At 35.1% G+C, this 72,089-nt stretch overlaps 5 protein-coding genes and 1 pseudogene across 5 annotated transcripts; all 6 read left to right on the top strand.

Annotated features, from left to right (window-relative positions):
• The first annotated feature begins 448 nt into the window (after positions 1–448).
• On the top strand, positions 449–1,393 carry LOC106836011 (olfactory receptor 8G1-like). Its single transcript, XM_014848621.3, has one exon. The coding sequence runs from the start codon at positions 458–460 to the stop codon at positions 1,391–1,393; it is 936 nt and encodes a 311-aa protein (XP_014704107.3). The 5' UTR covers positions 449–457.
• Positions 1,394–8,728: 7,335 nt separating this feature from the next.
• Positions 8,729–9,679, top strand: LOC106835970 (putative olfactory receptor 8G3). Its single transcript, XM_014848599.2, has one exon. The coding sequence runs from the start codon at positions 8,741–8,743 to the stop codon at positions 9,677–9,679; it is 939 nt and encodes a 312-aa protein (XP_014704085.2). The 5' UTR covers positions 8,729–8,740.
• Positions 9,680–22,860: 13,181 nt separating this feature from the next.
• On the top strand, positions 22,861–23,814 carry LOC139041210 (olfactory receptor 8G1-like). Its single transcript, XM_070491494.1, has one exon. It carries the CDS (start codon positions 22,882–22,884, stop codon positions 23,812–23,814), a length of 933 nt encoding a protein of 310 aa, XP_070347595.1. The 5' UTR covers positions 22,861–22,881.
• An 11,219-nt stretch (positions 23,815–35,033) lies between these two features.
• LOC106836013 (olfactory receptor 8G1-like) lies at positions 35,034–35,987 on the top strand. The gene has a single exon (XM_014848622.2). The coding sequence runs from the start codon at positions 35,055–35,057 to the stop codon at positions 35,985–35,987; it is 933 nt and encodes a 310-aa protein (XP_014704108.1). The 5' UTR covers positions 35,034–35,054.
• Positions 35,988–57,331: 21,344 nt separating this feature from the next.
• On the top strand, positions 57,332–58,244 carry LOC106835971 (putative olfactory receptor 8G3; annotated as a pseudogene).
• A 12,081-nt stretch (positions 58,245–70,325) lies between these two features.
• Positions 70,326–71,258, top strand: LOC106835972 (olfactory receptor 8G1-like). The gene has a single exon (XM_014848600.2). It carries the CDS (start codon positions 70,326–70,328, stop codon positions 71,256–71,258), a length of 933 nt encoding a protein of 310 aa, XP_014704086.2.
• The last annotated feature ends 831 nt before the right edge of the window (positions 71,259–72,089 follow it).

Here is a 72,089-nt window from a genome sequence, read left to right as displayed (position 1 = left end):
TATTATCTTATATCCTTGATCATTCAGTTATTACATGCTTAACTGTGGGCAAATATCCACCTGCTATAAGCCTCAGCTACATAATATGTAAAATAAGCATGGTAGTATTTGCTCTGAAGAAGGGATGAGAAGAATACAAACAAGTGAAAGTTCTTATAACACTCAATGAAAGTTAACAGAAAAGTTATTTGGACGTTCAGGGACTGAGCAGTACCAAGATCCACTCTTATAGCATAGAATGAAAAAGGAATAGTTCTATCTGATATTTACTTACACGTCTCATATTATTGAGATCTCAGGGTCTTTGACTGCTAACATAGATCAGGGACAAACAGAAAACTGGAATCACCTGGTTGAAAAGACTTGAATTCTGCTTCACACTTCATTGTGTGGTGAGACAATAAATACCTACCATAATTTTTCTTCTTCTCTTCCTGCATAAAATTCCCAAAGGAAAATGACAGAGGGAAATCATTCCACAGTGACTGAGTTCATCCTTGCTGGGTTAACAGAACAGCCAGAACTCCAGCTGCCCCTTCTGCTCCTCTTCCTAGGAATCTATGTGGTCACAGTGGTGGGGAACCTGGGCATGATCACACTGATAGGGCTCACTTCTCACCTGCACACCCCCATGTACTATTTCCTCAGCAGCTTGTCCTTCATTGATCTCTGCCATTCCACTGTCATTACCCCTAAAATGCTGATGAACTTTGTAACAGAGAGGAATATTATCTCTTATCCTGCATGCATGACTCAACTCTATTTCTTTCTTGTTTTTGTTATATCAGAATGTCATATGTTGGCTGTAATGGCATATGATCGCTATGTAGCCATCTGTAACCCATTGCTTTACAATGTCACCATGTCTAATCAGGTCTGTTCCTGGATGGTAGTTGGGGTGTATATCATGGGCTTGTCAGGTGCCACAGCTCACACAGGCTGCATGCTAAGAGTGCTTTTCTGCAAGGCTGATGTAATCAACCATTACTTCTGTGATATTTTTCCACTACTGGAGCTCTCCTGCTCCAGTACTTATATCAATGAAGTGGTAGTTTTGTGTTTCAGTGCATTTAATATCCTTACCCCAACCCTCATTATCTTTGGCTCATATGTCTTCCTCATTGCCGGCATCCTCCACATCCACACAACTGAGGGAAGATCTAAAGCCTTTAGCACATGCAGCTCCCATATCTCAGCTGTTGCTGTTTTCTTTGGCTCTGTAGCATTCATGTACTTAAAACCATCATCAGTCAATTCTATGGACCAAGCGAAAGTGTCTTCAGTGTTTTACACCATAATTATTCCCATGCTGAACCCTTTGATCTACAGCCTGAGGAATAAAGATGTCAAAGTCGCCCTAAATAAAATCCTTGAGAAAAGAACTTACCTATGAAAAAGGATATTTTGCCTTAGCAAAAATTTATAATTCCTCAAGAAGTTTTGGTAAGGAACAGACCAGAGACAGCAGTGTATGTCCACAAGTAATGAAATTATTGAGACTACGTGATTATTTGGAATAAAAGTGCCAGGGGATTCATAGTATCAGTCACATGGAGAGCAGCACCATTTCTCGAATGCCCCAGAGTCCATCTACCCATAATAATCTATACTACATCTAGTGTTGGTGCTATAGTAGTGTGCATAGCTGCCTTCCATATTACCTCTAAACATTTTTTAAAAGTCTTCAAAGGCTTCCATGTAAGTGATTATACTTTATATGCACGAAATATGGTACTTTTTAAGGCAATACTTATTTATATTAATTCAGGAAATAAATCCATCTGGTCAGTATCCTTTGATAGTCTCAATACTTGTGTCCCTGCCCAATAAGAGTATTGACGAATGTTTCTAAAAGTGTGTTCTCTAAAATAGATAATTTTTAACCATTTGGAACCTACAAAATTTAATCTTTAATTCTTCTCAAGTGCACAGAATTGTATTAGGGAATATGGGGCATATGACGTTGATAAGATATAATTCCTATATCATAGCAGGTCACACTATAGTGGAAGGGATTGACAGTAATAAACATCATTGAATATATTATGTGTAATTTGGCTTATATCTTTATGAAACACTCCTGGCTCCACAGTTGTGTGATAATGCTACCGCCTTCACTTTCCAGACAATCCTATATTCATTTTATCTTATCTCTAAAAGATATCTCTTTTTTGCCACTTGCGTCATATAATCTCAGATTTAGAAGCGACATTCTTTTACTATTACAACCATATACATAGCAAGCTAAAACTGAAAAATTGTTTTCTGACTAATGATAAGTATCCTCCTTACCTCAAAATTCTATCCATTCTGGAAAAAGAAATTAAATTTTTTGAGAGGAGGAAGGGGATGTCTAAGCAATAGATTCCCACGTTCACCCCTCTCCCAATAGGTTTCCATTGGTGCTCTTGAAAACAGCAAACAGAAAACTCTTGAAATTTCTCTTGGCAAATAATTGTTTCCATTAATAAGTCTCAGTAGCTCTTGGTGGCATTCTGCCAGTTTCTCAGTTCCTACGTCTTCTCTTGCCAATGGTAGCAGCCTCTGGATGTGTTTTCTCTCTCTCCTTAGAATAACTCCTCAGATTCTTGGATATTTCTGTTTTGTTTTAGAGCTATTTCTAGATGACAAGTCATGTTGTGTTTTTTCTGGATGGCTCAGAGTTTCAAATCCTCCCCAAAAATTTGCATCAAAGAGACAAGCATAGACATCTCCAAAGAACATCATGCTCTTGACTGCTCATTTCTGTTATGCTGAGCCCAGAGATAGTGCACAGGGCTAATGATTCTTTAACTCAGCATGGACATTTACACCTGGTTTAAGTGCATTTTAAAAACAATCTGTCTCATCGCTCAGACCAAAACAGTGCTTGCTTTATCATCAGCTTGCCTTCAAATACATGCCATTAACACCTCAGTGAGATGTCACCTTTTATCTTACTTCATAAAATCAAAACTTGTAATGAGTAAGAGAAGCTTATTTCTTTTTTAAAATTAGAAGAAACTTCTCTCTTGGCTTTCTATGTACTAATCGTCCTTATCTTCATATCCCATTTTTTACTCCTATAAAAAATATCTATATGTGTGTGTGTATCTATACATATGTATATGTATATATCTATATGTTTATGAGTGACTTTATGTATTTGCATGTATTGTATACCAATATGCATTTTATTGTTAGGATATGTTTTACAAAGCATATGTGTTTGTAATTTTTATTTTATTACTATAAACATTAAACAACCAACATCTAGCAAATTTTTTCACATTGATGACTGATTGATAAAAATGACTTTATATGAGAATTTTTTGTGTTTCCAAGCATTCATTTTTGTATTAAAAGTATTAAGAAGGAAAAAGAAATATGTCTGTACTGTTTGGTGGTCTTAAAACAGGTGGAAGACATGCTGTTAAAATAGTAGAATAGATATCAGATAGATTCCAAAGTGGAGATGGAGCTCGACAACAACACAGAGAGATATAGGACCATGGAGAAGGAGACGTACTAGAAATAAGAAAAAACAATAACAAATATATATGATTTATTAGGTACAATTACAGAAGGATATATATTATCAAATATTTTAATAATTGAAAGCAGTATGATAGAGTAAATACGTTCTAACATTAGGCACTATGATAAACTTTCATAATGGTCTCATACATAGTTTGTTTTTAAATCTGATACAAGCATGCATTAATTTATAAAAGAAAACAATTCCTCATGTACAATTAATGTTTTCAGGGATCATCAGTATGTCACAGGACTGAACTTTAGACAGATAACTTTTTATCTTTTGCATTAGTTAAAATTAGGTTTGATTGCATATCACACACACAAACATGCACACACACACACACACTCACACATACACACACACAGATATACAGCTCACCATGGTGCCTTAAATCAGAAGATGATTCAGGGCTGGTACAGTGCCTCATCAGGAACATAAACATCTTTTAAATTGTAGCTCTGCAGGCTACAACATGTAGCTTCTATCTGTTGGTCTCAGTAATGAACCCAGACCCATCCTTCACCTCCAGCACCCCGTCATCAGAAAGAAAGATATGAAAGTGGAAGGGAATGTCCCTTAACTTGAGAAACACTACCTGGAAGTGACAGATCTCACCTCCACCTATTTCTCTTTGGTGAGGACTTAGCCATATGGCCAAACCTAGCTGCAATAGGGACTAATAAATACTATGATTATCCATATAGCCATGTGCTGAACTAAGATTCAAGGCATTTATTATTGAAGAAGAAAAGGAGAGTTAAAATTAGGAATAATAGCAGTTCTCCTACTCTTTCAAGTATTTATATTTAGTTATAGATAACTCCATGCTGTTTTCTCTAGAGTTTAACATTTGAATTTAACATTGTATCTGAATAGAATAATAGGTTAAATGTGATTAAAATAAAAGCAATTCATAAATAAAATATACCAATATTTTGATAACTATTAGGATTGTCTAGAAAGCTGTATGTCATGCTGGGTGAGGTAGTTCCAATAGTATCTCAACAGTGCTGGGTTCATTCCCATGGCCTTGTCTTCATTCATGCTGCTTTCCACCTTGATGCGGCTTCCTGATTACATTCTCCTTTTCCAAATTTTACACACTTTTCAATGACAAACACAAATTTTAATTCTCCATGCATTTTTTACTACACCAGGCTATTATCAGGCACATTTCTGGTTCATCATGCATACTAAAATAATGATGTTTTTTGTCATATTGTTTACTATTAATGCATGCTTGTGGATATTATCTCCATCAAAATTGTCAAAAATACTTAAGAATAAAAATTGTGTCTTCCTTTGTACCGTATTTCTTGTTGTAAGGTTTGATAAGTACTGATGAGCAACATTTTCCTTAGGACATATGAATTATTCTCTTTAGTTTTTACCCCTTTCACAGCAATTTGAAAAAATTCCTTTACAAAAATGATTAAAGCCCCATATAAAACAATAATTTAAAGCATTTCAAAATAAATTTGACTAAGAAAATTTAATGTAACTATTGCCAAAAATTATATAACATTTACTGAATATTTTGGATAAAGACGTGAAATACAATTTTAACTTCCAAAAAATAATTTAGGATTTATATGGAACTAAAATAATCTCTATAACACATATATTCGCTTGTTGCTCATCGTTACTCTTTTAATTTTAGAGGAAAATAAAATCATCGTTTCTCCTTGTTAGGCTTTTTAGGAATGCCTTATGGGTTTATGGTAATATCTAGCAGATTCCTTCATTCAAGTCACAAGTTAAAATATTCCAAGCATCACTGTAATATGAGTACATCATGATTCCTAAATACAGTCAGTACAAATCAATAAAAACGAATAGTTTTGAATCTTACACACGATGTTTACTTTCCCTGATTTTCTACTTTCTCCTGTAAGAAACAACTTTAGAAAATCTTCTTAGTGTAGGTCTTAAAAATTTCCTAAAATTTTGCATTTTTCAATGGCTTGGCATCAAATTCATTGGAGCTCTAACACTCTCTCACACATCCTCGTTTTCAATCCATAGTCTAACAAGAACAATAAATCACACCCATGTGACACTGTTAAACACTTGAGAACCAATGGGGATAAAGGGAAATTCTAATCGTTTCTTTTCCCAAGAGTTGATTCTTGTGGGAAGTCATTATCACTGTTTGTTCCTAGTCAGATTTGTAGTATCTATACCTAGAGGATAAAATCATCATATCATATCAACAAACCTTTGCAGAGGACCAGATGGCTTTGGGCACTGGCTTCATCAGAGATCAAGACCAGTGACTCAAAATAATTGCCAAAGGAGACTTTTAGTCCATGACCTCCTTAGTGTGAAGGAGTACTGGAAAGTTAGTACTCAGAACTATCCACCAGCATCATCAGGTCATTCTTCCCTCCACAGCAATGGACAAGAAAGAACACAGTGTTGAGCTCTCTGGGAAGAAGGAGGGGTATGTTTGAATCTCAGTCCCTGACTACCAAAATCTTTGTCTTCTGTTCTAGCTACTTCCCAGTGCACATAGAGATGCACATAGCTATTTAACAATATTCACCTGTCCTCATTCTAAGTTCACATTCTTTGATGAAAACAGGTTCCTTTATTATCTCCCTGTCCCTTTCAGTATAAAAATATAGCAAACATTTTTTGTTCACTCATTTCAACTCAGGCAGACTGAGGGCTTTGTTCACTTATACGAATCCATGTTAACTTATCTCTAACTCTCCTTCAATGATTTTATTAAACACATATTTATTGAGGCTCACTATATGCAAGGCTCACTATCGAGGCTCACTGTGACAAAGACTGTATTGAGTTTACAGTCTATTAGAGAAGGAAAAACAGTAAATAATTCATAATCATTAATACAGAATTAAGTGCTCAGTGTAAATATAAGGAAAGTTTTCATGGACATATAAAAAATGATCTTGTTAACTGGGGCTTTTGCTATTAAAGTCTTTAACTAGGGGCCGGCCTGGTGGTGTGGCAGTTAAGTTCACATGTTCTGCTTCGACGGCCCGGAGTTCCCCAGGTTGGGATCCCGGGTGTGGACATGGCACTGCTTGGCAAGCCATGCTGTGGCAAGTATCCTACATATAAACTAGAGGAAGCTGGGCACGGATGTTAGCTCAGGGCCAGTCTTCCTCAGCAAAAAGAGGAGGATTGGCAGCAGATGTTAGAACTAAAGGATCTCAACTATCAAATAGACTTCATAATACAGAGGGAATAGAAGAAGAGAAAAACCAAGAGAACACAATGAGGCAAAACTGAGTCTACCAAATACTCTTTTGTGGAACAGCTAAATCATTCGATACTTGTTGGGACATAAAAAAGAAAACTTTTTCTTGATAGCATAAAGATTTGAAAGTCCAAGAAATTGGTTTGTACTTTATTTGGATACCATGGAAGATATTGACAGTTTTAAGAGGTTAACATTTTAGTAAAAAATTCTAAATGTCTGTATTATTGTGTGTATTAATGGAAAGGAAAAACAAAAAGATATACTGAAGAAACAAATTTAAAACTCTGCTTGCCATTATGAGAATGAAAATGTTGGGTATGTGAAAGATATAACAGAGAGAAACTGAACAGATTACAATTAAAACAACATTGGAATTTATTAAGTTCTTACCAAGAGTCAGGAACTGGTCAGCACCTTTCGGGCATCATTTAATTTAATTTTATGTGAGACAGAAATAGTAATGTTTGACATTTGGTAATAACTATCATGCCCCACATACATTTTTGCTTTGCTAGCTAAATATCCTCAGTTATTTCAGCGTTTCTTCAAAAGATAATACTTTTAGATAATTTTTATGAATTTTCTAGGTTTTCTACATCACATAATGTATTGTAACCCAAGTTTTTTTTTTTCTGAGGAAGATTAGCCCTGGGCTAACTGCTGCCAGTCCTCCTCCTTTTGCTGAAGAAAACTGGCCCTGAGCTAACATCAGTGCCCATCTTCCTTTACTTTATATGTGGGACGCCTACCACAGCATGGTGTGCCAAGCAGTGCCATGTCAGCACCCAGGATCCAAACCTTTGAACCCCTGGCCACCAAGAAGCAGAATGTGCGCACTTAACTGCTGCGCCACCGCACTGGCCTCCCCCACCAAGATAAAAAGACTAAGCCAACTATTGCTTGAGTTTTAAGGAAGAATATGAATTTCCATTTTCTAGAATTCACTCATTTTCTTTGCAGTTCTAAGCAAAATATATATATATGTCTTTTTTAAAAATAGATAACTGTTGACTAATACTGAATTTAAATGAAAATTTCTAATTGTATTTTGCATGTGCTGTGCTAATCCATATCTCTATCATCTTTAAATGCTATAGAAAGTGCATGCAAATACATGATAAGAAGACACCTAGCGTTTTTATTCCAAAGCTTTTCTCATATTTTGGGAATAAAAGTAGTTTTCTGACCTCCACCAGTATAACCATGAAGTCCAGTTAACATAAACCATTCATAGTCTACTGCTTGTCTGGGCATGGTGGTGGAATACACAATTTACAAAGCCATTGTATTACTTCCCTGGGATGATTCAAATTAGAAACAAAGGAAGACGATACTTTACTCTTGAAGAAATTGCTGAAATATAAGTATGTTCCATTCTCGTCTTGTGAAGTAGTAGGGGGATGGTGGAAGCCAGGACATACGAAGAGCAGAATTTCAGGTGAAATCATGCTGATAGTTACCCTAGTCATTCAGGAATTTTAAGCTGGAATTCTAGTAAGTAAAATAATTCAGACCACAATAATTTTTTCACAGACTTTTGAATCCTCTGTTTACTAACGGTAGAAAGCATTTGCTATTCCTTTCTTCTGAGACAAATGAAAATTTAATCATTGTCTCATTTGACATGCAGGTTATGAACATATACATATAGAATATAAGAAGAGAAAAAGAGTCTTTAAAAATAACAGTAGTAAGCTTCCTACTAACTGACTCAAAAATCCAAAAACTTGTGTTTTCTCTTAAAAATTAGAAATATCTTAATTAAAAGTTTCTTGAATTTGTGATTCTTTCCCTGGTTAATTGGGATGATAGACCTAGAGAAGTGGAAGAGACTCCAGAGATACCTGCATTATGAGTCTCCTCTGATGAGGTATAAAATAATGATCTCTACAGAGTTACTCTCCCTTTTACACACACATACACACACACACACACACTCAAATACACTCATTTTCTCTTTTTTATACTTAGAATCCTATGAGAGGATAATGGACACTGGAAATCATTCCATAGTAACTGAGTTCATCCTCGCTGGGCTAACAGATCATGCTGAACTCCAACTACCACTCTTCTTCCTCTTCCTAGGAATCTATGTGGTCACAGTGGTGGGGAACCTGGGCATGATCACATTGATAGGACTCAGTTCTCACCTGCACACCCCCATGTACTATTTCCTCAGCAGCTTGTCCTTCATTGATCTCTGCCATTCCACTGTCATTACTCCCAAAATGCTGGTGAACTTTGTGACAGAGAAGAACATCATTTCCTACCCTGAATGCATGACTCAGCTTTATTTCTTCATCATTTTTGCTATTGCAGAGTGTCACATGTTGGCTGCAATGGCATATGACCGCTATGTTGCCATCTGTAACCCCTTGCTTTACAACGTCATCATGTCTTATCACATCTGCTTCTGGCTCACAGTGGGAGTTTATATTTTGGGCATCCTTGGATCCACAGTCCATACAGGCTTTATGTTGAGACTCTTTTTCTGCAAGACCAATGTAATTAACCATTATTTCTGTGATCTCTTTCCACTCTTGGAACTTTCCTGTTCCAGCATCTATATCAATGAATTATTGGTTCTAGTCTTGAGTGCATTTAACATTCTGACTCCTGCCTTAACTATCCTTGCCTCATACATTTTCATCCTCTCCAGCATCCTCCAAATCCACTCTACTGGGGGCAGGTCCAAAGCTTTCAGCACATGCAGTTCCCACATCTCAGCTGTTGCTGTTTTCTTTGGATCTGCAGCATTCATGTACCTGCAGCCACCATCTGTGAGTTCTATGGACCAAGGGAAAGTGTCCTCTGTGTTTTATTCTATCATTGTGCCCATGCTGAATCCCCTGATCTACAGTCTGCGGAATAAAGATGTCAAATTTGCCCTGAAAAAAATTCTGGACAGTAAAAATTTTCATGAATAGAATCATGATGTCATACGAGAAACAGGCTTTTGGTTTGCTGACATATGTAATGGGTTGGGTTTATTATTCAAATTTTTGGAAATTAAGTGACACTTCCTCATATAACATATCTCCAAAATTCACCTCCAGGCCATCTTGCTCTGTCCCACCAGGACATGAATCAACCCTTTGTCCAGTGTATCCATGCTATATTGTACAGAAAAAAACATAGTGTATGTAGGGTTTAGTACTATCTGCAGTTTCAGGCATCCGCTGGGGGTCTTAGAACATATCCCCCATGAATAAGGGGGGACAACACTACATCATTATAAAATAGGATTTATACTAGAAATGAAAGATTGGTTTAACATTCAAAAAATCAGTCATGGGGCTGGCATGGTGGCATAGTGGTTCAGTTGACAGACTCCGCATTGGTAGACCACAATTCATGGTTTCAGATCCCAATCACGGACCTACACACCACTTATCAAGCCATGCTGTGGCAATGTCCTACATACAAAATAGAGGAAGATTGGCACTGATGATAGCTTAGGGACAATCTTCCTCAAGCAAAAGAAAAAATCAGTAAAGGTAATTCACTATACATACAGGCTAAAAAATAAATATCCTTATGATCATTCAAATAGACACAGAGAAAGAATATTACAAAACCCAATAAATATTTCTAATAAAAACTCATAAAATCAGGAATAGATGAATGTTTCTTAACCTGTAAAAGGGCATCAACTAAGATCTGTGACATACTTAATGGTGAAACACTGAATATTTCATCGCTCAGTTTTGCATTTATGATCTCGGTTCTAACTTCACCTTTTTGCTGCCTCTGTGATAATGAAGCTGAACATTGTGAACTATTTCTTCTTTGTCCTCTGGTAAGGTGTTAAGTCCTGTCAATAGTGGGCATTTGGGGAGGAAGAGGACTTCTCTTCCTGGTTTTTGGTTTGGCTCTCTTAACAAAAATGTACAGAGCACATTTTTTTTCCATTGTTTGCTCTCTCATGTTTTATCTAGTACAAGCAGTGTGGAACTTCCCTCCAGCATTTGGACACCATACACTTTCTCCAGCACTTAACTGAGGCAGTGTGGCATTGCCAGGAGTCTCAGAAAAAACCTGAAATCTAACCCAGATCACTGATTTCCACACCTTCTCCTCAGCTTGGGGCACATGCATGTACCCTGGGGGTCCCACATGGCTGACAATCTAGCAAGCCAGATTTTCAGTCTTTATCTCATGCAGCCAGCCCGGAGCCACCCCAGCCCAAGAAGGACATGAGTTTGCGCTAGATTCAGCCCCGGCAGAGGAAGGACTCTTCCTGGAGTGTTCTATAGCACCCTAAATAGAGTACTGCTCCTTAAGTCTACTATTCCTATATTCTTTAGAATTCTCCTATGCTCTCAAGATCTAAATTCCTGTTAGTCTAATCCCCATTAAAATATTTTTATTATTACTCTCAATGTTCAAATCATTGTGTGATTCCTATCTCTTGATTAACATATTTTCCATCCAATATCAAAAACAAAGCAAAGATGTTTGCTTTCATCATTTCTCTTCAATATTGTGCTGGAGATTTGGCCAGAGCAAAAGGTCAAAAAAAGAAATAAAAGACACCCATTTTGAAAATAAAGAAATAAGTCTTTATTTGCAGATGATATAATCATTTATGTGGAAAATCCTATGGAATCTACCAAGAAGTTACTAAAAATAAACATCAAATTTAACAAAGTTTCAGTTATTCTATGTATGTAACAACTATACCATAAAGTGCAGGTGTGTGTGTGGGGGGGCGCAATGACCTATAATGTTTCATATTTCTATATTTTATGTGAAGTGGTATATTACTAACTGTAAGAGAACTGTATTTAAGGATATATATTGTCCTGCCAATATTAAGGGCAAAAATTTGCTCTTGCCTCTTTGCAGTCAATCCCCAGCACCTCATCCCCTGTAACAATGAATCTGTTTTCTGTCACTACCTGTTTGTTTTACTTTTTCTAGAATTTTATACAAATGAGATTTATAATGTAAACTATTTTGTGTCTGGATTCGTTCATTTAACATAATTCTTTTGACATTTATCCATGTTTTGGTGTGTATCTGAAGTTACTTTCTTTTTATTGTTAAGAAATATACCATCTCATGGATATAATACAATTTGTTTATCTATTCAACTGTTGATGAATATTTCAGCTGTTTCCAGTTTTCTTCTTTTTACTATTCTTAATAAAACTACCATACACATTCATGTATAAGATCTTGTGTAGAGACATGTTTTCATTTTGGGGGGATAAATGATACAGGAGTGACATTGTATCTTATGTAAATATATATTTAACTTTGTAAGAAACGTTCTGTTTTCCAAAGTGGTCATGCCATTTTACATTCCCACTAACAATGTATGAGATTTCCATTTGCATGCTAACAGGTGGAATTATTTATCTAAATTCCTTAATATAATGCTTTGCATAATATAGTGCTCACAAATGTAAGTATGGTTTACCATAATAGCATATTTTAACGTATATGTATAATATTATTTGATACCTCTTATATATAAGGGTACAAAAATGTTTCTTTCTCTCAGTCTCTTTCTCTCTCTTTATATATATATTTTTTCTCCTGAATTTCTACATATACACTGAAAAATTGAAACAATGACTTCTACGAACCTTAATAATTTTCATTATTGTATAATCATTTATAGGAAATTCTGTTTATATCCCCCTCATCTGTGTCCTTAACCAAGCTCCAACCCTCTTTCTCAGTTCTTTTATTCAGCACACTGAAGTAGCAGTCAATCAAAGTCTGCTCACCTGTAAGGAAGTGTTCCAGACACACAATATTCTCCTCTAGTCATCTTAGGTTCCTGCAGCCACTGCAATTCCAAAGCAAAGAAGCTTTCTGATGTGTGCACATGGGGCATCCTGCTCGACTCTGAGTTCTAGTGGAAAGGATTCCAAACAAGAGATCATTTACATCTTGTTTCTCAGAGTGGTCCATATACTAGTAACTTGGGTAAAATCTGAGAGTTTGTTAAAAATGCATAATCTCAAGCCATATACCGGATTTACTGAATGAGAATCTGCATTTGAACAAGATCCCCAGTTCATTCTTGTAAAAGCTAAAGTTTGAGAAGCCTTTTAAAAATATTGAAATCAGATCTCACATCTTAAGATTTTGACTTAATTGATGTAGGGTATAACCTTGATTTTGATATGTAAAGAAACTCCCTTGGTGATATTAAATATCCAGGCATAATTTAGAAATGCTAATGTAATCCAACTGTAAACTCCTTTAAAAAGAATTGAACCTAATACACTTAATGATGTTTTATAAGAGCTTGCCTGATGTGACTGTCCAATTTACGTTGAATCATGCTGCAATCTAAGACTACTTATCAATATTCCAGCTTTGGAAAAAAAGTGAAAAATTATAAGAAAGGAGGAATAGGGGACACAGGTGCCAAATAATAAAATATTTTCTTTAAATATACAATTTAGCAAGTAGAATTATTATTAGTGAGGTCCTCAAGAAAGAAAATATTACAAAAATACTCTGAGTTATATATAGATTGACTTTTGAATCAAGTAAGTGTGTTGGCTACTTATACATAATAAAAACATATTATTTAAAAGGAAAACTTTGTTTAGTTCATTATTCTAAAATTTTTATTAACATTAAAAATAAAACTTGCCAGGATGTCCACTGGTCCTCTAAAATTTTCTATTCGCAGTGTGAACTGTAATCCAATAGCTCTGCCCAGGAGCTTGTAAGAAATGCAGAATCTCAAATCTCACTTAGAACTGCTGGACTAGCATCTGTATTAAAAAATCCTGAGCTGGCCCAGTGGCATAGTGGTTGAGTTCACATGCTGCCTTCGGTGGCCTGGGGTTCACAGGTTCAGATCCTGGGTGTGGACCTACACACTGCTTATCAAGTCATGCTGTGGCAGCATCCCACATACAAAGTGGAGGAGAATTGGTACAGATGTTTGCTCAGTGACAATTTTCCCCAAGCAAAAAGAGGAGGATTGGCAACAGAGTTTAGCTCAGGGCCGATCTTCCTCACACACACATACACACAAATCCTCAAGTGGTCCTGTGAACAAATCTTTATCACTAATTGATAGGTTTAGGATTGAGAAAGAATCTCTGTTGAAGGAATAAGTTAAACAACTGGGAAATAAAAAATAGCAATTGCTTCTTTTCTCATGAGCTTGTTCCCCGAGAAACGGAAATCCTTGGAGAGTATTGTCTCCCTGTTTTTTGTATCTGGAATATCTAAATGAAGGACAAACATTCAGCACAGCAATCAGAACTCCTCAGAGGACTGTCAAAGGTGAGGATGTTTGCTACCTTGAAGCTGGAAAACACAAACTGGAGACTTACAATTGGAGATGCTGACCTGTGATGCAGACCAGCTTCAAAAGTGGCTCTGAGACCCAAAGCTGTGCCTGCCCTTTCAGCACCAAGGATAGCAAAATGTTGGGTACCTATGACTCTCAACACTAACATTAGCACTATTCTGAGTCAAAGAGAACAAGTTGCAAACAAAATTTGACACTGAGGTTTCCAGGAAGAAGAAATGTGAGCGTGCTTATTTCACACTTGTGATTTGAGGATATTAAGTCTGGAATTAATTACCTTGGGAATTCAGGCAAGTATTCCTCAACATATTCATTAATCCATTTAAATATTCATTTATTCATAAAATAAGTTTTTTAGCTTCCTGTGATGCGGCAGATGTGTGTTACTTACTTGGGGTACAGAGGAGATTAAATCTGATATGATCCATCCTCTTGCTTATACTGTAGCTTTAGTCTGAAAATGTGCTGTTTAGAAATGGTAGTTTTCCGAGCATGTAGTAAGATGGTCCAATCAATGACAATGAATTGGAGGCTTCCATGATGGCATCAGTTTTAAATGATATTTGAAAAGAGAAAATATTTACCAGATAACAGAGATAAACGGAGTTGGTAAAACTATTATTTCATGTGAAAAGATGAGCAAATAAAACTACAGGTAGCTGAGAAAATGTGATGTATTCCACAAACTGAAAAGTTTCTGGACTTGAAACAAAAGTTTATGAAACAGAAAGGAACAAAATGTGAATTAACTCTGGAGAGTGACAAGAGATAGTGTGGATATTCATACTTTATCTTAAAAGCAATGAAAAAATCCTTTCTCGGTGTCCCTGAAAGTGGGTCATCATCTGATTTATGGTTGTGTGCATTCATTGATTAGAAATAAGTATCTCTGTCCATTTCTAAGTGCTCAAATCTTTAGAATATTTGTCCTCACTCCTAGTAAAGGGTGTATTCTAAGATCTTTCAAATACCATGCATAAAATGTCTTCCTCCCTTTAGATTCCCTTCAGATATATGATGATATCTGATAATTATCCCATTACCTTGAAATATTTTCCAAGTTCTTCACTGTTTTTATTTGCCTTGTAACTTATCAATGTCTCTCCTTTAAAATAATATCTATAACTAAACACAAAGCTACAGATATAATTTAAGTGTAGCACAGGGCTCCCTGACCTCACGACACACATATAAAATGGTAATATTTGTGTGATACAACAGGGTTAGTGGAGCAGACTGCTGGTGGCCAGTGGTGACCAGATAGGAGTCTATGGATGCTACTCGCTCAACCAACTCAGTCAAGGACTAAGAAGAGCAAGACCTCAGCACCACTATGAGCTATTCATGACATTTTAGTTTTGTGGAAGTCTACTTGAGAAGCTGTGTTCTAGATCTTTTGGGGATTATTACCGATCACACTCTACACTCAATTCTGAACTATCTAGATTATGTATAATATTAGAGAAACCTCTATTCTTTTTTTTTTTTTTGAGGAAGTTTAGCCCTGAGCTAACTGCTGCCAATCCTCCTCTTTTTGCTGAGGAAAGCTGGCCCTGAGCTAACATCCATGCCCATCTTTCTCTACTGTATATGTGGGATGCCTGCCACAGCATGGCTTGCCACGCAGTGCCATGGCCACACTGGGGATCCGAACCAGGGAATCCTGGGCTGCCAAAGCAGAATGTGTGCACTTAACCACTGCGCCACAGGGCCAGCACTGAGAAATCTCTATTATTTTCAAATATTAAAACTTACATCTATAATTTTTATTTGTTAGTTAATTACTCTGTTAGTCTAAGTCTTAATTAGCCTAAGACTTTTTATCTATATTACTTTGATTTTTCTAGCTACTTAATCATGTTACCTATAAATAATAGTATTGTTTATTCCTTTTCAATTCTTACTATTTTATTTCTTTTGCTTGCCTTATTGAGTTTGCTAGAATATTTAGTAAAATGATGAATAGGATTGGAGATATCAAGCAAGCATCTTTGTCTCCTTCTCATCACAGAGGAAAGTTTTCCATGTTTCACTAGTAAATTTGTCGTTTGCTTTACATGTTTTTCAAACAGTTTTAAGAACTTATTATCTATTCTGAGCTTTCTAAGAGATTATTTTATTTTTACTGTTGAAAGTTTCCTTTGTCTATATTTTAGGAGAAAACCTGTAAGATTGGTATTATTACTGTCTTAAATGTAAACATGAGGGAAAACGTCTGCAAAGGTATTGTAGCTCGCATTATGAACCAGCATATAAATGATTCTGTAAAAGTTCTATGTGCCTTTAAAAATAATATGCATTCTTTAGTTGATGCATGCCATGAGAATTTATATATATATATACATACATTCAAATTTATGAATCTTGTTCAGATCTTTATCCTTCTTGATTCTTTATTATTACTAATTTATCATGTATTTTATTTTATTAATATTTTATCAAGTTTATACCAAGATATAATTTATCAAGATAAATAAAAAAATGAATATACCCATTGTAAGAATAAAGTTCACTTTATATGAGTTTCGACAAATGCATACACTGTGCCCTCATGAAACCGACACCTCAATAATGATATGACACATTTTTATCATCCTAAATGTTCTCTCATCTCCTTTCCCAGTCATTCTCCATGTCCCACCACAGTCAGCCACTGACCACATTTCCACCGCTATAAATTAGTTGTGCTTTTCTAGAACTTTATATAAATGGAATTGTACAATATGTCCTCTTTAAGTCTGGCTCCTGTTACTCAACATGATGTTTTTAAAATTAATCTGTGTAGTTGCATGTATCTGTGATTTATTACTTTTTATTGATGAATAGTATTCCATTCCTTGAATATAACATAATTTATTTATCTATCCATTGGTTGAATATTTGGGTTATTTCTAGTTTTTGGTTGTTAGTAACAAAGCTTCCACGTGTATTTTTGTACAAGTCACTGTGTGGACATGTGCCTACATTTTTCTTGGGTAAATACTGAGGAGTAGAAATGTCAGGTTGAATTGTAAGTGCATGATTGACTTTTTAGAAATTGCTAAACAGTTTTCCAAAATGGTTGGACAAATTTACACCCTTCCTCACCAGCTATGTATGAGAGATTTAGTAGCTCCATATCCCCTCAATACTTTGGTTTTTATAAGTTTTTGCAATTTTAATGTAGATGTGTCGTTGTTTGTCATGATGTTAGTATAGTTTTCATTTCCTTGATGAATAGTGATTATAGTGTCTTTGCACGTGCTCATTGCCTATTCCTTTGTCTTCTTCTGTGATATATTTGTTCACATAGTTTTCTTATCTTTTAATTTGCTAGATTCTCCTCATATTATTGTCTTGTCAGTATTATTTACATGTATTGAATAAAACTTAGTTTGTGGTTTGCTTTAAATTTTCTAATAGTTCCTTTTTAAAAAAAAATGTATTGTGGTCTAAATAGTTTATAACATTGTGAAATTTTAGTTGTACATTAATATTTGTCAAACACCATATAAATGTGCCCCTGCATCCTTTGTGCCCACCCTCTCTCCTTTTCCCCCAGTAACCACTAAATTGTTTATATTTTACTAGTGAGTGAAATCATATGGTGTTTGTCTTTCTCTATCTGGCTTATTTCACTTTCATGATGCCCTCAAAGTCCATCCATTTGGTTGTGAATGAGACAATTATGACTTTTTTATGGCTGAATAGTATTCCATTGTGTGTGTATGTGTGTATATATATATATGTTTTCTTTATCCATCTTCTCTATCCAATCATCAGTCGTGGAGAACTTAGGTTGCTTCTATGTCTTGGCTATTGTGAATAATGCTGCAATGAACATAGGGGTGCATAAGTCTTTTTGTATTGTTGATTTCAAGTTCTTTGGATAAATATCCAGTAGTGGGATAGCTAGGTCATATGGTAATTCTAGTGTTAATTTTTTGAGAAATCTCCATACTGTTTTCCAAAATGGCTGCACCAGTTTGCATTGCCAACAGCATTTCTTTGGAAAACTGTGTGTTCATATCCTCTGCCTCTTTTTAGATTGGGTTCTTTATTTTTTTTGTAGTTCAGTTGTGTGAGCTCTTCATATATTATGGAGAGTAATACCTTATCAGATGTATGATTTGAAAAAATTTTCTCCCAGTTGGTGGGCTACTTTTTCATTTTGATCCTCATCTCCTTGGGCTTCCAGAAGCTCTTTAGTCTGATGAAGTCCCACTTGTTTATTTTTTCTTTTGTTTCCCTTGTCTCAGTAGACATTGTATTTATAAAGATCCTTTTGAGGCTGACATCAAAGAGTGCACTGCCTATATTTTCTTCCAGAAGTTTTATGATTTTAGGTCTTACCTACAAGTCTTTGATACATTTTGAGTCTATTTTTGTGTATGGAGAAAGACAATGATCTACTTTCCTTCTTTTGCATGTGGCTATTCAGTTTTCCCAGCACCGTATTGAAGAGGCTTTCCTTCCTCCATTGTATATTCTTGGCTCCTTTGTCAAAGATTAGCTGTCCGTATATGTGTGGTTTTATTTCTGGGCTTTCAGTTCTGTTCCATTGATCAGTGTGCCTGTTTTTGTACCAGTACTATACTGTTTTGACTACTATAGCTTTGTCATATGTTTTGAAGTCAGGGATTGTGATGCCACCAGCTTTGTTCTTGTTTCTCAGGATTGCTTTGGCTATTTGGAGTCTTTTGTTGCCCCAGAAGAATTTTAAGATTCTTTGTTGTATTTCTGTGAAGAATATCATTGGGATTCTGAATAAGATTGCATTGAATCTGTATATTACTTTAGGTAGCATTGCCATTTTAACTATGTTTATTCTTTCAGTCCATGTATGTGAAATACCTTTCCATTTATTTGTGTCACTGTTGATTTCTTTCAGTAATGTCTTACAGTTTTTCTTGTATAAGTCTTTCACTTCCTTAGTTAAGTTTGTTCCTAAATACTTCATTCTTTTTGTTGTGATTGTAAATGGGGCTGTATTCTTGAGCTCTTGTTCTGTTGGTTCATTATTAGAGTATAGATATGCCGCTGATTTTTGTACATTGACTTTGTCTAATACTTCCTTTAGACGAACAGCTTTTAATTTGATAAAACAGAATTTATAATATTGTATAGTTTGTGTGTGCGTGTGTCCTAACAAATCTTAGTCCATCTCAATGTGTTGAAGATTTTCTTTAGTGTTTTCTCCAGAAGTTTAATAATTTAGCCTTTATAGTTAGATTTAAGATTCAAGTTCAATTTTGTTTGACTGTGAGTAGAATGCTTTAGATTTTCTGTTTCCTTTTTATATTATTCAAGTGGAATTCACTTGGAACTTTATTTTGATGTATATAATTATACAATCTGTTTAGTGCTTAGCTGAAGAAGGGGCTGGATTTGTGATTCTATATCCCTTTATTTTATGACTGTTTTGCATATCTTCTTAATCAATGAAGATAAGAGAGATGAAAGGGTTAAACATTATAATTACTATTTCTGTATTTTGAAGTGTGTAATTATCCCTTATTTTCTAAATGATAGCGTACTGTAAGTACCAAAAACCCAATAATTGCTATTATTATTTTCAGAGTGCTAACCTCTGCTAATTATTATTATTTTTTATTTTTTTATTTTTATTTTTTATTTATTTATTTTTTTATTAATGTTATGATAGATTACAAGCTTGTGAGATTTCAGTTGTACATTTTTGTTAGTCATGTTGTGGGTACACCACTTCCCCCTCTGTACCCTCCCCCCACCCCCCCTTTTCCCTGGTAACCACCGATCAGATCTCCTTCTCAATATACTAATTTCCACCTATGAGTGGAGTCATATAGAGTTCGTCTTTCTCTGACTGACTTATTTCGCTTAACATAATGCCCTCGAGGTCCATCCACGTTGTTGTGAATGGGCCAATTTTGTCTTTTTTTTTGGCTGAGTAGTATTCCATTGTGTATATATACCACATCTTCTTTATCCAATCATCAGTTTCTGGGCATGTAGGCTGGTTCCACGTCTTGGCTATTGTAAATAATGCTGCGATGAACATAGGGGTGCAACGGACTCTTGAGATATCTGATATCAGGTTCTTAGGATAGATACCCAGTAATGGGATGGCTGGGTCATAGGGTATTTCTATTTTTAACTTTTTGAGAAATCTCCATACTGTTTTCCATAGTGGCTGTACCAGTTTGCATTCCCACCAACAGTGTATGAGGGTTCCTCTTTCTCCACAACCTCTCCAACATTTGTCGTTCTTGGTTTTGGATGTTTTTGCCAATCTAACGGGGGTAAGGTGATATCTTAGTGTAGTTTTGATTTGCATTTCCCTGATGATTAGCAATGATGAACATCTTTTCAAGTGTCTATTGGCCATATTCATATCTTCTTTTGAGAAATGTCTGTTCATGTCCTCTGCCCATTTTTTGATCGGGTTGTTTGTTTTTTTGGTGTTAAGCAGTGTGAGTTCTTTGTATATTATGGAGATTAACCCTTTGTCGGATAAGTGGCTTGTAAATATTTTTTCCCAATTAGTGAGCTGTTTTTTTGTTTCAATTCTGTTTTCCCTTGCCTTGAAGAAGCTCTTTAGTCTGATGAAGTCCCATTTGTTTATTCTTTCTATTGTTTCCCTCAACTGAGGAGTTACAGTGTCTGAAAAGATTCTTTTGAAACTGATGTCAAAGAGTGTACTGCCTATATTCTCTTCCAAATGACTTATTGTCTCAGGCCTAATCTTTAAGTCTTTGATCCATTTTGAGTTTATTTTGGTGTGTGGTTAAAAAGAATGGTCAATTTTCAATCTTTTGCATGTGGCTGTCCAGTTTTCCCAGCACCATTTGTTGAAGAGACTTTCTTTTCTCCATTGTAGGCCCTCTGCTCCTTTGTCGAAGACTAGCTGTCCATAGATGTGTGGTTTTATCTCTGGGCTTTCAATTCTGTTCCATTGATCTGTGGACCTGTTTTTGTACCAGTACCATGCTGTTTTGATCACTGTAGCTTTGTAGTATGTTTTGAAATCGGGGATTGTGATTCCGCCGGCTTTGTTTTTCTTGCTCAGGATTGCTTTAGCAATTCGCGGTCTTTTGTTCCCCCATATGAATTTTAGGATTGTTTGTTCAATTTCTGTGAAGAATGTTCTTGGGATTCTGATTGGGATAGCATTGAATCTGTATATTGCTTTAGGTAGTATGGACATTTTAACTATGTTTATTCTTCCAATCCATGTGCAAGGAATGTTTTTCCACCTCTTTATGTCATCACCTATTTCTTTCAAGAAAGTCTTGTAGTTTTCATTGTATAGATCCTTCACTTCCTTGGTTAAGTTTATCCCAAGGTATTTTATTCTTTTCGTTGCGATTGTGAATGGGATAGAGTTCTTGAGTTCTTTTTCTGTTAGTTTATTGTTAGTGTATAGAAATGCTACTGATTTATGCACGTTAATTTTATACCCTGCTACTTTGCTGTAGTTGTTGATTATTTCTAATAGTTTTTCTGTGGATTCTTTGGGGTTTTCTATGTATAGGATCATGTCGTCTGCAAACAACGAGAGTTTTACTTCTTCGTTACCTATTTGGATTCCTTTTATTTCTTTTTCCTGCCGAATTGCTCTGGCCAGCACCTCCAGTACTATGTTGAATAGGAGTGGTGAAAGTGGGCACCCTTGTCTTGTTCCTGTCCTCAGAGGGATGGCTTTCAGCTTTTGTCCATTGAGTATGATGTTGGCTGTGGGTCTATCATATATGGCCTTTATTATGTTGAGGTACTTTCCTTCTATACCCATTTTACTGAGGGTTTTTATCATAAATGGGTGTTGGATCTTGTCGAATGCTTTCTCTGCATCTATTGAGATGATCATGTGGTTTTTGTTTTTCATTTTGTTGATGTAGTGTATCACGTTGATTGACTTGCGGATGTTGAACCATCCCTGTGTCCCTGGTATAAATCCCACTTGATCATGGTGTATAATCTTTTTGATGTATTGCTGTAATTGGTTTGCCAAAATTTTGTTGAGGATTTTTGCATCTATGTTCATCAGTGATATCGGCCTGTAGTTCTCCTTCTTTGTGTTGTCCTTGTCATAACCTCTGCTAATTAGGTAATGAGGTTATTTTACTTGTCCAAGTTCATCAACCAGTAAATGATGGTCAGCATATGAACACAGGCACTTGGACTTCAAGACCTGCTCACTTAGCCACTACTCATAGTTCTTCCCTCAAGCAAAGGCAAAATATTCATTCCAGGGGCCACACACTGGCTAACAGTGAGTCAATCCAGCAAGCACATCTGCTTAATGAATGTTGTTTGTTTGGTTTTATTTCAATAATAATAATAAAAATTTGAAGATTTAATGTAGAAACAAATTTTATGATATTTGTAAAAATAATTCTAGAGATATAGTAATAATGTGCTTCTTTTTACCCCAAGAAGAATTAGATACTTGTTAATAAAGGATGCTGCACTTAAACAGGATTTACTCTCTCCACACTGTTGCTCAGCCAGCTTCTCTCATACTCAATATGTCCTCTAAGTTTTTAAGTCTGTGAAACTCACATTACCAAAAATTGGGTAAAAGACTTGAAGTGTTCAGAATAGGGAGTAGTCACTCCAAAAATTTAAAATGATCATCTATATGGCTGAAATATTTTCATATGAAGTAATTTCGTGCATTTGATATTAAGATGTAAACCTATTAAGTTAAATATTACTTAGGTAAATTTATCTAGAGTTAAAATCATTATGCAATAAACAAGGGGATAGCTAAGCCATTAATTTTATATATGAAATCTTTCGTGAAATAAAGAATAACACGAAAATGTCTCCAAAAAAATGTGCCTTTCTTTCTCCCCTTCAGAAACTTCCCAGAGGAAAATGGCATTAGGAAATCATTCCACAGTGACTGAGTTCATCCTCGCTGGACTAACAGAAGAGCCAGAACTCCAGGTGCCCTTACTCCTCCTCTTCCTAGGAATCTATGTGGTTACAGTGATGGGGAACCTGGGCATGATCACACTGATAGGGCTCAGTTCTCACCTGCACACACCTATGTACTATTTCCTCAGCAGCTTGTCCTTCACTGATCTCTGCCATTCTACTGTCATTACCCCCAAAATGCTGGTGAACTTTGTGACAGAGAAGAACGTCATCTCCTACCCTCAATGCATGACTCAGCTCTATTTCTTCCTTGTTTTTGCTATTTCAGAATGCTACATGTTAGCTGCAATGGCATATGACCGCTATGTTGCCATCTGTAGCCCCTTGCTTTACAATGTCATCATGTCCCATCAGGTCTGTTTCTCCCTGATTTTAGGGGTGTATATTATAGGCCTGATTTGTGCATTTGCTCATACAGGCTGCATGTTAAGGGTTAATTTCTGCAAATTTTATGTGATCAACCATTATTTCTGTGATCTTCTTCCCCTCCTGAAGCTCTCATGCTCTAGTACCGATGTCAATGAATTACTGATACTGTGTGTTGGTACATTTAATATCTTTGCCCCTAGCCTGACCATCCTTAGCTCCTACATCTTCATCATTTCCAGAATCCTCCACATTCACTCCACTGAGGGCAGGTCCAAAGCCTTCAGCACTTGCAGCTCCCACATGTTGGCAGTTTTGCTCTTTTTTGGATCTTGTGCTTTCATGTACCTGCAGCCATCATCAGTTGGCTCCATGGATCAAGGAAAAGTGTCCTCTGTGTTTTATACTATTGTTGTGCCGATGCTGAACCCACTGATCTACAGTCTGAGGAATAAAGATGTTAATGTTGCGCTGAAGAAAATGCTAAAGAGCAGAATATTCTAGTGATCAGAAATATATGGGAATAATTTACTAGATCTAAATCATCAACAATTACATTGTATGAATTGATACATTTCCTTTTAGTCCATCTGTCAAGATTTTTCTTCATTTTATGCAATTCTATTGACATTGTTTCTTATATCCATAGCATTCTTAATGTTCATTCTCTCTGTTTTTTTCTAAGTATTGAGACACAGATTAGAAGAAATACTAAGAATAACCTGGGTGCATGGACCCACTGATGCTGTCACAATCACTTCCTCCTCTTTTTTTCCATAAAATCCATAAAAACACAATCCTCAACCATAATTAAAATACTGTCTTCCAACAGTGGTTACCCACCTCCTTCATTCTGTTCAGTCAAGAAACAACATAAATCATATCAATATGATGACAATAATCTCTAGTGTTTTGTGTAACTCTAGCCTGGAACAGTCTTTTTTCTGTCCTAATTATCTATATACTTTATTTGTTTGTCTTATTTATTCTGTCTCTTACTTAGGACAACTAATCAGAACTTAGAATCTGAGTTAAGAACTATCATGTGTAGTGATAGTGCTCAATCCAAAATACCTGTGCTTTGTCATTTATTGTTCTAATTGGTACTTTCCTGCTTATTTCACAAATCTGCACTGGATTGTAGTTTTCATGAAGCTAGATCCCTATACATATATTTCACTGCCATATCTGTAGGATTTGGTACAGTACCTGCCACCTCCTACGTCCTTGATAAGTTTGTTGTTAATTATTTCCTCTTATAAAGTATTTATAGGAAAACCAAATGTGTCTCATATGAGCTCACACATTAATCTCTAAGGTTAGCTACATATGCTTAATTTGTTGTTCAAATCAATTAAGTTTATGTTTGGACAATCCTCCAAAGTTCTGCAAGCCACTTGGTGACGTCTCAACTTACTTCTTTACATAAGTTTAGAAGTATGCGTCCTGAGCTCCTTCTGTGTCAAACTCCAGTACAGGTGTAATATTTTGTGAAAACCTGATTTCTTAAGTCATTAAATCCTGTCAACCACTAAGGAGTCTTTGAACAAGACATTTTTTTTATTAGAAAGCATGCAGTTAAAATAATAACTGTATTTGATATCTGATAGGTCAACATAGCAAATCTGATGGTAGGGTGATATCTAGAACACAAGGAACTTAGTCCAGAACACTATGGTTTTCTATATGCTGGGAAAAAAGTAACTTCACATAGTCTGGCAGTGAGAAAATTCTTTACTATGCAGATATTGAGTGAATTTTGTTATATGTAAAATATACTTCAATAAAATTGATAAAAGGAGAGAGTGAGCACTAAAGAGGTAAATACAATAACTTGTATTGCTGCAGCTAGAGGAAATATTTTGTCTCTTTTTAAAGGGGCTGATTAAGTTATTTAGTCAGATACATTTTATGCTACCTAATTTATCTATATATGTTATTTACAGATTCCCAGTTTTCCAAACTGTAGTTTATTCATGTCTTTAGCTGGAGGGAAGGCAGGTGGATGAGCCATAGCTCTATAGTACTGTCCTCTGGGAACTCTAAAACTGACTCACATACCCAATTGAGCATATCAAGTAGGCTTAAATCTCCTTGTCTGAGCAAGACCTCAATCAGCCATGGGCTCTATTAATCTGAGCCTAGGAAGACCCTACTGTCAATCCATTTCTTCCACTTTAAACTGAGTTAGAGGATTTCTCTAGGATAAACCAACCTATTGCCTTATTTACCATTACCAGTTTACTTCAGGATAATCAGTGAAAAATTTGCCAGAGTCTGATTTAGAAATATACATCTCTGAAGTCAGTAAGGCCTAAAAGTTATTCCCTGGAAAACTCATCTGTGAAACTCCACATAAATTACATTTCATGTCAACTCTTTATACTCCCTCAGAAAAATTGGCTCTTTTTCTTTCTAGATGATGGTGCTTTTGGTAATTATATGATACTTTGAATGCTTATTCTTTTCATTGCTCTTGCCTCAATGGACTATAAGCTCCAGTAGGGCAGAGCATGCACACTCAAATATTCATTTATGATTGCGCCAAACATCTCTGGTTTCCCATGGCACATTCTCTCAGACTACCTCTGATTTCAGGGGCAGACATATTTTTTACTTCTGTGCAAGGTGAAATTCAGCTTGCATTAAGAGTAGTTCACTTCAAGTTTGCAACGTGATCTTTCAGTTTTGCTCTAGAGCCTTCTCTTCAACTCCAGGTGTCTACTTGACCCATGTACAAGTCAGCCCAGAGGGTTCTTGCCTTTGTATAAGCCTTATCTGATGTTACAGGAGACTGTGTAAATGCTGCATCTTCTTGCCTCTCTTGGCAGCCATTACGGGAAATGCTATGTACACTCCTCATGAATGGCTAGCAAAATTGAGCCCCCTTACCCATAACAGCACTTCAATACTACGTTCCAGTACTGGAGTCTCCTTAATTCTGTTTTGACCCAAATTAGTAAATACCACTTTAAAATTTTAAAAAGGTCAAATTCTATATCTAACAATGATTTAAAGCATTTAAAAGTAAGTTCAGTTAAAGAAATTCATTGCAATTATTGTCTCAAATTGATATAACTTTTAATATTTTGAATAAAAACAAATATAATTTTGATTTCCATACAGAGCAATTTAGTCATTAGGTAAAACCAAAATACTCTCTGCAACACATATATTTCCATTGTTCCTCAACATCTCTTTATTTGTAGAAGAAAAAAAATCATCTCTCCTTATTAGGCTTGTTAGGAACTCCACATGAGTTTATAGCAACATCCATCAGATGCTCTCTTGTCATTACCACATTATGAATTCATTGTAATATTTAAACATAGTCAGAAGAGATTAATGAAAATAAATCTTTCAAAGATTTATAGTTTATTAGTTTCCCAAGGCTGTCATAACAAATACCACAAACTGGATGGCTTTAAACAACCAATTTATTGTCTCAGTTCTCAAAGCTAGAAGTCTGAAATCAAGGTTTCAACAATGTTGATTCCTTCTGAGAGCTTTAAGAAAGAATCTGTTCCGTACTTTTTTCCTTGCTTCTGGTGATGGCCAGCAATCCTTGGTGTTCCTTGGCTTGTAGATGCATTATTCTAATCTCTGCCTCTGACTTCACATGGTGTTCTCCCTGTATGTCTCTGTGTCCAAATTTCCCTTTTTATGAGGATACAATCCACAGTGGATTAAGACCCACCCTACCCACCTCATCTAAAATTGATTACATTAATGAAGATCTACTCCAAAATAAGGTCACATTCGCAGATATTGACAGTGAAGACACATATATTTTGGGGAGGAAGTAGTTCCAGCTTCAACACATAATACAAAACTATTTTCTCCGATTTCATATTCTTCCCGTATGGAAAACACATTAGAAAATTTTCTTAGTCTATGTCTTCAAAATTTCCTGAAATTTTGAACTTTTAAATGGTAGAGCATGAAACTCTCTGCAGCTCTAACAATATCAGTCACATCCTCATTTCCAGCCCATAATCTAGCAAGAGAAATATTTCACAGTTAAGTGACAATCTTAAACACTTGGGAAAACAATGAAGATAAAGGGAAACTTTGATCATTTGTTTTCCAAGTGCAGAGGGTTCCTTTTTCTCCATATCCTTTAGAACACTTCTTATTTGTTGTCTTTTTGATAATAACCATTCTAACAATTGTGAAAGGATATCATTGTGATTTCAATTTGCATTCCCTGGTGATTAGTGATGTTGAGCAGATTTTCATGGACTTGTTGGCCATGTATATGTCTCCACTGGAAAATATCTATTCAGATCCATTGCCCATTTTTAAGTAAGACTGATTTTTTGCTATTGAGTTTATATGTTCTTTACATATTTTAGATATTCACCCCTTATCAGATAAATAATTTGCAAATATTTTCTTCCATTGGTAGAGTGCAATTGCCTTTGGTGTCAAATCCAAAAATCATCACCTAGACCACGGTTTAGGAGCTAATACCTATGTTTTTTTCCCAAGAGTTTTATGGTTTCGGGACTTATATTCAAGTTTTTAATCCACTTTGAGTTAGTTTTTGGGTGTGGTGTAAGACAGTGTTCTTATACGTGTAGTTGTCCAGATTTCCCAATACCATTTGTTGAAGAGGCTTTTTGTCCATTGTATATTCTTGGCTCCTTTTTGTCATAAAGTGATTAACCGTACATGTATGGGTTTATTTCTAGGCTCTCTAATCTGTTCCATTGATCTGTGTGTCAGTTTTTATGCCAATACCATACAGTTTTGATCACTATAGCTTTGAAATATAATTTTAAATCAGGGAGTGTGATGCCTCCAGGTTTGTTATTCTTTCTCAACATTGTTCTGATTATTGGCATCTTTTGTAGTTCCATACAAATTTGAGGATTGTTTCTTCTATTTCTGTGAAAAATGTCATTTCTTCTATTTCTGTGAAAAATGGAATTTTGATAAAGATTGCTTTGAGTGTGTAAATTGCTTTAGGTAGTATTGGTATTTTAACATTGTTAATTCCTACAAACCATGAACATGGAATATCTTTCCATTTTTTTGTATCTTCTTCAATTCCTTTCATTAATGTTATAATTTTCAATGTACAGTAGTGCACCTTATCTGCGGGAGAAACATATTAAGAACTCCAGTGGATACCTGAAACTCTGGATGGTACCAAACCCTATATACTATGTTTTTTTCTATATATACATACCTATGATAAAGTTTAATTTATAACTTATGCACAGTAAGAGATTAATAACTTCTCTTAGGCATATCCAATTTACCAGCATCACTCCTCCTTCACTTTAGGGCCATTATTAAGTAAAATGAGGTGTACTTGAACACAAGCCCTGTGATACTATGACAGCCAGTCTGAGAACCAAGATGAATACTTAGTGAGTAATAGTTGGGTAGCGTATTCGGTGTGGATGGAATGGGATGGCATGAGAGATTTCATCATGATGTCTAGAATGGCATGCAACTTAGAACATATGAATTGTTTATTTATGGAATTTTCTATTTAATATTTTTGGACTGCAGTTGACCATGGGTAACTGGAACTGTGGAAAGTAAAATTGTGGATAAGGGGGACTCTTGTACAGACTTTCACCTCCTCATTTAAATTTATTCCAAGGTATTTTGTTTTTGACACCATTGTAAATGGGATTGTTCTCTTAATTTCTGGTTGTGATAGTTTATTATTAGTTTATAGAAGTAGAACAGATTTTTGTATATAGATTTTATAGCCTGTAACTTTAGTGAATTTGTTGATGATTTCTAACAATTTTCTGGTGGAGGCTTTAGGATTTTCTATATATAATATCATGTCATCTGCAAATAGTGAGTTTTTTATCTTCTTTTCTGGTTTGAATGCCTTTATTTCTTTTTATTGCTTAGTTGCTCTGGCTAAGACTTCCAGTACTATGTTGAATAAAAGTGGCAAAAGTGGGCACCCTCATCTTGTTCCAGATCTCAGAGGTAAAGCTTTCAGTGTTTCACCATTGAGTATGATATTAGCTGTTATATCCTCTTGTTGAATTGACTCCTTTATCATTGTGTAATGACTCTCTGTCTTTTATTCAGTTCTTGTCTTAAAGACTATTTTGTCTGGTATAAGTATAGCTACCCAAGCTTTCCTTTGGTTTCCATTTGTATAGAATATCTTTTTCCATCCCTTTGTTTTCAGCCTGTGTGTGTCCTTACACCTGAAATGAGCCCCTTGCAGGCAGCTTATAGATGGGGTTGTTTTCTAATCAGTCACCATTCAATGTCTTTTGATTGGAGAGTTTTGTCCATTTACATTTAAAGTAATTATTAATAGATATGTAATTATTGTCATTTAATTAATTGTTTTCTACCTGTTTTGTAGTTTCTTAGTTCTTTTCTTTTTCTCTTGCTCTCTTTCTTTGTAGTGGTATTTTAGATTCATTCTCTTTATCCTTTGAGTATGTACTATAGGTTTTTGCTTCACAGTTAACATGAGGCTTACAAAAAACACCACATACTTACAAGTTTATTGTTAAGTTGATAGCAACTTAAATTTGAACTCACTCTAAAGCTATACATTTTTCCTACCTCCTATTATATGTTTTTCATGTCACCATTTACATCTTTTTATCTTGTGTATAGCTAACAAATGATTGCATTTATAGTTATTTTTACCCCTTTTATCTTTTAAACTTCATACTAACTTTATAAATAATTAACCCACTACCTATACAAGATTAGAACGTTCTGAAATTTACTACAGTAACCCCTCTTTCTCTGTGGAGGATATATTCCAAGACCACCACTGGATTCCTAACCATGGATAGTACCTAATCCTATATGTACTGTGATTTCTTTTTATACATACAAAGTTTAATTTATAAATTCAGCACAGTAAGAGATTAACTAATAATAAAATGGAACAATTATAACAATATACTATAACAAAAGGTACTGTAGATTTTAGTTAACTCAGCTTGTGATTTTTTTCTTTACTTACTAAGTTGAGAACTTGCACTTTTTCACTTAAGAGAAGCCCTTTACAGCTTCTCTTGGCATATCCAAATTGCCAGTATCACCACTGTTGTTCATTAGGGCCATTATTAAATAAAATAAGGGCTACTTGAACACAAGTACTGCAATACCATGACAGTCAATCTGATAACCAAGAAGGCTACTAAGTGACTAACAGGCAAGCAACATACACAGCATGAATATACAGGACAAAGGGATGACTCATGTTCCAGGGCAAGATGGAGCAGGATAGCATGAGATTTCATCAGGTTACTCAGAACCTCATGCAATTGAAAACTTACGAATTATTTATTTTGGGGACTTTTCATTTAATATTTTCAGACCATAGTTGACCACAGATGCCTGAAACTGTGGAAAGTGACATCTCTAAATCAAGGACAAACCCTTTTAGCATAGCAATCAGAATTGCTCGTGGGGCTATGAACGGTGAAGATGTTTGATACTCTGAAGCTGAAGAAACACAAACTAAAAATTTACAGTTGGAGATGCTGATCTGTGATGAAAAACAGCTTCAAAAGTGACTCTCGGACCTGGGGCTGTGCCTGCCCTCTCAGCACTAAAGATAGCAGAATGCTAGGTTCCTGTGACTCCCAACACCAACATTAGTGCCATTGTCATCTGAGTCAAAGAGAACAAGTTGCAAATAAAATTTGGCATTGAAATTTTCAGGAAGAAGAAAGATTGATTGTGCTCATCTCACACTTGTGATTTGAGACTATTAGACCTGGAAGCAATCATGGTGAAAATGCAGGGATACATTCAATTTTTGAATTTTTCATAAAATATTTTTTATCTTCCTATAGTGTACGAAACACTGTGCTAGCTTCTTTGAACACAGAGGAGAATAAGCCTGATATGGTCCATCATCTGGCTTACAATGTAACTCAGTCTGAAAATGTGCTGTTTAGAAATGAGAGTATTCTGAGCATGTAGTTAAAACATCCAATTAGTGACAAAGAATTGGAGAATTTTTCCATGATAATGTCACTTTAAATGAGGTTTGGAAAGAAAAAAAAAATTACCAGACAGCAGTGAGACAGGTTGTTGACCACTTCACGGTGAAAAGAAGAACAAATGAAAAGGCAGACACCTGAGAAAACATGACATATTCTAGGAACTGAATGCGTACTGAAGCCAAATGTTCCGTAGCAGGGGAGGAAGATTAAAAGAACTAAAGATGGAGAGTGATGAAAGAGTGTGAATTTTGTACTTATCCTAAAATCAATTCAGGAAATCTTGTCTCCAGTGTCCCTGAACTTGGATTGTCATCTGGTTTATGGTTGTATGTATTTTATGACTAAGAACAAGTAGCTCATTCCATTTCTAATAATGGAAATGTTAGAATATCTTTCCTCACAGTTATTAAAGGGTATATTCTTAAATCTTTCAAACACCATACAAAAAATAATGTCTCTCTCTTCACTTCCTTTAGGATATATGAAGATGACTGCAAATTATCCCATTACCTTCAAATATTTTTCAAGTCTTTCACAGTCTCTGTATGCCTTCCATCTTTTTTTTTTTTTTTTATTAGTGTTATGATAGATTACAAGCTTGTGAGATTTCAGTTGTACATTTTTGTTAGTCATGTTGTGGGTACACCACTTCCCCCTCCGTACCCTCCCCCCACCCCCCCTTTTCCCTGGTAACCACCGATCAGATCTCCTTCTCAATATACTAATTTCCACCTATGAGTGGAGTCATATAGAGTTCGTCTTTCTCTGACTGACTTATTTCGCTTAACATAATGCCCTCGAGGTCCATCCACGTTGTTGTGAATGGGCCAATTTTGTCTTTTTTTTTGGCTGAGTAGTATTCCATTGTGTATATATACCACATCTTCTTTATCCAATCATCAGTTTCTGGGCATGTAGGCTGGTTCCACGTCTTGGCTATTGTAAATAATGCTGCGATGAACATAGGGGTGCAACGGACTCTTGAGATATCTGATATCAGGTTCTTAGGATAGATACCCAGTAATGGGATGGCTGGGTCATAGGGTATTTCTATTTTTAACTTTTTGAGAAATCTCCATACTGTTTTCCATAGTGGCTGTACCAGTTTGCATTCCCACCAACAGTGTATGAGGGTTCCTCTTTCTCCACAACCTCTCCAACATTTGTCGTTCTTGGTTTTGGATGTTTTTGCCAATCTAACGGGGGTAAGGTGATATCTTAGTGTAGTTTTGATTTGCATTTCCCTGATGATTAGCAATGATGAACATCTTTTCAAGTGTCTATTGGCCATATTCATATCTTCTTTTGAGAAATGTCTGTTCATGTCCTCTGCCCATTTTTTGATCGGGTTGTTTGTTTTTTTGGTGTTAAGCAGTGTGAGTTCTTTGTATATTATGGAGATTAACCCTTTGTCGGATAAGTGGCTTGTAAATATTTTTTCCCAATTAGTGAGCTGTTTTTTTGTTTCAATTCTGTTTTCCCTTGCCTTGAAGAAGCTCTTTAGTCTGATGAAGTCCCATTTGTTTATTCTTTCTATTGTTTCCCTCAACTGAGGAGTTACAGTGTCTGAAAAGATTCTTTTGAAACTGATGTCAAAGAGTGTACTGCCTATATTCTCTTCCAAATGACTTATTGTCTCAGGCCTAATCTTTAAGTCTTTGATCCATTTTGAGTTTATTTTGGTGTGTGGTTAAAAAGAATGGTCAATTTTCAATCTTTTGCATGTGGCTGTCCAGTTTTCCCAGCACCATTTGTTGAAGAGACTTTCTTTTCTCCATTGTAGGCCCTCTGCTCCTTTGTCGAAGACTAGCTGTCCATAGATGTGTGGTTTTATCTCTGGGCTTTCAATTCTGTTCCATTGATCTGTGGACCTGTTTTTGTACCAGTACCATGCTGTTTTGATCACTGTAGCTTTGTAGTATGTTTTGAAATCGGGGATTGTGATTCCGCCGGCTTTGTTTTTCTTGCTCAGGATTGCTTTAGCAATTCGTGGTCTTTTGTTCCCCCATATGAATTTTAGGATTGTTTGTTCAATTTCTGTGAAGAATGTTCTTGGGATTCTGATTGGGATAGCATTGAATCTGTATATTGCTTTAGGTAGTATGGACATTTTAACTATGTTTATTCTTCCAATCCATGTGCAAGGAATGTTTTTCCACCTCTTTATGTCATCGCCTATTTCTTTCAAGAAAGTCTTGTAGTTTTCATTGTATAGATCCTTCACTTCCTTGGTTAAGTTTATCCCAAGGTATTTTATTCTTTTCGTTGCGATTGTGAATGGGATAGAGTTCTTGAGTTCTTTTTCTGTTAGTTTATTGTTAGTGTATAGAAATGCTACTGATTTATGCACGTTAATTTTATACCCTGCTACTTTGCTGTAGTTGTTGATTATTTCTAATAGTTTTTCTGTGGATTCTTTGGGGTTTTCTATGTATAGGATCATGTCGTCTGCAAACAACGAGAGTTTTACTTCTTCGTTACCTATTTGGATTCCTTTTATTTCTTTTTCCTGCCGAATTGCTCTGGCCAGCACCTCCAGTACTATGTTGAATAGGAGTGGTGAAAGTGGGCACCCTTGTCTTGTTCCTGTCCTCAGAGGGATGGCTTTCAGCTTTTGTCCATTGAGTATGATGTTGGCTGTGGGTCTATCATATATGGCCTTTATTATGTTGAGGTACTTTCCTTCTATACCCATTTTACTGAGGGTTTTTATCATAAATGGGTGTTGGATCTTGTCGAATGCTTTCTCTGCATCTATTGAGATGATCATGTGGTTTTTGTTTTTCATTTTGTTGATGTAGTGTATCACGTTGATTGACTTGCGGATGTTGAACCATCCCTGTGTCCCTGGTATAAATCCCACTTGATCATGGTGTATAATCTTTTTGATGTATTGCTGTAATTGGTTTGCCAAAATTTTGTTGAGGATTTTTGCATCTATGTTCATCAGTGATATCGGCCTGTAGTTCTCCTTCTTTGTGTTGTCCTTGTCATAACCTCTGCTAATTAGGTAATGAGGTTATTTTACTTGTCCAAGTTCATCAACCAGTAAATGATGGTCAGCATATGAACACAGGCACTTGGACTTCAAGACCTGCTCACTTAGCCACTACTCATAGTTCTTCCCTCAAGCAAAGGCAAAATATTCATTCCAGGGGCCACACACTGGCTAACAGTGAGTCAATCCAGCAAGCACATCTGCTTAATGAATGTTGTTTGTTTGGTTTTATTTCAATAATAATAATAAAAATTTGAAGATTTAATGTAGAAACAAATTTTATGATATTTGTAAAAATAATTCTAGAGATATAGTAATAATGTGCTTCTTTTTACCCCAAGAAGAATTAGATACTTGTTAATAAAGGATGCTGCACTTAAACAGGATTTACTCTCTCCACACTGTTGCTCAGCCAGCTTCTCTCATACTCAATATGTCCTCTAAGTTTTTAAGTCTGTGAAACTCACATTACCAAAAATTGGGTAAAAGACTTGAAGTGTTCAGAATAGGGAGTAGTCACTCCAAAAATTTAAAATGATCATCTATATGGCTGAAATATTTTCATATGAAGTAATTTCGTGCATTTGATATTAAGATGTAAACCTATTAAGTTAAATATTACTTAGGTAAATTTATCTAGAGTTAAAATCATTATGCAATAAACAAGGGGATAGCTAAGCCATTAATTTTATATATGAAATCTTTCGTGAAATAAAGAATAACACGAAAATGTCTCCAAAAAAATGTGCCTTTCTTTCTCCCCTTCAGAAACTTCCCAGAGGAAAATGGCATTAGGAAATCATTCCACAGTGACTGAGTTCATCCTCGCTGGACTAACAGAAGAGCCAGAACTCCAGGTGCCCTTACTCCTCCTCTTCCTAGGAATCTATGTGGTTACAGTGATGGGGAACCTGGGCATGATCACACTGATAGGGCTCAGTTCTCACCTGCACACACCTATGTACTATTTCCTCAGCAGCTTGTCCTTCACTGATCTCTGCCATTCTACTGTCATTACCCCCAAAATGCTGGTGAACTTTGTGACAGAGAAGAACGTCATCTCCTACCCTCAATGCATGACTCAGCTCTATTTCTTCCTTGTTTTTGCTATTTCAGAATGCTACATGTTAGCTGCAATGGCATATGACCGCTATGTTGCCATCTGTAGCCCCTTGCTTTACAATGTCATCATGTCCCATCAGGTCTGTTTCTCCCTGATTTTAGGGGTGTATATTATAGGCCTGATTTGTGCATTTGCTCATACAGGCTGCATGTTAAGGGTTAATTTCTGCAAATTTTATGTGATCAACCATTATTTCTGTGATCTTCTTCCCCTCCTGAAGCTCTCATGCTCTAGTACCGATGTCAATGAATTACTGATACTGTGTGTTGGTACATTTAATATCTTTGCCCCTAGCCTGACCATCCTTAGCTCCTACATCTTCATCATTTCCAGAATCCTCCACATTCACTCCACTGAGGGCAGGTCCAAAGCCTTCAGCACTTGCAGCTCCCACATGTTGGCAGTTTTGCTCTTTTTTGGATCTTGTGCTTTCATGTACCTGCAGCCATCATCAGTTGGCTCCATGGATCAAGGAAAAGTGTCCTCTGTGTTTTATACTATTGTTGTGCCGATGCTGAACCCACTGATCTACAGTCTGAGGAATAAAGATGTTAATGTTGCGCTGAAGAAAATGCTAAAGAGCAGAATATTCTAGTGATCAGAAATATATGGGAATAATTTACTAGATCTAAATCATCAACAATTACATTGTATGAATTGATACATTTCCTTTTAGTCCATCTGTCAAGATTTTTCTTCATTTTATGCAATTCTATTGACATTGTTTCTTATATCCATAGCATTCTTAATGTTCATTCTCTCTGTTTTTTTCTAAGTATTGAGACACAGATTAGAAGAAATACTAAGAATAACCTGGGTGCATGGACCCACTGATGCTGTCACAATCACTTCCTCCTCTTTTTTTCCATAAAATCCATAAAAACACAATCCTCAACCATAATTAAAATACTGTCTTCCAACAGTGGTTACCCACCTCCTTCATTCTGTTCAGTCAAGAAACAACATAAATCATATCAATATGATGACAATAATCTCTAGTGTTTTGTGTAACTCTAGCCTGGAACAGTCTTTTTTCTGTCCTAATTATCTATATACTTTATTTGTTTGTCTTATTTATTCTGTCTCTTACTTAGGACAACTAATCAGAACTTAGAATCTGAGTTAAGAACTATCATGTGTAGTGATAGTGCTCAATCCAAAATACCTGTGCTTTGTCATTTATTGTTCTAATTGGTACTTTCCTGCTTATTTCACAAATCTGCACTGGATTGTAGTTTTCATGAAGCTAGATCCCTATACATATATTTCACTGCCATATCTGTAGGATTTGGTACAGTACCTGCCACCTCCTACGTCCTTGATAAGTTTGTTGTTAATTATTTCCTCTTATAAAGTATTTATAGGAAAACCAAATGTGTCTCATATGAGCTCACACATTAATCTCTAAGGTTAGCTACATATGCTTAATTTGTTGTTCAAATCAATTAAGTTTATGTTTGGACAATCCTCCAAAGTTCTGCAAGCCACTTGGTGACGTCTCAACTTACTTCTTTACATAAGTTTAGAAGTATGCGTCCTGAGCTCCTTCTGTGTCAAACTCCAGTACAGGTGTAATATTTTGTGAAAACCTGATTTCTTAAGTCATTAAATCCTGTCAACCACTAAGGAGTCTTTGAACAAGACATTTTTTTTATTAGAAAGCATGCAGTTAAAATAATAACTGTATTTGATATCTGATAGGTCAACATAGCAAATCTGATGGTAGGGTGATATCTAGAACACAAGGAACTTAGTCCAGAACACTATGGTTTTCTATATGCTGGGAAAAAAGTAACTTCACATAGTCTGGCAGTGAGAAAATTCTTTACTATGCAGATATTGAGTGAATTTTGTTATATGTAAAATATACTTCAATAAAATTGATAAAAGGAGAGAGTGAGCACTAAAGAGGTAAATACAATAACTTGTATTGCTGCAGCTAGAGGAAATATTTTGTCTCTTTTTAAAGGGGCTGATTAAGTTATTTAGTCAGATACATTTTATGCTACCTAATTTATCTATATATGTTATTTACAGATTCCCAGTTTTCCAAACTGTAGTTTATTCATGTCTTTAGCTGGAGGGAAGGCAGGTGGATGAGCCATAGCTCTATAGTACTGTCCTCTGGGAACTCTAAAACTGACTCACATACCCAATTGAGCATATCAAGTAGGCTTAAATCTCCTTGTCTGAGCAAGACCTCAATCAGCCATGGGCTCTATTAATCTGAGCCTAGGAAGACCCTACTGTCAATCCATTTCTTCCACTTTAAACTGAGTTAGAGGATTTCTCTAGGATAAACCAACCTATTGCCTTATTTACCATTACCAGTTTACTTCAGGATAATCAGTGAAAAATTTGCCAGAGTCTGATTTAGAAATATACATCTCTGAAGTCAGTAAGGCCTAAAAGTTATTCCCTGGAAAACTCATCTGTGAAACTCCACATAAATTACATTTCATGTCAACTCTTTATACTCCCTCAGAAAAATTGGCTCTTTTTCTTTCTAGATGATGGTGCTTTTGGTAATTATATGATACTTTGAATGCTTATTCTTTTCATTGCTCTTGCCTCAATGGACTATAAGCTCCAGTAGGGCAGAGCATGCACACTCAAATATTCATTTATGATTGCGCCAAACATCTCTGGTTTCCCATGGCACATTCTCTCAGACTACCTCTGATTTCAGGGGCAGACATATTTTTTACTTCTGTGCAAGGTGAAATTCAGCTTGCATTAAGAGTAGTTCACTTCAAGTTTGCAACGTGATCTTTCAGTTTTGCTCTAGAGCCTTCTCTTCAACTCCAGGTGTCTACTTGACCCATGTACAAGTCAGCCCAGAGGGTTCTTGCCTTTGTATAAGCCTTATCTGATGTTACAGGAGACTGTGTAAATGCTGCATCTTCTTGCCTCTCTTGGCAGCCATTACGGGAAATGCTATGTACACTCCTCATGAATGGCTAGCAAAATTGAGCCCCCTTACCCATAACAGCACTTCAATACTACGTTCCAGTACTGGAGTCTCCTTAATTCTGTTTTGACCCAAATTAGTAAATACCACTTTAAAATTTTAAAAAGGTCAAATTCTATATCTAACAATGATTTAAAGCATTTAAAAGTAAGTTCAGTTAAAGAAATTCATTGCAATTATTGTCTCAAATTGATATAACTTTTAATATTTTGAATAAAAACAAATATAATTTTGATTTCCATACAGAGCAATTTAGTCATTAGGTAAAACCAAAATACTCTCTGCAACACATATATTTCCATTGTTCCTCAACATCTCTTTATTTGTAGAAGAAAAAAAATCATCTCTCCTTATTAGGCTTGTTAGGAACTCCACATGAGTTTATAGCAACATCCATCAGATGCTCTCTTGTCATTACCACATTATGAATTCATTGTAATATTTAAACATAGTCAGAAGAGATTAATGAAAATAAATCTTTCAAAGATTTATAGTTTATTAGTTTCCCAAGGCTGTCATAACAAATACCACAAACTGGATGGCTTTAAACAACCAATTTATTGTCTCAGTTCTCAAAGCTAGAAGTCTGAAATCAAGGTTTCAACAATGTTGATTCCTTCTGAGAGCTTTAAGAAAGAATCTGTTCCGTACTTTTTTCCTTGCTTCTGGTGATGGCCAGCAATCCTTGGTGTTCCTTGGCTTGTAGATGCATTATTCTAATCTCTGCCTCTGACTTCACATGGTGTTCTCCCTGTATGTCTCTGTGTCCAAATTTCCCTTTTTATGAGGATACAATCCACAGTGGATTAAGACCCACCCTACCCACCTCATCTAAAATTGATTACATTAATGAAGATCTACTCCAAAATAAGGTCACATTCGCAGATATTGACAGTGAAGACACATATATTTTGGGGAGGAAGTAGTTCCAGCTTCAACACATAATACAAAACTATTTTCTCCGATTTCATATTCTTCCCGTATGGAAAACACATTAGAAAATTTTCTTAGTCTATGTCTTCAAAATTTCCTGAAATTTTGAACTTTTAAATGGTAGAGCATGAAACTCTCTGCAGCTCTAACAATATCAGTCACATCCTCATTTCCAGCCCATAATCTAGCAAGAGAAATATTTCACAGTTAAGTGACAATCTTAAACACTTGGGAAAACAATGAAGATAAAGGGAAACTTTGATCATTTGTTTTCCAAGTGCAGAGGGTTCCTTTTTCTCCATATCCTTTAGAACACTTCTTATTTGTTGTCTTTTTGATAATAACCATTCTAACAATTGTGAAAGGATATCATTGTGATTTCAATTTGCATTCCCTGGTGATTAGTGATGTTGAGCAGATTTTCATGGACTTGTTGGCCATGTATATGTCTCCACTGGAAAATATCTATTCAGATCCATTGCCCATTTTTAAGTAAGACTGATTTTTTGCTATTGAGTTTATATGTTCTTTACATATTTTAGATATTCACCCCTTATCAGATAAATAATTTGCAAATATTTTCTTCCATTGGTAGAGTGCAATTGCCTTTGGTGTCAAATCCAAAAATCATCACCTAGACCACGGTTTAGGAGCTAATACCTATGTTTTTTTCCCAAGAGTTTTATGGTTTCGGGACTTATATTCAAGTTTTTAATCCACTTTGAGTTAGTTTTTGGGTGTGGTGTAAGACAGTGTTCTTATACGTGTAGTTGTCCAGATTTCCCAATACCATTTGTTGAAGAGGCTTTTTGTCCATTGTATATTCTTGGCTCCTTTTTGTCATAAAGTGATTAACCGTACATGTATGGGTTTATTTCTAGGCTCTCTAATCTGTTCCATTGATCTGTGTGTCAGTTTTTATGCCAATACCATACAGTTTTGATCACTATAGCTTTGAAATATAATTTTAAATCAGGGAGTGTGATGCCTCCAGGTTTGTTATTCTTTCTCAACATTGTTCTGATTATTGGCATCTTTTGTAGTTCCATACAAATTTGAGGATTGTTTCTTCTATTTCTGTGAAAAATGTCATTTCTTCTATTTCTGTGAAAAATGGAATTTTGATAAAGATTGCTTTGAGTGTGTAAATTGCTTTAGGTAGTATTGGTATTTTAACATTGTTAATTCCTACAAACCATGAACATGGAATATCTTTCCATTTTTTTGTATCTTCTTCAATTCCTTTCATTAATGTTATAATTTTCAATGTACAGTAGTGCACCTTATCTGCGGGAGAAACATATTAAGAACTCCAGTGGATACCTGAAACTCTGGATGGTACCAAACCCTATATACTATGTTTTTTTCTATATATACATACCTATGATAAAGTTTAATTTATAACTTATGCACAGTAAGAGATTAATAACTTCTCTTAGGCATATCCAATTTACCAGCATCACTCCTCCTTCACTTTAGGGCCATTATTAAGTAAAATGAGGTGTACTTGAACACAAGCCCTGTGATACTATGACAGCCAGTCTGAGAACCAAGATGAATACTTAGTGAGTAATAGTTGGGTAGCGTATTCGGTGTGGATGGAATGGGATGGCATGAGAGATTTCATCATGATGTCTAGAATGGCATGCAACTTAGAACATATGAATTGTTTATTTATGGAATTTTCTATTTAATATTTTTGGACTGCAGTTGACCATGGGTAACTGGAACTGTGGAAAGTAAAATTGTGGATAAGGGGGACTCTTGTACAGACTTTCACCTCCTCATTTAAATTTATTCCAAGGTATTTTGTTTTTGACACCATTGTAAATGGGATTGTTCTCTTAATTTCTGGTTGTGATAGTTTATTATTAGTTTATAGAAGTAGAACAGATTTTTGTATATAGATTTTATAGCCTGTAACTTTAGTGAATTTGTTGATGATTTCTAACAATTTTCTGGTGGAGGCTTTAGGATTTTCTATATATAATATCATGTCATCTGCAAATAGTGAGTTTTTTATCTTCTTTTCTGGTTTGAATGCCTTTATTTCTTTTTATTGCTTAGTTGCTCTGGCTAAGACTTCCAGTACTATGTTGAATAAAAGTGGCAAAAGTGGGCACCCTCATCTTGTTCCAGATCTCAGAGGTAAAGCTTTCAGTGTTTCACCATTGAGTATGATATTAGCTGTTATATCCTCTTGTTGAATTGACTCCTTTATCATTGTGTAATGACTCTCTGTCTTTTATTCAGTTCTTGTCTTAAAGACTATTTTGTCTGGTATAAGTATAGCTACCCAAGCTTTCCTTTGGTTTCCATTTGTATAGAATATCTTTTTCCATCCCTTTGTTTTCAGCCTGTGTGTGTCCTTACACCTGAAATGAGCCCCTTGCAGGCAGCTTATAGATGGGGTTGTTTTCTAATCAGTCACCATTCAATGTCTTTTGATTGGAGAGTTTTGTCCATTTACATTTAAAGTAATTATTAATAGATATGTAATTATTGTCATTTAATTAATTGTTTTCTACCTGTTTTGTAGTTTCTTAGTTCTTTTCTTTTTCTCTTGCTCTCTTTCTTTGTAGTGGTATTTTAGATTCATTCTCTTTATCCTTTGAGTATGTACTATAGGTTTTTGCTTCACAGTTAACATGAGGCTTACAAAAAACACCACATACTTACAAGTTTATTGTTAAGTTGATAGCAACTTAAATTTGAACTCACTCTAAAGCTATACATTTTTCCTACCTCCTATTATATGTTTTTCATGTCACCATTTACATCTTTTTATCTTGTGTATAGCTAACAAATGATTGCATTTATAGTTATTTTTACCCCTTTTATCTTTTAAACTTCATACTAACTTTATAAATAATTAACCCACTACCTATACAAGATTAGAACGTTCTGAAATTTACTACAGTAACCCCTCTTTCTCTGTGGAGGATATATTCCAAGACCACCACTGGATTCCTAACCATGGATAGTACCTAATCCTATATGTACTGTGATTTCTTTTTATACATACAAAGTTTAATTTATAAATTCAGCACAGTAAGAGATTAACTAATAATAAAATGGAACAATTATAACAATATACTATAACAAAAGGTACTGTAGATTTTAGTTAACTCAGCTTGTGATTTTTTTCTTTACTTACTAAGTTGAGAACTTGCACTTTTTCACTTAAGAGAAGCCCTTTACAGCTTCTCTTGGCATATCCAAATTGCCAGTATCACCACTGTTGTTCATTAGGGCCATTATTAAATAAAATAAGGGCTACTTGAACACAAGTACTGCAATACCATGACAGTCAATCTGATAACCAAGAAGGCTACTAAGTGACTAACAGGCAAGCAACATACACAGCATGAATATACAGGACAAAGGGATGACTCATGTTCCAGGGCAAGATGGAGCAGGATAGCATGAGATTTCATCAGGTTACTCAGAACCTCATGCAATTGAAAACTTACGAATTATTTATTTTGGGGACTTTTCATTTAATATTTTCAGACCATAGTTGACCACAGATGCCTGAAACTGTGGAAAGTGACATCTCTAAATCAAGGACAAACCCTTTTAGCATAGCAATCAGAATTGCTCGTGGGGCTATGAACGGTGAAGATGTTTGATACTCTGAAGCTGAAGAAACACAAACTAAAAATTTACAGTTGGAGATGCTGATCTGTGATGAAAAACAGCTTCAAAAGTGACTCTCGGACCTGGGGCTGTGCCTGCCCTCTCAGCACTAAAGATAGCAGAATGCTAGGTTCCTGTGACTCCCAACACCAACATTAGTGCCATTGTCATCTGAGTCAAAGAGAACAAGTTGCAAATAAAATTTGGCATTGAAATTTTCAGGAAGAAGAAAGATTGATTGTGCTCATCTCACACTTGTGATTTGAGACTATTAGACCTGGAAGCAATCATGGTGAAAATGCAGGGATACATTCAATTTTTGAATTTTTCATAAAATATTTTTTATCTTCCTATAGTGTACGAAACACTGTGCTAGCTTCTTTGAACACAGAGGAGAATAAGCCTGATATGGTCCATCATCTGGCTTACAATGTAACTCAGTCTGAAAATGTGCTGTTTAGAAATGAGAGTATTCTGAGCATGTAGTTAAAACATCCAATTAGTGACAAAGAATTGGAGAATTTTTCCATGATAATGTCACTTTAAATGAGGTTTGGAAAGAAAAAAAAATTACCAGACAGCAGTGAGACAGGTTGTTGACCACTTCACGGTGAAAAGAAGAACAAATGAAAAGGCAGACACCTGAGAAAACATGACATATTCTAGGAACTGAATGCGTACTGAAGCCAAATGTTCCGTAGCAGGGGAGGAAGATTAAAAGAACTAAAGATGGAGAGTGATGAAAGAGTGTGAATTTTGTACTTATCCTAAAATCAATTCAGGAAATCTTGTCTCCAGTGTCCCTGAACTTGGATTGTCATCTGGTTTATGGTTGTATGTATTTTATGACTAAGAACAAGTAGCTCATTCCATTTCTAATAATGGAAATGTTAGAATATCTTTCCTCACAGTTATTAAAGGGTATATTCTTAAATCTTTCAAACACCATACAAAAAATAATGTCTCTCTCTTCACTTCCTTTAGGATATATGAAGATGACTGCAAATTATCCCATTACCTTCAAATATTTTTCAAGTCTTTCACAGTCTCTGTATGCCTTCCATCTTTTTTTTTTTTTTTTATTAGTGTTATGATAGATTACAAGCTTGTGAGATTTCAGTTGTACATTTTTGTTAGTCATGTTGTGGGTACACCACTTCCCCCTCCGTACCCTCCCCCCACCCCCCCTTTTCCCTGGTAACCACCGATCAGATCTCCTTCTCAATATACTAATTTCCACCTATGAGTGGAGTCATATAGAGTTCGTCTTTCTCTGACTGACTTATTTCGCTTAACATAATGCCCTCGAGGTCCATCCACGTTGTTGTGAATGGGCCAATTTTGTCTTTTTTTTTGGCTGAGTAGTATTCCATTGTGTATATATACCACATCTTCTTTATCCAATCATCAGTTTCTGGGCATGTAGGCTGGTTCCACGTCTTGGCTATTGTAAATAATGCTGCGATGAACATAGGGGTGCAACGGACTCTTGAGATATCTGATATCAGGTTCTTAGGATAGATACCCAGTAATGGGATGGCTGGGTCATAGGGTATTTCTATTTTTAACTTTTTGAGAAATCTCCATACTGTTTTCCATAGTGGCTGTACCAGTTTGCATTCCCACCAACAGTGTATGAGGGTTCCTCTTTCTCCACAACCTCTCCAACATTTGTCGTTCTTGGTTTTGGATGTTTTTGCCAATCTAACGGGGGTAAGGTGATATCTTAGTGTAGTTTTGATTTGCATTTCCCTGATGATTAGCAATGATGAACATCTTTTCAAGTGTCTATTGGCCATATTCATATCTTCTTTTGAGAAATGTCTGTTCATGTCCTCTGCCCATTTTTTGATCGGGTTGTTTGTTTTTTTGGTGTTAAGCAGTGTGAGTTCTTTGTATATTATGGAGATTAACCCTTTGTCGGATAAGTGGCTTGTAAATATTTTTTCCCAATTAGTGAGCTGTTTTTTTGTTTCAATTCTGTTTTCCCTTGCCTTGAAGAAGCTCTTTAGTCTGATGAAGTCCCATTTGTTTATTCTTTCTATTGTTTCCCTCAACTGAGGAGTTACAGTGTCTGAAAAGATTCTTTTGAAACTGATGTCAAAGAGTGTACTGCCTATATTCTCTTCCAAATGACTTATTGTCTCAGGCCTAATCTTTAAGTCTTTGATCCATTTTGAGTTTATTTTGGTGTGTGGTTAAAAAGAATGGTCAATTTTCAATCTTTTGCATGTGGCTGTCCAGTTTTCCCAGCACCATTTGTTGAAGAGACTTTCTTTTCTCCATTGTAGGCCCTCTGCTCCTTTGTCGAAGACTAGCTGTCCATAGATGTGTGGTTTTATCTCTGGGCTTTCAATTCTGTTCCATTGATCTGTGGACCTGTTTTTGTACCAGTACCATGCTGTTTTGATCACTGTAGCTTTGTAGTATGTTTTGAAATCGGGGATTGTGATTCCGCCGGCTTTGTTTTTCTTGCTCAGGATTGCTTTAGCAATTCGTGGTCTTTTGTTCCCCCATATGAATTTTAGGATTGTTTGTTCAATTTCTGTGAAGAATGTTCTTGGGATTCTGATTGGGATAGCATTGAATCTGTATATTGCTTTAGGTAGTATGGACATTTTAACTATGTTTATTCTTCCAATCCATGTGCAAGGAATGTTTTTCCACCTCTTTATGTCATCGCCTATTTCTTTCAAGAAAGTCTTGTAGTTTTCATTGTATAGATCCTTCACTTCCTTGGTTAAGTTTATCCCAAGGTATTTTATTCTTTTCGTTGCGATTGTGAATGGGATAGAGTTCTTGAGTTCTTTTTCTGTTAGTTTATTGTTAGTGTATAGAAATGCTACTGATTTATGCACGTTAATTTTATACCCTGCTACTTTGCTGTAGTTGTTGATTATTTCTAATAGTTTTTCTGTGGATTCTTTGGGGTTTTCTATGTATAGGATCATGTCGTCTGCAAACAACGAGAGTTTTACTTCTTCGTTACCTATTTGGATTCCTTTTATTTCTTTTTCCTGCCGAATTGCTCTGGCCAGCACCTCCAGTACTATGTTGAATAGGAGTGGTGAAAGTGGGCACCCTTGTCTTGTTCCTGTCCTCAGAGGGATGGCTTTCAGCTTTTGTCCATTGAGTATGATGTTGGCTGTGGGTCTATCATATATGGCCTTTATTATGTTGAGGTACTTTCCTTCTATACCCATTTTACTGAGGGTTTTTATCATAAATGGGTGTTGGATCTTGTCGAATGCTTTCTCTGCATCTATTGAGATGATCATGTGGTTTTTGTTTTTCATTTTGTTGATGTAGTGTATCACGTTGATTGACTTGCGGATGTTGAACCATCCCTGTGTCCCTGGTATAAATCCCACTTGATCATGGTGTATAATCTTTTTGATGTATTGCTGTAATTGGTTTGCCAAAATTTTGTTGAGGATTTTTGCATCTATGTTCATCAGTGATATCGGCCTGTAGTTCTCCTTCTTTGTGTTGTCCTTGTCAGGTTTGGGGATCAGAGTGATGTTGGCTTCATAGAATGTGTTAGGGAGTTCTCCATCTTTCTCAATTTTCTGGAACAGTTTGAGGAGGATAGGCATTAAGTCTTCTTTGAATGTTTGGTAGAATTCTCCAGAGAAGCCGTCTGGTCCTGGACTCTTGTTTTTGAGTAGGTTTTTGATTACCGTTTCTATTTCCTTACTTGTGATTGGTCTATTCAGATTCTCCATTTCTTTCTGATTCAGTTTGGGGAGATTGTAGGAGTCTAGGAATTTGTCCATTTCTTCCAGGTTGTTCAATTTGTTGGCATATAGTTTTTCATAGTATTCTCTTATGATCTCTTGTATTTCATTGGTATCTGTTGTGATTTCTCCTCTGTCATTCCTGATTTTATTAATTTGCGATTTCTCTCTTCTTTTCTTGGTGAGTCTGGCTAGGGGTTTGTCAATTTTGTTAATTCTTTCGAAGAACCAACTCTTTGTTTCATTGATCCTTTCTATTGTCTTTTTTGTTTCAATATCGTTTAGCCTTCCATCTTTTTAATGTCCCCCCTTCAAAAGGACATCCATAACTAAATATAGAACTCCAGATTTAAGTATCTCACAGCACTTCCTAACCTCGTGACACACATAGAAAATAGTAAAATCCATGTGGCATAACAGAATAAGTGAATGAGGCAGTTTGTGGCTGATGGTGACTAGTTAAGAGGCCCTGGATATCACAGGCTTATCCCTAATACCCTAAGGTATGAGAACCAATATCTCAGCCCCATTATCATTTCATGACATTTCAATTAAATGGCACATGTTTAGGAAGCTATGTCAACAGATCTTATATGGATTATTGAGTATCATAGTCCGGTATTTTTATTGATAAAATCAAAATCTCCCATTGCTTGCTTAATCATCCAAGATTATATTGACTTCACTGAGTTAATAAGGAAAATACCTATTTTAGATTTTCAAAGGAATTGCATTCAAACCAGGCATTTTGAATGTGAAGAGTTTTAACTGAGATTAGAAGTTAACTATTTTCTCTGCCAAAATTTCACTTGTTTGTTTAAACTATTTTCAGTGTCTATAATCAATTTCTTGATTGTAGTTCTTTTGGGCAGAAGTTATAGTAACATGAGAGTGGGGTAGCTGAGTCATATGGTATTTCTATTTTTAAATTTTTGAGAAATCTCCATACTGTTTTCCACAGTGGCTGTACCAGTTTGCACACCCACAAGCAGTGTATGAGAGTTCTCTTTTCTCCACATCCTTTACAACATTTGTTATTTTTTGTCTTGGTGATTATGGCCATTCTAATGTATGTAAGGTAAAGTCTTTGTGTAGTTTTGATTCGCATTTCCCTCATGATTAGTGATGAACATCTTTTCATGTGTCTATTGTCCATCTGTATACCTTCTTTGGAAAAATGTCTCTTCATGTCCTCTGCCCATCTTTTGATCTGGTTGCTTTTTCGTTGTTCAGTTGTGTGAATTCTTTACATATTTTGGAGATTAACCCCTTGTCAGATATATGATTTGAAGATATTTTCTCCAGTTGGTGGTTGTCTTTTTGTTTTGTTCCTGGCTTCCTTTACCTTCTAGAAGCTCTTTAGTCCAATGAAGTCCCACTTGTTTATTTATTTTTTTGTTTCCCTTGCCCGAGTGGACATGATATTTGAAAAAAAACCCTTCTGAGACTGATGTCAAAGAGCGCACTGGCCTATATTTTCTTCTAGGAGTTTTAGGGTCTCAGGTTTTACTTTCAAGTCATTGATCCCCTTTGAGTTAATTTTTGTGGAATGGCCTACTTTCATTTATTTGCATGTGGCTGTCCAGTTTTAGCAGCCCCATTTATTGAAGAGACTTTCTTTTCTCTATTGTATGTTCTTAGCTGCTTTGTCAAAGATTAGCTGTCTGTAGATGTGTGTGTTTTGTTTTTCTGGGCTTTCAATTCTGTTCCATTGATCTGTGTATCTGTTTTTGTACCAGTACCATGCTGTTTTGTTTATTATAGCTTTGTAGTATATTTTGAAGTCAGGGATTGTGATGCCTCCAGCTTCATTCTTCTTTCTCAGGATTGCTTTAGCTATTCAGGGTCTTTTGTTACCACATATGAAACTTTGGATTCTTTGTTCTATTTCAGTTAAGAATGTCATGGGGATTCTGATTGGGATTGCATTGAATCTGCAGATTGCTTTAGGTTATATGGACATTTTAATGATATTTATTTTTCTAATGCAAGTACATGGAGTATCTTTCCGTTTCTTTATGTCATCATTGATTTCTTTCAATAATGTCTTATTGTTTTCATTATAGAGGTCTTTCACCTCCTTTGATAAATATATTCCTAGATATTTTATTCTTTTTGTTGTGATTGTAATTTGGATTGTATTATTGAGTTCTCTTTCTGTTACTTCATTATTAGAATATAGAAATGCAACTGAGTTTTATAAGTTAATTTTGTACCCTGCAACTTTGCTGTAATTGTTGATTATTTCTAATAGTATTCTGACAGATTCTTTAGGGTTTTCTACATATAAAATCATGTTGTCCAGAAACAGAGAAAGTTTCACTTCTTCCTTGACATTTGGACTCCTTTTATTTCTTTTTCTTGCCTAATTGCTCTGGCCAAAACCTCCAGTACTATGGTGAGTAAAAGCGGTGAGAGTAGACACTCTTGTCTTGTTCCTGTTCTCAGAAGGATGGCTTTCCATTTTTCCCCATTGAGTATGATGTTGCCTATTGGTTTGTAGTATATGACCTTTATTATGTTGAGGTAATTTTTTTCTATACCCTTTTTATTCATAGTTTTATTAATAAATGGATGTTAGATCTTGTAAATGATTTCTCTGTGTCTATTGAGATAATCAAGTTGTTTTTATTCCTCATTCTATCTGTGTGATGTATCATATTGATTGGTTTGTGGATGTTGAACCATCCTGTGTCCCTGGTATAAATCCCACCTGATTGTAGTGTATGATTGTTTTAATATATTACTGTATTTGGTTTGCCAACATTTTCTTGAGGATTTTTGCATCTATGTTCATCAGCAATATTGGTCTAATTTTCCCTCTTTGAGCTGTCCTTGTCTGGCTTTGATATCAGGACAATGTTGACCTCACAGAATGTGTTAGGAAGTGTTCCATATTCCTCAATTTTTTATAGTAGTTTGAGAAGGATAGATATTAAATATCCTTTGAATGTTTGGTAGAATTCACCAGAGAAGCCATCTTGTCCCAGAATTTTAATTTTTGGGAAATTTTTGGTTACTGTTTCAATCTCTTTATTTGTGATTGATCTATTCAGATTCTCTATTTCTTCTTGGTTCAGTTTTTGGAGATTATATGAGTCTAAGACTTTATCCACGTCTTCTAGATTCTCCAATTCATTGGCATATAGCTTTTTATAGCATTCTCTTATAATCCCTTGTATTTCCATGGTATCTGTTGTAATTTCTCCTCTTTCACCTCTAATTTTATTGATTTGAGCCTTCTCTCCTTTTTTGTTAGTGAGTCTGGCTAATGATTTGTCAACTTTGTTTATCTTCCCAAGGAACCAGCTCTTTGCATCATTGATCCTTTCTACTGTTTTTTTGTTTGTTTCAGTTTCATTTATTTCTGCTCTAATTTTTTATTATTTCCCTCCTTCTGCTGACTGTGGGCTTTTTTGGTTCTTCTCTTTCTAATTATGTTAGGTGTAGTTTATGATTGCTTATTTGAGGTTTTTCTTGTTTGTTGAGATGGGCCTGTATTTCTATAAATTTCCCTTTTAGAATTACATTTGCTGCATCCAATATGAGTTATTATGGTGTGTTTTCATTCTTATTTATCTCTCTCTATTCTTTGATTTCTCATTTAATTTCTTTAATTATCCAATTGTTGTTTAATATCATGTTGCTTAATCTCCACATATTTGTCACGTTCCCAGCTTTTTTCTTGTAGTTGATTTCTAGTTTCATAGCATTAAGTTCAGAGAAGATACTTGATATGATTTCAATCTTCTTAAATTTGTTGAAGCTTGCCTTGTTTCTCAACATATGGTCCATGCTTGAGAATGTTCCATATGCGCTTGAGAAGAATGTATCCTCTGTGTACTTTGCTGTTTTTAGATGGAGTGTTCTATATATATATCTATTAAGTCCATATGGTCTAGGTTTTCATTTAAATCCACTATTTACTTGTTGACTTTCTGTCTGATTGATCTATCCATTGATGTAAGTGGAGCCTTAAGGTCCCCTACCCTTATTGTGTTGTTTTTAATATCTCCTTTTAGGTTTGTTAATAGTTGCTTTACGTACTTTGGTACTCCTGTTTGGGGTACATAGATATATATGTGTTATGGCTTCTTGACGGAGTGTCCCTTTTTTCATCATATAGTGCTCCCTTTGTCTCTCATTACCTGTTTTGTCATGAAGTCTACTTTGTCTGATATAGGTATGGCAACACCTGCTTTTTTTTTGTTTGGCATTAGCTTGGAGTACCCTCTTCCATCCCTTCACTCTGAGCCTGTGTTTGTCTTTGGAGCTCAGAAGTCTTTCTAGGAGGAAGCATATTATTTTTTAATCCATCTCACCAGTCTTAATGCTGCCGTTTTGTCGTTCCTTTTCTGGTTCTTCTGCTTGAGCTGAGTCATGCATTCAGATATGACATTAATTCATGTTATTGAGAAGTTCAACAATCTGCTATCTGCAAGTGGAGACCCAGAAAAGGCAGAAGTATAGCTCCAGTTAAGCCTGAAGGCCTGAAATCCAGTGGGACTGAAAGCCCTACATCTAACAGCAATTTAAACAATTTTAAAGTAAATTCAGTTGAAGAAATTTATGGCAGTAACTGTCTCAAAATGATACAGCATTTAAAATTTTGATTAAAAACAAATAAATTTTGATTTCCAAAAGAAGTAATCATTACATAAAACTAAAATATTATCTGTAACATATATATTTCCACTGTTCCTCAATATCCCTTTTATATAAAAAAGGAAAAAATAATATAACTTCTTGTTAGGCTTTGTATTTATTTAGAATCCTGTCTCTCAGGCCTCAGTTATGAGATAAGCTAGTAGGCTTCCAGCACAGAAATACTAGACACCTCAGCATGTTGCCTCTTACAAAGCCCTAGGGATGGTAGTGGGTTAAAAACTCTTTCTTGGTGAGTTAGAGTCCCATAGGACCTGCAAGGATAAACCAGATGATCACCAAAGCAGGGACATTTCTGTGTCCCTTGGGTAACAGCTGCAAAAATTAGGGCACCAGATGAGGTACAAGTTCCTTTCAGGGAGTTACGGGCATGCTGGAGAGAGGCAGAAGGAGAGAGCAAAGACGGTGCCCACTGGCCACAGTTCCCAGAGGGTATTTCAATAGACCCCTGAGGTGTGTTGAATTAGATGCCTGTCTCTCAATCCAATGCTTTAAGATAAGTAAATAAGCCTCTTTCACAGAAAGTCTGGGTCTTTTTAATTGATTATCTCTGCACTAGCCCTGGGGTGGATGAGTGTGTGAGTACAAGCCCTTTAAGAGCTCTTTCTCAGTTCCCCACAACCTTGTGAGTCTTGTGGATGCAGTTTTGACTTTTAAAGCTAGGTATTTTGGGGCTTATCTCTCAGGTGCAGATCTTAAAAGTTGGGGTGCCAGATGTGGACTTCAGACCCTATGCTTCTCAAGGAGAAACTTAGGGCTTTGAGTTTCCTACCAATTGTGAGTTGCCATGCTGGGGTTAAGGTTTATGGCAAAGTTATGTCCCAGCTTCTCCTACCAACTTTGATGTGTGTTTTTTCTCATTTACTCAATGTCTAGGAGTCACTCAACCAGTTTTTTTCTTTTTTTTTTTTTTTCAGGAAGAAGTTGTTTCATACCTGTCTGTAGATTCTGTGTGTAAATGAAAGGAAGTGAGTTCTGAATCTATCTACATCGCTCTCTTGACCTGGAACTCCTAGTATAATTTATATTTTACTACTCTAAGCATTCAATATACAATTACAATCTAGTGAATTTTTACATTGATACGTGAGAGCAATATATGGTTAGGAAAATTTTTGTGTTTCTAAGCACTTATTTTTGTGTTAAAACTGTAAAAAAGTGTTGCGAAAGATAAAAAATATTTGAACTGTCTCTAGTGAATCTGAGAACTGGTGGGAGACATGCTATTAAAATATTAGAATGGATATCAGATAGACTGCAATGTAGAGATGGAACTCTACCACAATAAAGGGAGACAAAAGACCTTAAGGAAGGAGACCTAAAACAAATGAGGAAAAAAAAATAATGCATACGTTAATATTTATTAAGCACCATTACAGAAGGATATGTGAACGAAACTGGGACCCCTCTCCCTGGTCTAACAGGTGAATCTAGCAAGCAAGCTGTAGAGGCTTAAAGTCAGTACGATGAAGTCCATGCTGTGCTTGAAGCAGCCATGAAGACCTCGTAAGTCTGTGTCTAAATGGCCTTGCAACATTTTCTCTCACGACTGAAAACACTAGCAGGATGAATCAGTAACAGGAAGAGATAATAGTTAACTCACTCTCATATTTCCCAACTATATTTCTGAAAAATTTAAGGAAAAAGTGATGACCCATGGTCCTTGCCTCCCTCCACACATAGATAGCACCAACGCACACCTTGTGTGACATATAACCAAGAGTTCTTGTTATCCTTGAAGTGGATGAATATTCGATGTGTAAGTCCTTTCCTGCATGGACACTGCTTTATTAAAGGGTACATAAACTGCATCAGATCTGTAGACCTTGGAGCAGTCCTCAGAATACTCCATTGGACTGTTTGCCAGAACTCGAATTCCTCACCTTCATTATCAAACAAACTCCTTCGTTTAATCTTTACCTAGATTCTTTATTTTGTTGACAGATATATGTCATCAAATGTTTAAATTATTGAAAAGAGCATGATAGGGTAAATGTATTACAACTCTAGGCACTATGATCAGCTTGGATAACGTTCATTAACTTTGATACAAGCATATATTAATTTCTAAAAGAAAACAGTTCCTCTCATATAGTTAGCATTTTCAAGGAACATTAATATGCCACAAGAATGAACTTTAGACAGAATCATTTTCTCACTTCTACTTTAGTTACAATTAGCTTTGCTCTATGTCACATATACACATGCACCATGGTGCCTTAAACTAGATGACTCAGGGTTGGTACAGTAGCTCATGAGATGCATAAGCTTCTTTTAAATTATTGCTTTGTGACTACAACACATAACTTCCAATTTTTGGTTTCAGACAATGATTCCATTCCATTCTTCATCTCCATCACCCACCCATCAGAAAGAAAAATGGAGAAGGAGAGAGGAATGTCTCCAACCTTGAAGAACACTGCCTGAAAGTCACAGATCTCACCTACACCTGTTTCTCATTGATAAGGACTTAGTCATATGGCCAAACCTAGCTTTAAGAGGGGCTAAGAAATATAATGGTTATCTCTATAGCTATGTGCCATGCTAAGATTCAAGGAATTTACTATTATGGAAGAAAGGGAGGATAAAAATTAGAAATTAGTTGCAGTTTATTTAATTCTTTCAAATATTTGTATTTAGCCATAGACAACTCTATGTTCTCTCTGGAGTTTAACAGTTGAATTTAGCATTGTATCTAAGAAGAATAATAACATGAAATGTAATTAAAGTGAAACATATAATGCATAAATAGAATATATTAATATTTCATGACTTTTGATATTTCCTCTAAAGCTCTCAATGCAGATCTAACAAAACCTATTACATCATTTTTTTCATTTTATAATCTAACAAGACAATGAATCGCACCTATGTGACACTATTAAATACTTGAGAGCTTAAGGGGATAAAGGAAAATTCTAATTGTTTCTTTTCCCAAGAGGTGATACTTGTGGTATAAGATCCTAGGGGGAGGCCATTATCATGATTTTTTTCTATCAGACTCTTAGCCTTAGTAGCCAGAGTATAAAATCATCATATATCAAGCAGCCTTTTCAGAGAGCCATCAGCTTCATCAGATATCAGGATCAGTGACTCAAAATTATTGCCACAGAAACTTTTAGGCTATGACCTACTCCACATCCAGAGGTCCTGCAAGGTTAGTACTCAGAACTAGCCTCATCAGAATCATTTTTCCCTTCAGAGAAATGGAGGAGGAAAATACATATCTCTGAATTTTTGGGGAGCAAGAAGAATATCTCTGAATCCCAGTTCTTGACTTTAAAATTTTAGAGTTCTCTCTACTAGCTCCCTTCCAGTGCACTTAGAGATGCACATAGTTATCTATCGCTACCTTTTCTAACTCTAATACTTGGACTTCCTGATGAGCAAAAGTTCTCTTATCAACTCCCTGTTCTCTGTTGCATAAAATTATGACATATGCTTCTTTGTTCGCTCACTTCAACTTAAGCAGTGTGAGGTACTTTTTCACTTATATTGAGTCTATGTTAACATATCTCTAACCTTCTTTCAATAATTTAATTAAAATCACATATTTATTGAGACTTCTTGTATGAAAGGCACTTTGTCTAGCACTGTATTGAGTTTTCAGTCTATACAGAAGAAAAACCCATAAATAACTCATAATAATTAATAAGGAATTAAGTATGGCTAAACATAAACATAAGAAACATATTCATGAGCATGTAAAGAATGGTTTTATTAACTGGGGCTTTCATTATTAAAGCCCTTAACTAAAGGGCCCTAACTATTAAATTGATTCCGTAGGATAGAGGGGATAAGATAAGAGAAAAGCTAATGAAATATGATGAGTCAAAAATGAAAGTCTAACAAATGCCCTTTTGTGAAGTAACTAAATCGTGTGATACTTGGGAGATAAAATATATATATATGTAATCTTTTTTTTGTTGCCAGATGATATAAATATTTGAATGACAAAGAATTTGGCTTGGAATTTATTTAGAGACCATGGAAAATGTCGATAATTTTAGGAGGTTAATATTCAGTAAAATATTCCAAATCTCTGTATTATTGTACATACTCATGTAGAAAGGAATAAGAAGATATGGTAAACAAAAAAGTTAAAAACTCTGGTCATTCATTACAGGAATGAAAATGTTGGTTAAATAAAAGATATATTAAAGAGAAACTCAGATTAACATTAAAACAACACTGGCATTTTATCATTTTTTACCAATAGCGAGGAATTGTGCTAAGCATCTTGTAAACATTGTTTAGCTTAATTGTAACATGAGACAGATGTTAGTGTTTTTGTTTTTCAGAGGGTTGAAGAGTGAACGTAATTATTGTCAGGTCACCAACAAGTATAGAGTTTAGTTCAGGTTTGAATGCACATCTGTCTAACATAATATCAAGACCTATTAGAATGATAAAATCATGAAATATTGAAACCAGAAGAGATGTTTAAGATAATTTAATTCAACAACTCATCAGGTGCTTGCATGCTTAAACAACATCTGCTAATAAGTAATTATTCAGGCTGTACTCAAACATTTCTGACTGAAAGTTCAAGGTATGTCTGACCATTGAATGTTCATCTTTGTTGTGAAAACGAATACTTCTCTCCATGGTTTCAAGCAGCTAGTTTTACTTCCCTCTCTTGGAGACATACACAAAGAGACCAATACCGCTTAAATAAAACAATATGTTTAACACAGAGATAACTATCATGTGCCACATGAATTTTTGCTTTGTTAGTGAAACATCCTGTTGTTTTAGCCATTCTTAAAATGACAGCTTTCTAGATCATTTTCCTGAAGTTGTCCAGTTTTTATATATCACACAAAATATCATTCCCCAAACTGAAAATACTAATCCAACTACTATTTGTAAGTAAGAATATGAATTTCCATTTTCTAGAATCTACTCATTTTCTTTGCAAATATAAACTGAAGATAAATTGGTCTTTAAAAAATGCAGCATACTGGTAACTAGTATAAATTAAATTAAAATTTGTAATTGTATTTTGCATGTGCTCTACTAATCTACGTCACCATCTTCAAATTCTATAGAGACCACATGCAAAATACACGTTTATAAGAAAAGACCAGCATAAATGATACCTAGTGTCTGTCGGCACAAACTTTTCTCTTATTTTGGGAATATGAATAGTTTTCTAACCTTCACCACTTCAAACATGAAGTCCAAATTGCACAGATCAATCATAGTCCACTGCTCCCCTGGTCACAGTGGTAGAAAAAATGAACTAAATATAGGCCATTATATTATAGCTTCTGAGATTATCCAAATTAGAATGTGGGAGGATGGGTCCTTGGTATTGGAAAAGCTGCTGAGTTATAAGCATGATGTCTGCCAGCAGTTATGGTCCTGCTTTCCAGGGTAGTGGGCCTGGGTCAAAGGAGCTGGGACAAGCAGAGCAGCCAAATCTCAGGTGGAAAAATACGTCAGTTGCTCAGTCCTGATATTTTGAGTTGGGATACTAATAAGGAAAATAGCTCAGACCAATATAACGACTCTTCACAGACTTATGAATCCTGCATTTATTAATTATAGAAAGCAGACATTACTATTGTCTATTCAGAGCAAGATGAAAATATTATGCTACTTTACGTGCATGACATTAATATATACATATAGAATATTGGAGAAAAGAGAAAAGTCTTCAGAAATAACGGTAGTAATGTTGCCTCTGACTGACTTAAAAAATGAAAAATTCGTGTTTTATCTTAAAAAATTATGAAATATCTGAATTTTAAGTTTCTTGAAGTCTCTAAGCCCTTCTCTGGTCATTGGTTGTTCCAGAGCAGCAGGAGAAAAACAAGAGATCCCTGCGTTATGAATCTCCCCTGTTGAGTGTTAAAATAATGATCTCTACAGAATTATTTTCCCCCTCACACACGCATACACATGTGCATACATTCAAATACATACACCCACACACACAAAAGTACACTAATTTACTTTTTTTTAAACTTAGAACTTGCTAAGAGGATAATGGTCCCTGGAAATCATTCCATAGTGGCAGAGTTCATCCTCGCTGGGCTAACGGAACATGCTGACCTCCAACTACCACTATGTGGTCACAGCACTGGGGAACCTGGGCATGATCATACTGACAGGACTCAGTTCTCACCTGCACATCCCCATGTACTATTTCCTCAGTAGCTTGTCCTTCATTGATCTCTGCCATTCCACTGTCATTACTCCCAAAATGCTGGTGAACTTTGTGACAGAGAAGAACATCATTTCCTACCCTGAATGCATGACTCAGCTTTATTTCTTCATCATTTTTGCTATTGCAGAGTGTCACATGTTGGCTGTAATGGCATATGACCGCTAAGTTGCCATCTGTAGCCCCTTGCTTTACAACAACATCATGTCTTATCACACCTGCTTCTGGCTCACAATGGGAGTTTATGTTTTGGGAATTATTGGATCTACAATCCACACAGTTTTTATGTTGAGACTCTTTTTCTACAAGACAAATGTGGTTAACCATTATTTCTGTGATCTCTTTCCACTTTTGGAGCTGTCTTGTTCCAGCATCTATGTCAATGAATTATTGGTTCTAGTCTTGAGTCCATTTAACATTCTGACTCCTGCCTTAACTATCCTTGCCTCCCATATCTTCATCCTCTCTAGTATCCTCCACATTCGCTCCACTGAGGGCAGATCCAAAGCCTTTAGCACATGCAGTTCGCACATCTCAGCTGTTGCTCTTTTCTTTGGATCTGCAGCCTTCAGGTACCTTCAGCCATCATTTGTAAGCTCCATGGACCAAGGAAAAGTGTCCTCTGTGTTTTATTCAATCATTGTACCCATGCTGAACCCCATGATCTACATTCTGCGGAATAAGGATGTCAAATTTGCCCTGAAGAAAATTCTCCACAGTAGAAAAAGTTCATGAATAGGTTCAATATCATGGTGTCATATTAGAATCAGGCCAGAATGAAACTGGACCACTATCTTACACCATACACAAAAGTTAATTCAAAATGAATTAAGACTTAAATGTAAGACCTGAAATGATAAAACTCCTAGAAGAAAACACGGTTGATAAGGTTCTTGAAATAGGTCTTGGAGATGATTCTTTTTGAATCTGACAACAAAATTAAAAGCAACAAAAGCAAAATAAAAAAGTGGGGGAGTACATCAAACTAAAGTGCTTGTGCACAGCAAAGGAAATCATCATCAAAATGAGAAGACAATCTACTAAATGGAGGAAATATTTGCAAATCATATATTTGATAAGTGATTAATATTCAAAATATATAAAGAATTCATGCAAATCAACCACACAAAAACAAACAATGCAATTTAAAAAAATGGGCCCAAGATCTGAGCATTTTTCCAAAGAAGACGTACGTACAGCCAACAAGTACATGAAAAGATAATTAACTAACCATCAGACAAATGCAAATCAAAACCACAATGATACGTCAACTCACACTTGTTAGAATGACAATCATCAAAAAGACAAGAAATAACAAGTCTTGGCGAGGATGTGGAGAAAAAGGAACACTTGAACACTGTTGGTGGGAAGGTAAATTGTTGCAGCCACTATGGAAAACAGTATGAAGTCTTCTTATAAAATTAAAAATCTAACTATCATATGATCCAGTAATTGCACTTCTGAGTATTTATCCAAAGAAAACGAAAACACTAACTCAAAAAGATATATGCACCCCCATGTTCATTGCAGCATTTTTATAATAGCCAAGATATGGAAGCAACCTAAGTGCCCATTGACCAATGAATGTATGAAAAATTTGTAGTATATATACAAAATGAAGAATTATTCAGCAATAAAAAGAATGAAATCTTGACATTTGCAACAACATGAGTAGAACTTGATGGCATTATGCTAAGTGAAACAAGTCAGACAGAGAAAGACAAACATGTATGACCTCTATTATATGTGAAATCTAAAAAGTAAAAACAAAAACCAAGCTCACAGATACAGAAAACAGATTGGTGAATGCCAGAGACGGGGAATGAGGGGTAGGAGAAATGGGTGAACTGAGTTTCTTTTTAGTTAAACAAATAAAAACATATATCTATCATCTATCTCTCTATCTATACATATGTATCTATTTTGTAAACAAAAACAATATCTAGCTCTACTAACAGTGAGATAACTTGTCAAGATGTGCCCTGGTCCTCTAAAACTTGCAATTTACAATGTGAATCATAAACTAATAGCTCTGGGTAGGAGACTGTAAGAAATTTAGAATCTCAAAACCCACTCAGACGTACTGAATCAGAATTTACATTTTAAAAAAATCCTCAAGTGATCTTGTAAACAAATCTTTATCATTAATTGAGAAGTTCAGGATTGGCAAAGAATCCCCATTGAAGAAAAAAGTTAGACAACTGGGAAATAACCGTTATTTCTTCTTTTCCCAAGAGCTTGTTTCCTGAGAAATGGAAATCCTTGGAGAGTTTCGTCTCCATGTTCTTGGGTGCCTGGCATATTTAAGGCAAGGACAAACCTTTACAGCACAGCAATCAGAACTGCTCAGGGGACTATGAAAGGTGATGATGTACATTGAAGCTGGAGAAACACAAATTGAAGTTGAACACAACAATTGAAGAAGCTGACTTGTGATGGAGACCAGCTTCAAAAGTGGCTCAGAGACCTAGGGCTGTGCCTGCCCTCTCAACACTAAAGGTAGCAGAATGTTGGGTACCTAGGACTCCCAACACCAACATTAGTCCTATTGTCCTCTGTGTCAAAGAAAGCAAGTTGCAAATAAAATTTGGCATTGAGGTTTCCAGGAAGAAGAAAGGTGAGTGTGCTCATTTCACACTTGTGATTTGAGAATATTAAGTCTGGAAGTACTCACCTTGGCAATTTAAGCAAATATTCCTTGATACTTTCATTCATTCCTTCAAATATTAATTTATTCATAAATAAGTCTTTAACTTCCTATAATGTGCCAGATGTGTACCATTTACTTGGAATACAGAGAAGAATAAGTCTTATATAGTCTATTATCTGGCTTATAGTGTATCTTAAGTCTGAAAAAGTGCTGCTTAGAATGGTAGTTTTCTGAACATGTACTAATAAAGTCCAATCAATGACAAGAAATTGGAGAATGTTTGAATGTTTCCATGATGACATCAATTTTAAATGAGATTTGAAATGAAAAGAAAATATTTATCAGCTAACAGAGGTAAATGGAATTGGTAAGACTTTTTTTATGTGAGAAAGATGAACAAATAAAATTGCAAATAGCTGATAGAATGTGAAATATTCTAGAAACTGAAAAGTATCTGAGTTTGAAAGATAAGTTTCTGAAACTGAAAAGAACCAAACGTGGACGAAACCTGGAGAGTGGTGAGAGGTACTAAGAAAATCCTTTCTCCTTGTTCCTGAAAGTGCATCTTCACCTGATTTATGGTTGAGTGCATTCAATGATTAGAAATAAGCAGATCAGTCTATTTCTAAGTACTCAACCATTGTTAGATTATTTTCCTTATCTCTACTAAAGGGTGTATTCTAAGATCTTTCAAACACCATACATAAAATAAGTCTGTTTCCCTTTAGATTCCTTTCAGATGTATGATAATATCTGCTAACTATCCCATTGCGTTCAAACATTTTCCAACTTCTCCATAGTTTTTATTTGTCCTCCTTCTTGCCAATGTCTCTTCTTAAAATGAATATCCGTAACTAAACACAAAACTACAAGTGTAATTTAAGTGTACCACACAGAGCTTCCTAACTTCACACAGAAAATGGTATTATTTGTGTGATGTAACAGGGATAATGGATCAGGCTGCATGTGGCCAGTGGTGATCAGCTAAGAGCTATGGATGCCACGGGCTCAACCCCACTCCATCAAGAGCTAAGAAGACCAAGACCTCAGCACTGTTATGATCCGTTCACCATATGACAGTTTTATGGAACTCTAGTTGGGAAGCTATGTTATCAATCTTAACCAACCATACTCTAGATACTGTATTGCTATAAATGCAATCTGAAACTAACTGCTTTATTAACCAGCCATTTACTTTATGGGTTTTACTGAATTAATAAAGAATTGAGTCCTCAGGGCCAGCCCCAATTGCCTAGCGGTTAAGTTCTGCGTGCTTCACTTTGGTGGTCCAGGATCGGTTTCTAAGCGTGGACCTACACCACTCATGTGTCAGTGGTCATGCTGTGGCAGGGGCTCACATACAAAAAGAGGAAGATTGGCAACAGATATTAGCTCGGGGTGAATCTTCCTCAGCAAAGAAAAAAGAGTATTTATATTTTTTACATGAATTACACCCAAAAGCTATATCCAGTATGCAAAGAATTGACCTTTTAAAACAAAATTAAAAACATACAATATTTGCCCTGCTAGATTTCAGTTTGATTGCTTTAACCATTTTCAGTGACCATATTCATTTGTCCAGTTGTTGTCATCCCTTGTGGTATAGGTTATGGTAACTTGGGAGATTATGTTTCAAACAGAGTGTGCAGTATACCATGGGGGATTGGCCTCTCAAAGTCCAAGCTTAACTGAGAAAAGGAAAATTTCACAGAAACAGTTTGAGTCCAAACTGATATTTTCCTATTATACTCCCTCCCATCCCCTTTACAATTCAAATAAAGTCTTTACCTTTTGGTAAAGACCAGAAGAAAATGTCTTTGATGTTCGATGTTCAGTGATTTCATTTCATATTCTGATGAAAGGATTTACAGCCCCACTTCAGTGGCTATGTTTACTTAATTGCTGTTGCTATATACACTCAATTATTAATTACCTAGATAATATATGTAATAATAAGAAAACCTTTATCTTTAATTGATCTTTATGTAAATAGGGGATATTAAGTTGTTTCATAAGCAAATATATTATTCAGAACCTCATAGGTGGATCCTATGGAGATTAGTTAGAACAAACAAATAAGATATTTTGAGATAAATACAAACTTCTTTGAGACAAATACAAATTTATGAGAAAACATTTTGAAATAAATGCAAATTTCAAGACATTCAGTTTCCTAGCTCTGATTCCAATAGGGAACGTATTCATTTTTTATGCCTCTCTGACTTCACTTCAACTTTACTTTCATGTTAACTTCATTATGGTGAATATTAGCTCTCTTTGATATTAAGTCTTGAATTTCATGAGGACAGTAACTATGTTTTTGTGATTTTTATATTCTAGCCCAAAGGTCATTGTTTGGTATGTTACTGTCTCATTAAGTTTTGATAAATAATAGAGGATTGAGAGAAAGAAGGAAGGAGCTAGGAGAAGAAAAATGGAAAAGAGGTAAGGTAAGAACGGAAGAAAAGAAATGAAAAGAAGGTAATAGAAAAAAAGAAAAAAAATAGAATTTCTCCAGTTCTTCATGTGAAGCATGCCAATACACTGACTTTGTATCTCTTAATCCGATAGTCCCCAAACCTAGATAATCATCAGAACTACTTTGGTAGTTTTGTTACTTGTTTTATTTGTTTTAAGTTAGTTTGATTTTCAGAAGGTCAGATCTTTAAAACCCTTGAAGATTCTGATTCACTAATTCTGGTGTTAGGATAGGAAATCTGTAATAAAATTTTATCCTGATGAGTTGAGATAATTTGGAAAGTTGATGATTAAAAAAAATTGAAAATATTTTTAAAGTTATAGAGCAAATAAGAAAGGAAGTCTTAAAAAATAAAAGTTTCAAATATTAGAGTGAAAAGGAAGCCAGTTGCAATGATTTAACTAAAGTAACTGCATATGTAATACAGTAGAAAGTTGAGATAACATATAGAGTTGATAATTCTGGAAATACCAAGATATGTGAATTATTTAGAGCTGTGGAGGTAATTCTCAGAAGAAAGAAACAGAAACTCTTTATTAGAGCTATTCCACAGAGATTAAGATATCCCTCGATTAAACGACTAAGAGTGTAGGGAGGAAGATTCAGAAACTCTTGTTTTTCATTATAATCATGTTTACATTTTTGTCATTTTTGTAAATACTGTACTCTCTCTAGGTGGCTCTGATGATCAATTGTACTGGGAAATTCCTGCATTAGTAAACGCTCTTTGTGTTCCAATATGTTCTCCTACATCTGACTGTAAAGCCACCATCCCACAGAGCTCTATCTTACCCACAAGCGTATTGTGAAAGCCTGGACCACTTGCCTATATGAAATGACAGAGAACTGTGTCTATGTCATGTTTATGTTAGCGACTGAAATATTGGCCTGGATAAAATCTTTTTGGCCTTGATACAGGTTGGACTCTAGAAAGAAATGCATTTACTGATCCTATATGTGGATTTTAATATATGTGTTGTCAAAGTAGGCACTACATGTGGATTTTAAAGGGACACAGATACAAAGAGAAATGAGTACAAAGCATGAAGCCTAGCACATTAAAATACATACCATGAATTTCCAGATTCCAATTTGTAAGCTTTTGAGGATTATACTTTCCAGGATAGGTATTCTAGCTGAGTAGATATTTTTCATAAATTCTAAGAGACCACCAAATACAGCCAAATGATCCCATCAGTACTTTTAAATGTTGTCTTAAGGTATTGTTTATCTGAGTTTAGATGATATTACCAGGGCTCATTTGGAGGGAAGAAAAACCAGAGAATAGTTGAGATCTGAAATGAGGCATACCTTCCAAGTTTGAATAGTTCCTGAGTGAAAAAGGCTTATAGCAGGAAAAGGGAAAGTAGATTATGTTTTTCATGCAAATATTAAAATTATCAAATGTTGAAAGTCTAGGGAGACATGTAGATTGACTTGGAAACAAAGACTCTTGAGCTATTAGTGAATGCCCCAGGCATCAGGCATAGCATAGGAACCAAGGAACAGGGCTGTAGAGAAGAAAGAACCATGACAAAAGGAATCTAGGGTTCAGCAAACCGGGCACAGGGAGTGGTGAGTTGTGAGCAAGAGCTATGATTTAGGTACAGGACTTCATTCTCAGAAAAGATTGGAGGTAAACAGGTGGTAAAAATAATAGAAGTGAAAAAAGGTAATATAATTATCTGAGTTCATATCAGTGGAAGACCTTTATTTCATTAGAGTAGTGTTTTGAAAACCTCCACAGATAGTGGACAAAATATTAACTCCATCTATAAATCCAATTATTCGTGGGCCTTAGAAAACATTAACTGTCCACTTAGATCGTTTCAGCTTCCTTAAAGATAGATCTGCTTTCTATTAAGACAAGATGGAGGCAAGAAGTCGAGGATATAGCAAAACTGGCTTTCCAGTGACAGAGGTTTCCAAAGGCAATGGTTTTAAGATGACAGGGTGCAAAGATTACAAGTGCTTGAAGGCATTTCTGTACAAAGTGTGGTCACAGGATGAAGAGAGTGGACACCCGTATGATTGAAAAATGATGAATAAAATTTTGAGAATATTTTTGAAGTTACAATATTTTGAAGCAACAAAGAAAAGAACTAAAATACAGTATACTATCAAGTATTGGATAAGGTGAGAGGTGTTGCTACTGGTAACTCCTCATGAAATATAATAAAAAAGTGGAAGCAATGTCAAAGTTGATATTTCTAATAATGATAATATAGTAATATTATTACAAATAGTAATATAATTTGTAAAACTTTGTTCTTCTTCAAGATTGCCATAGTTATTTTTGGCCCCATGAATTTCACATTGAAATTCATAGCAATCCACAAAAAAATTACTGAAATTTAAATTTGGATTAGATTGAACCTATAGATGAACCTGGAAGATTTAACATTTTTATAACATTGAATCTTCTAATCCATGAATGTCGCATTATCTCTCCTATTATGAAGATTTTTTGAACAAATATTATATAATATATATTATATAATTTTATTATATAGACATTGTACATATTTGTTAGATTTATTTTTCAGATATTTTATGCTTAATGATTGCTATTTTAAGTAATATGATTATTTTAAAACTTGTATTTGTACTTTTTGTTTCTTCTAAAAAACACCTTTTAGTAAAAGCATATAGAAAGATTAAAAGGAGGAGGACTGAAAGTGACATGCCATCAAAGCACTAAGCAAAAAATTAACATTTTGTTCTACTAAAATCATGTATAGAAACTGTAAGCATTGTGCTGTACCAGATATTAGGGAAACACTCCATAATGATAAGAGTTCAAGTCTAATATCCATACCAGAAAGGTCTCAGAATCCTAAATCTCTATGTGACCCAAAGCATAGACCCAAATTTTTTAAAACAAAAGTATTTATGAAATCAAGATGAAATTGACAAATCCAAAATTTGTGGGAGACTTTAATATATATGCGTCTCTCAATAGCTATTAAAATGGCAGGTCAAAAAAATCTCTATGTGTATAAAAGATGAACAACATAATTAATGGACTGAACTTACTAAAATATAGATTTCCATGAGGGCATTATGCTAACTGACATGTCAGACAGAGGAAGGCAAATACTTTTTGATCTCATTTATTTGTGGAATCTAGCAAAAAAAAAAATGAACTCATAGGTACAGAGAGGAGATTGGTGTTTGCCAGAGAAGGAGTAGGAGGTGGGTCAAATAGTTGAAGATAGTCGAACGATAAAAACTTCCAAGCACAAAATAAGTAAGTCATGGGGTTGTAATGTACAATATTGGGGCTATAGTTAATAACAATGTTTTGTATATTTGAATGTTGGTGAGAGAATAAATCTTAAAAGTTCTCATCACAAGGAAAACAATTTTGTAATTATGTATGGTGATGGATGTTAACTAGACTAATTCTGGTGATCAGTTCACAATATGTACACGTATTGGACCAATACGCATACATCTGAAACTAATATAATATTATATATCAATTATACATCAATAAAAAACAAGAAATGCATAAACCACACAACTCTGCAAGGATATATAACATATTTATTCAAGTGCATTTGGAATATTTATAAAAATTTACAAAATGTATGATAAACAAAACTTCAAAAAATTTCAAAAAATTAAATTCATGGTATATTTATTGATTGCAATGAAATAAAAACAGACATTTCAAAAAAGAGATACTTTTAAACATCCTAATTTTCTGGGAAAATAGTAAAACACATAAATATTCCATGGGATAAAATAATTTAAAAAATTATCATAAAACATTTAAATGAAAAATAATGCCATTTAACATACTAAAACTTGTCAGATGCAGCTAAAGTAGTAACTGGATGGAAATTTACTCCTTAAATGTGTGTATTAGAAAATAAGGGTGATTGAAGATCAATGATTTAATCTTCCATTTCAAGAATTTAAGGAAAAAGAGGAAACCAAACAAATATATATATATATAAATAGAATATAATAATTAAGTTATTAGAAATAAGTTACATAGAAAATGAACACAGTTTCGTAAAATCAATGTAGCCAAAATATATTATTAAATTGAAGAATAAAATTGAAAAACATCTATCATGAGGGATCAAAAAGAAAGAGAAGAATCACAAATTGCTGACTTAAGGAATAAAGAAATAGAAAGGACTGCATAGCTTATAAATATATAAAAAGGTGAAAGAGAAGAGTATTAAAACCATCTGATAATTTTCAAAATGGATGAATGCCTTGAAGTTTCAATTAGGGAGAAATGAAAGGCAAGGCAAACATCTGAAAATTGATAGTTATTGAATAAATTCATTCTGTTACTGGAAACCTGAACACAAGGAAAACAGCAGTTCTAGATAATTTCACTGTTGAATACCTCTAAATGTCTAAGTTAACTTTTATGCAAACAACTCTAGTGATAGAAAGAAAGGGAACATTTTCAAAATCTCTTATGAGGCCAGCATGATTTGAAACAAAATTCTGAACACACATTACAAAAAAGAAAAATTAGGGATCTGTCTCTCTTATGATCATGGAAAAATATATTAGCAGTTTAAATCCAGTCACAGACAAACATACACACCAAACACACACACCACAAACTGTATATAAAGAGAGAAAATACATTTATTTCAGATATGCGCTATTTTCACATTCTAAAATCAAATATGACCTTGCAATTTTTTCAAATATTCAACTTGACATCTATCATTTTTATTTATTTTTTTAATTTCTGAGATTTTTTTCTATATTATTTTGATTTTTCTGCCTACTCAATCATGTCATCTGTGTATAACACTTTTATTTCTTCCTTTGCAATCTGTATCAAATTTCATTTTTTTCTTGCCTTATTGAATCTGCTAGTATCTTAGTAAAATGATGAATAGAAACATAGTAAGTGAACATCTTTGTCTGCTTCTCATTACCAGAGGAAAGTTTTCCATGTTTCACTATCAAGTTTGTTGTTTGCTATATGTGCTTTTCAAATAGCTTTAAGAACTTGCTATCTAGTCTGAGTTTTCTAAGAGGTTATTTTATTTTATTTTATTATTACTATAGGATGTTGCCTCTTTTTCTATATTTTAGGAGAAAACCTGCAAGATTGGTATGATTATTTTCTTAAATGTGAAGACAGTGAAAATATCTTGGAAGATATTGTAACTTGTGTTATGAACAAGCATATAAACAATTCTTCAATGGTTCTATGTGCCCTTAAAAAGAATATGGTTTCCTTAGTTACTGTATGCCATGAGATTATATACATATATTCCAATTTATGAATCATGTTGAGATCTTCTTTATCCTTGTTAATTCTTTATTAGGTTGTGTATTTTTATATTATTATTTTACTTTTATATATTTTGTTGTATTAATATTTTATTGAGATTATAAAAAGATATACTTTTTTCAAGATTACATCAAGAATGAATGTACTCATTCTAAGAGTAAAATCCACCTACATAAGTTTTGACAAATGCATACACTATGTGCTGGTGAAACCAACACCTCCATAATGATATGACACATTTTCATCATCCTAAAAGTTTCTCTCATCTGCTTTCCCAGTCATTCTCCCATGTCCCATTGCAGTCAGCCACTGACATCATTTAGGTCACTATAGATTACTTCTGCTTTTTAGAATTTTATAAATGGAATTGTACAGCGTGTACTCTTTTATGTCTGGCTCCTTTTACTCAACATGATGTTTTCAAGATAATCCATATTGTTGTATGCATCTATGAATTATTACTTTTTATTGGTAAGTAGTGTTCCACTCTATGCATATGTAACAATTCATTTATCTATTCATTGGTTGAATATTTGGGTTGTTTTCAGTTTTTCATTGTTAGTAACAAAGCTTACATTACATTTTTGTTCAAGTCATTGCGTAGACATATGTCTTCATTTCTTTTGGGTAAATACTGAGGAGTAAAACTGTTAGGTTATGTTGGAAGCACATGGTTGACTTTCTAACAAATTTCCAGTTTTCCAAAATGGTTAGACAAGTCTACAATTCTCCTCACTGGTTGTGTATGAGAACTTCAAGTGTTCCATATCCTCTCAAAACATCGGTATTGTAAGTTTTTGTTTCTTTCTTTTTCTTGCCATTTCAATATACATATGTAGTGGTTTGTCATTATGGTTTTAGTCTAGTTTTCATTTCCCTTATAAACAATTATTTCCATATCTTTTCATGTCCTTATTAATTATCCAATTATGTCCATCTGTGATATATTTGTTTGAACAGTTTTCTTATTTTTTACTTTGCATGACTGTCTTCATATCCTTGTCTTGTTGATATTATTTATATATTTTGGATACATACCTATACTTTAATTGATGTATTCTCTGTGGCTTGTTTTTAATTTTGTACAGGCACCTTTTAAAGAGCAGATTTCATTTGGATAAAACTGAATTTATAAATATTGTATATTTAGTGTGTGTGTCATAAGAAATATTAGACTACTCCAATGTGTTGAATATTTTCTTTAGTGTTTTCTCCAGAAGCTTAATAGTTTAGCCTTTGGGCTGAGATTTAACTTTCATTTCAAGTTCATTTTTGTTCAGCTGTGAAGTAGAAAAATTTAATTTTCTAATTATTCTGTTTTAACTTTATTGAAATGGAATTCATTTGTAACATCACTTTTATGTAGATAATGATAAAAAACTGTATATGATTTACAGAATATAAGAATACATTTATGATTCTATATCCCATACTTTTATGACTATTTTTCATACTGTCATAGTTAATGAAAGATAAAAGAGATGAAAGGGAAAGTTTAAACATTACAGTTGCTGTTTCTGTATTTTGAAATATGGAATTATCCTTTAATTTTCAATTGATAGCATGATATAAATAACAAAACAGCAGCAATTATTGTTATTATTATTTTCAGAGTGCTAATCCCTGCTAATTAGATAGTGAGGTTATTTTACTCATCCAAGTTTATCAACTAGTAGATGATGGGTCAGCATATGAACGCAGGCACTTGGACTTTAAGACCTACTCACTTAGCCACTACTCATAGTTCTTCCCTCAAGTGAAAGCAGAATATTTGGTCCAGGGGTGACTAATCGAATAATAGTGAGTCAGTTCAGCTGGCACATCTGCACAATGAATGTTGTTTGTCCTGTTTCATGTCAAAAATAATATTAAAAATCTGAAGATTTTATATAGAAACCCCAAAATTTTGATTTTAATTAAGAAAAATTCCAAAAGCCTAGCAATAATGTGCTTCTTTTCATCCCTATCAGAAATAAGCTGTTGGATAATGAAGATACTGCACTATCACAAGATTTATTCTCTTCACATCAACTCTCAGCCAGCTTCTCTCATTTTCAATGGCTCCTCTATGTTTTTAAGTAGGCAAATCTCACTTTAGACAAAATTGGCTTAAAAATAATTGAAATGTTCAACATTGGGAGTGATCTTCAAAGACTTATCATTATGGCTAACATAATTTTATGTGACGTACTTTATTATATTGATATTAAAGTGTAAACGTATTTAATTAAGATAAATATTACTTCAGTAAATTGATCCAGAGTTAAAATTATTAACAGATACCAAGGGAATATTTAAAGCACTAATTTTCTATATGAGGTACAATTTATTAAATGGAGAATAACAAGGAAATGTCTCCAAAAACTGTACCTTTCTCTCTCTCCTTCAGGAACTCCCTAGAGGAAAATGGCAGCAGGAAATCATTCCACAGTGAGTGAGTTCATCCTCGCTGGGCTAACAGAACAGCCAGAACTCCAGCTGCCCCTCTTCCTCCTCTTCCTAGGAATCTACGCAGTCACAGTGGTGGGGAACCTGGGCATGATCACACTGATAGGGCTCAGTTCTCACCTGCACACCCCCATGTACTATTTCCTCAGCAACTTGTCCTTCATAGATTTCTGCCAGTCCTCTGTCATCACCCCCAAAATGCTGGTGAGCTTTGTGACAGAGAAGAACATTATCTCCTACCCTGAATGCATGACTCAGCTCTATTTCTTCCTCATTTTTGCTGTTTCAGAGTGTTATATGTTAGCTGCAATGGCATATGACCGCTATGTTGCTGTCTGCAGCCCCTTGCTTTGCAGTGTCATCATGTCTCATCAGGTGTGTTTTTCCCTGATTTTAGGAGTGTATATTATAGGCTTGGTTTGTGCATTTGCTCATGCAGGCTGCATGTTTAGAATTCATTTCTGCAATATTGATGTGATCAGCCATTATTTCTGTGATCTTCTTCCCCTCCTAAAGCTCTCCTGCTCTAGTACGTATGTCAACAAATTACTGATTCTATGTGTTGGTACACTTAACATCTTTGTCCCAAGCCTGATTATCCTTAGCTCCTACAGCTTCATCACTGCCAGCATCCTCCGCATTCACTCCACTGAGGGCAGGTCCAAAGCCTTCAGCACCTGCAGCTCCCATATGTTGGCAGTTTTGCTCTTTTTTGGATCTGCTGCTTTCACGTACCTGCAGCCATCATCAGTCACCTTCATGAATCAAGGGAAAGTGTCCTCTGTGTTTTACACTATCGTTGTGCCCATGCTGAACCCCCTGATCTACTGTATGAGGAATAAAGATGTCAATGTTGCCCTGAAGAAAATGCTAAAGGGAAGAATATTGTAGTGATCAGAAATAATATGAGCATATATTTGATCTAAGTTATTGACAATACATTGTATGAATTAATATGTTTCATTTCAGTCCATATGTCAACATTTTTCTTCATTTAGTAGGATTCTACTGGCGTTATTTTGAATCTCCATGCCTTTTGATGCTATTTCTCTCTGAAGTTTTCTCTCATAACTATTGTTGAGAAACAGACTGGAAGAAATACTAAAGATGACTTGGATACATGCTCAAAGTAAGGCCATCACCGTCATTTCCTCTCCTTTTCTTCCATACAATTGATAAAAGCACAATCCTCAACCATAATGAAATTACCATCTTCCAACAGTAATTATCTATCTCCTTTCTCCTACCCAGTCAGGAAACAACATCAATTGTAGCAATATGATGGCTATAATCTCCAGTTTTTTGCATATCTCTATCCTGGAACAGTCTTTTTCCTGTCCTGTCCTGTCTTTCATTAAAGCTCACTTATGTGACGTATTTCTTCCAGCCCCTACTTCAGAATTCTAATCAGAACTTAAGATCTGAGTTAGACACTCATCCATGTGCTGTGATAGTGCTCAATCCAATAGGCCTCCTACTTTGTCATTTATTGTTCTGGTTTGTAGCTGCCTGCTTATTTTCAAATCTGCACTGGACTATAATCTCCATGAAGGTAGCCCCGTATACATATATTTCACTGTTATATCTGTTACATCTCCAGGATGTAGTATAGTTTCTGCCACCTCTTTGGTCCTTGAAAAATTTCTTGTCAATTATTTCCTTTTGTAAAGTACTTATGGGAAAACCATATATATCTCACATTCTCTTCCTCCATTAATCTCT

The sequence above is a fragment of the Equus asinus genome, chromosome 20 (genome assembly GCF_041296235.1).
Source record: "Equus asinus isolate D_3611 breed Donkey chromosome 20, EquAss-T2T_v2, whole genome shotgun sequence".
Lineage (NCBI taxonomy): Eukaryota > Metazoa > Chordata > Mammalia > Perissodactyla > Equidae > Equus > Equus asinus.
Note: the sequence above shows the minus strand (reverse complement) of the source record. Positions and strands in the feature narration are given on the sequence as shown.

Bases quoted from the DNA above. Each gene is read 5' to 3' on its own strand.
- LOC106835970 (XM_014848599.2), top strand. From the start codon at position 8,741: ATGGACACTGGAAATCATTCCATAGTAACTGAGTTCATCCTCGCTGGG.
- LOC106836011 (XM_014848621.3), top strand. From the start codon at position 458: ATGACAGAGGGAAATCATTCCACAGTGACTGAGTTCATCCTTGCTGGG.
- LOC139041210 (XM_070491494.1), top strand. From the start codon at position 22,882: ATGGCATTAGGAAATCATTCCACAGTGACTGAGTTCATCCTCGCTGGA.
- LOC106836013 (XM_014848622.2), top strand. From the start codon at position 35,055: ATGGCATTAGGAAATCATTCCACAGTGACTGAGTTCATCCTCGCTGGA.
- LOC106835972 (XM_014848600.2), top strand. From the start codon at position 70,326: ATGGCAGCAGGAAATCATTCCACAGTGAGTGAGTTCATCCTCGCTGGG.